Source organism: Muntiacus reevesi, chromosome 9 (assembly GCF_963930625.1).
Source record: "Muntiacus reevesi chromosome 9, mMunRee1.1, whole genome shotgun sequence".
Classification (NCBI taxonomy): Eukaryota; Metazoa; Chordata; class Mammalia; order Artiodactyla; family Cervidae; genus Muntiacus; species Muntiacus reevesi.
The window spans coordinates 1,961,353-2,033,441 of NC_089257.1; the positions used below are offsets into that span (position 1 = coordinate 1,961,353).

Sequence of the window (72,089 nt, forward strand, 5' to 3'; positions counted from 1 at the left end):
ACACAGACACAGACACACACATAGACACACACAGACACACAGACATACACACAGATACACAGACACACACACAGACACACACAGACACACAGACACACACACAGATACACAGACACACACACACACAGACACGCCCACACAGACACAGACACACAGACATACACACACACAGACACACAGACATACAGACATACACACACACACAGACATACACACACACAAACACACACACACACACAGATACACACACAGACACAGACACACACATAGACACACACAGACACACAGACATACATACAGATACACAGACACACACACAGACACACACACACACAGACACGCACACACAGACACACACACAGACACACAGACACAGACAGACACAGACACACAGACAAACACACACAGACACACAGACACAGACACACACACACACATAGACACACACAGACACACAGACACAGACACACACAGACACAGACACAGACACACACACACACACACACACAGACACACAGACATACAGACATACACACACACACACACACACACACACACAGACACACACAGATACACACACAGACACAGACACACACATAGACACACACAGACACACAGACATACACACAGATACACAGACACACACACAGACACACACAGACACACAGACACACACACAGATACACAGACACACACACACACAGACACGCCCACACAGACACAGACACACAGACATACACACACACAGACACACAGACATACAGACATACACACACACACAGACATACACACACACAAACACACACACACACACAGATACACACACAGACACAGACACACACATAGACACACACAGACACACAGACATACATACAGATACACAGACACACACACAGACACACACACACACAGACACGCACACACAGACACACACACAGACACACAGACACAGACAGACACAGACACACAGACAAACACACACAGACACACAGACACAGACACACACACACACATAGACACACACAGACACACAGACACAGACACACACAGACACAGACAGACACAGACACACACACACACACATACACATAGACACACAGACACAGACACACACACATACACATAGACACACACAGACACACAGACACACACACACACACACATAGACACACAGACACACACACACACACACACACACATAATGCAGCATAGAAAATTAAAACAGAAAGACTAACTGGATCAGTATCCTTTTCTGCAACACCTGCTGGAACTGTGCGGACCCCTGTGTCCTTGTCTTTTGAAGTAAAATGCCGACTCAAGAGCTAATGATTGGCAAATGTGAAGATGAAGAAACAAAGAATAGCTGTTGTGTTAGGGAATGGGTAACAATTTAGAATAAAATCCTGCCACATAACAGAATCAGTGAACTCACAGTCCTCTGAAAGGTGTAGATAAAGGCCTGACACACATCCCTACGCAGTTTTTACAGGAAGAAGACCCTCTCCAAACGACAACTGCTGACCACAAGAACAAAGATCCTAGGCTGGTTGAAACCAGAAGGCTGATGATGCTTGCAACTTCACTTTGATGCCAACTAGTCCAAAAACTGTCCACGCTCATCACACCCTGCTCCCTGAACACGAGAAAACCCTTCTCTTTCCTGTCCAGCCTGGGCCAGATGGTCTTCAAGGCATTAGCCAACTCTGGCCTCCTGTGTCTGGTCAAGCAGTGAGAGCAGCTCTTTTCTACTTGACTCAGAACTCTGTCTGCACGTTTCTGTTCGGCACTGGGGAACAGAGGCTGAGTTTCAGCAACACTGTCCCAGGAAAGAGATACTAACGTTGTTCCTGTCAAGACTTTCCTGGTGGTCATGTGATTAAGAGTCCGCCCTCCAATGCAGGGGCCATGGGTTTGATGCCTGGTCAAGGAACTATGATCCCACATGCTAAGAGGCAGCTAAGCCTTCGTGCCACAGCTGGAGAAAGCCTGTATGCCCCAACGAAGAGTCCAGACATCAGGAAGAGCCCACACATTACGAAGGAGACCCAACTCAGCCAAGAAAAAATTGTTCCTGTTGACTGAAATGTCAATAAAAATGCACGAGGTGAAAGCTGTGGGTTTCAGATTTATTGTGGGGTTTGCTGAGGACTAGCCTGTGAGACAGCCCTTCAGATAACTCTGAGGAATTCCTCCAAAGAGGTAGGAGACTGGGGTGGGTGAAATGATACAGATGAACTTATTTATAAAGCAGGAAGAGACTCACAGGCTTAGAGAAAGAGTTTATGATTACTGGGGGAGGGGAGGGGGGAGGGACAGTTAGGGAATTTGGGACTGACAGGTACACACTGCTATATTTTAAATGGATAACCAACAAGGACCTACTGTACAGCACAGGGAACTCTGCTCAATGTTGTGTAACACTCTAACTGGGAAAAGAATTCCATAAAGAATAGATTCACGTGTATGTATAACTGAATCATTTTGTTGTACAACTGAAACTAACACAATCAGTTCAGTTCAGTTGCTCAGTTGTGTCTGACTCTTTGCAACCCCATGGACTGCAGCACACCAGGCCTCCCTGTCCATCACCACCTCCTGGAGTTTACTCAAACTCATGTCCATTGAGTTGGTGATGCCATCCAACCATCTCATCCTCTGTCGTCCCCTTCTCCTCCTGCCTTCAGTCTTTCCCAGCATCAGGCTCTTTTCTAGTGAGACAGTTCTTCGCATCAGGTGGCCAAAGTATTGGAGTTTCAGCTTCATCATCAGTCCTTCCAATGAGTGTGTAGGACTGATTTCCTTTAAGATTGACTGGTTTGATCTCCTTGCAGTCCAATCAATTTTACTCCAAACCAAAATAAAAAGTTTTAAAAAATGAAAAGCTAAAGGGGGAGGTCAGCATGTATGTGATTTTGGAGCAGGGGCACTTGCGAGCAAGCACACTTCTTGGTAGATCACTGTTAGGCATGATGGATAGATTCCGCGGTGAATGACTTTAGGGCTTTTCTCAGTATGGAAAGATGCAAGAGTTGGGATTCATGAAAGTTTCCCCTGAAAACGTCTAACTCTCTGAAGATCTGTTCTGCCCGCTTTCCCAGAGTATGAGTGCCTCATTCTTGATCTCCACCCTGAAATCTTTTCAAGGGGTGTGTTGAAGGCTAGCAACTGTGATGGCTAATGACCATCCTTTAGAACCAGATAGCAAGTGACAGTTTTTAGTTGATATTGTTGAAAGCTGAGCCTGCTTAATCCCCATCCTCCAGTCCACATATAACCAAGAGATTCTGTTTGGTTGTGGAAGCTTAATCTACATGGTCCATGGAAGCGGCATCGGGAGAGGAGGGGCCGGGTGCACCTGGACCAGAGAGAGGAGCTTGGACTACCAGGGACAGAGTCGGGGAGGCTCTGTGTAGGGAGGAGACTGGCGTCTCACTGGACAGCAGCACATTATTTCAAGATATTTGAACCCTCTGTAACGTGACTAAGGGTCTTGTGAGAGTGTCACTGGTGAGGCCACCAGATGATTCATCTCCGAGTCTCTTTGGGAAGACTGTCCCAACACTGCCAGAGGAAGAGGGCCTGCTTGAAGGAAAACAGAAGGAAAGAGGATGATACCAGTTAGGACTTGGGACCACCACGGCCCTTAGCAGCACACCACAGCTTTCTTAACACATCAGAATAAGAGCTCCGCTTTCTATAGCTGAGCACCAGCTAAAGCATCGCCCCCAGAAAGGCCCTGAAGGCAGCAAGGGAAGAGGGGCTCGGGGACCCTGCAGTAGGGAGGGGAGACGTCACGACACTCAGTAAAGAAGAAAAGACCTCATGATACCAGACAAGGAGAGAGAGGGAAGCTAAGCGTCGCGCTCCTCGGGCTGTAGGGGGATTGCTCTCTGCGGAGAGAAAGGCTGGCTCTACATTTACCAGTCAGCTGACTTCAGATGAAGGGGTCGGAAAAGAGTGCCAATGATGCTCATTTGAAAAGGGTTCATAGAGTGCAGGAGAGGGGAGGAGGAACCGGCTGCTGTCTTTACTGAGCCCAAGCTCACTGTGTTCTGGCCACAGAACACGCCAACATTGGAGATGAGATGTTAAGGCAGGGAGTGTGAGTTTATTCAGAAAGCCAGCAGACCAAGAAGATGGCAGACTAATGTCTCAAAATAACCATCTCAAGGGGTCTGGATGCCAGGTTCTTTTATAGGACAGAGAGGGAGGGGAGGGAGAAAGTAAACTAAAAAGGTCATTAATCTTGCCAATGGGGGGTGGGGGAACGTGTCAATTTCTTCTTTTCTCAAGGTAAGCTAGCTCACCCTGAGTCTGTCTCTTGAGTCTCTCTTGAGAGTCTCTCTGTGAGCTGAACAAAGGCACTTCAGTTTAATAGTCAGGTACAGGGGCAGGTTCCCCAAGGTAGGCTATTAAGTGTGATTATAATAACAAGAGCAATGACAAGCAAAGATTAAAGCCAAAGAAACAGACTCAACATAGAGTCAGAATTGGCTCTTCCCCACAACACTGTTGTAGAAATTATTCTGTTATAATAGCTCTTTCAGCCCAAACCCCAAATTCTGAAGGTACTTCTGGGGTTCCAAGCAGCTCTTTGAGACTTCCCTGGCGGTCCAGTGTTAGCGAATCTGCCTTCCATACAGCAGAAAAGAGTTCGATCCCTGGTCAGGGAAATAAGATCCCACATGCCAAGGGGCCACAGCAGCTAGAGAGGCGCCTGTGTGTGGACAGAGTCCAAGAGCCACAATTAAAGCCTGACATAGTCAAAAATAAATAAATAAAATAAATATTGTTTAAAAAAGCAGTCTTGTGTGGAGCTTAAGAATTCTCAAGTAATGCCAATGGTGTTATTTTGGGGACCAGATTTTAAGGGACTAAAAATAACTGTGTGCATGTGCAATTGAGACAAATCATGGACCGAAACTTCAGGAGATGGTGAAGGACAGGGAAGCCTGGCGTGCTGTGGTCCACGGGGTTGCAAAGAGTCGGTCATGACTGAGCAGCTAAATAGCAACAGGACAAAAAGGTATGAAAAGACCAAAAATGCCCAGTTGCTACTTCTGAAGTGTGCTATGTTCCAAGTCAGTTCTGTCGTGTCCGACTCTTTGCGTCCCTATGGACCACAGCCCACCAGGTTCCCCTGTCCTTGAGATCTCCAGGAAAGAACACTGGGGAGGGTTGCGGTGCCCGCCTCCACGGGATCTTCCCCACCCAAGGGATGAAACCCATGTCTCTTATGTCTCCTCTACTGGCAGGCAGGTTCTTTACTGATAGAGCAGGGGGTGAAAAAACAAGACAAAACAGGGTGTGGGAAGGAAAGGCAGGGTTCTGAGCATGCCCCCTGCATACAGCAAAACCAAATGGGTGGCCAAGACCCCCCAAGCTACTCCTCCTGCCCAAGCCCTGGACACAACTCTGCCCTCACCCAATATAAAAAACCAACTCTCATATAAAAACCACCCAATACAAAAAGGAAGCTCTCTTGACTACTCAAGAAATTAAACCTCCATCATGTGTGTGTGTGTGTGTGTGTGTGTGTGTGTGTGTGTGTGTGTGTGTGTGAGTGGAGGCCTTAACCCCCAACTGCTGAGCCGAGTTCCAAGCTTAGACGGACCAACGGAAACCGGCTCCTGACCCAGGGGATCCCCTTCGTGCGGGCGCCGCTTGCTGCAGTTCTGGCGCTCAGGCTGGGGCAGGGCTGGGCAGGAACCTCTCCCCCTAACCCGCCCCGACCAGGAGGAGCAGCTCCGCACACCCCTAACCCGCCCCGACCAGGAGGAGCAGCTCCGCACACCCCTAACCCGTCCCGACCAGGAGGAGCAGCTCCGCACACCCCTAACCCGCCCCGACCAGGAGGAGCAGCTCCGCACACCCCTAACCCGCCCCGACCAGGAGGAGCAGCTCCGCACACCCCTAACCCGCCCCGACCAGGAGGAGCAGCTCCGCACACCCCTAACCCGCCCCGACCAGGAGGAGCAGCTCCGCACACCCCTAACCCGCCCCGACCAGGAGGAGCAGCTCCGCACACCCCTAACCCGCCCCGACCAGGAGGAGCAGCTCCGCACACCCCTAACCCGCCCCGACCAGGAGGAGCAGCTCCGCACACCGGCAGCCGGACTCTCCCCTGAGCCAGCGGTCTGGCCCGCAGGGGCCTGGCACCCCGCAGCGAGGCGCCAAGGTCCGAGGAGCCGCAGAGACGCGCGGGCCACCCCCGGCCTCGGCTCCGTGCTCGGTGAGCGCCGCCTCGCGGGCCGGGCGGGCCGCCGTCCTCTCCCCAGGCTCCCCGCGCCGCCCCGTCCCGCACCGCCGAGCCTGCGCCGGCACCTTAGCCGCAGCCCCGCTCCTCCTGCCTCCTGCGGGCCCGGTGGCTGCAAGAGGCCCCGCTCTCAGACGCGACAGTGAGCTGTTTTCTCCGCGGTGCGGGGGCGAGCGCTCTGCGTCAGCCTCGCCGTGCTCGCTCGCCCGCTCCATCACGCACGCTGGCCGCGTCGGCGGCTCAGACCCGGCCGGCGCGTGGGCGGTCGCTCGGGGGTGTCAGGCTCTGCAGCCCGCGGCGCGCGGCCGGCCACACACCTCCGCCTGCGGACTCCTCCAGGCCAGACACGGGAGTGCCTGCCAGCTCCTCCTCCAGGGGACCTTCCAGACCAGGGACTGAACCCACGCCGCTCACGTCTCCTGCACCGGCAGGAGGCTTCTTTATCCCCAGCGCCACCTGGGAAGGCCTCTCTTTGTATGCAACGTATTTAAAGTACCCGTGAAGCAGCGATGAGAGGCAACCTCTACAGACCTGATGGGTAGAGTCCGCTTGCTCTTCACTAAGGGAAGAGCCACAGAAACTAACGGCTAGGTCATGAAGGCCCGGAGGTCATACCCTTCCCTGGAAAAAGTGGCGAGGCGCGCCCACCCCGCCCTAAGAGTCCCAGGGGAATCCCTCGGGGCACCACGTGGTTAATGAGGAAGCGTTGGCAGGGATCCCTGCAGAGTGGGGAACAGAACTGTGCACCCGCGGCACAGGGACCAGCCGCTGCTCATGCGGGGACCTCTGAGGCAGGCGCATCGCGCCCTGAGTACAGGGGCAGGAGCTGCCGGCTGGCCATTCACACGGCCTCCCCCGGGCCGCAAGCTCCCACGCCTTCACAGTGATCACAGACACCCGGCTTCCCAGTGATCACAGACACGCGCCTTCACAGTGATCACAGCCACACGCCTTCACAGTGATTGCAGACACACGCCTTCACGGTGATCACAGACACACGCCTTCACGGTGATCACAGACACACGCCTTCACAGTGATCACAGACACACGCCTTCAGTGTGATCACAGACACGCGCCTTCACAGTGATCACAGTCACACGCCTTCACAGTGATCACAGACACACACCTTCACAGTGATCACAGCCACACGCCTTCACGGTGATCACAGCCACACGCCTTCACAGTGATCACAGACACACGGCTTCCCAGTGATCACAGACACGCGCCTTCACAGTGATCACAGTCACACGCCTTCACGGTGATCACAGCCACACGCCTTCACGGTGATCGCAGACACACGCCTTCACGGTGATCGCAGACACACGCCTTCCCAGAGATCACAGACACACACCTTCACAGTGATCACAGCCACACGCCTTCACGGTGATCACAGCCACACGCCTTCACAGTGATCACAGACACACGCCTTCACAGTGATCACAGCCACACGCCTTCACTGTGATCACAGACACGCGCCTTCACAGTGATCACAGACACGCGCCTTCACTGTGATCGCAGACACACGCCTTCACAGTGATCACAGCCACACGCCTTCACAGTGATCGCAGTCACACGCCTTCCCAGAGATCACAGACACACGCTTTCACAGTGATCAAGACCACACGCCTTCACAGTGATCACAGCCACACGCCTTCACGGTGATCACAGTCACACGCCTTCACAGTGATCACAGCCACACGCCTTCACGGTGATCGCAGACACACGCCTTCACGGTGATCGCAGACACACGCCTTCACGGTGATCACAGACACACGGCTTCCCAGTGATCACAGACACGCGCCTTCACAGTGATCACAGCCACACGCCTTCCCAGTGATCACAGCCACACGCCTTCACGGTGATCACAGCCACACGCCTTCACGGTGATCGCAGCCACACGCCTTCACGGTGATCACAGACACGCGGCTTCCCAGTGATCACAGAAACGCGCCTTCACAGTGATCACAGACACGCGCCTTCACAGTGATCACAGACACGCGCCTTCACAGTGATCACAGACACGCGCCTTCACGGTGATCACAGCCACACGCCTTCACGGTGATCGCAGCCACACGCCTTCACGGTGATCGCAGCCACACGCCTTCACGGTGATCGCAGACACGCGCCTTCACTGTGATCGCAGACACGCGCCTTCACAGTGATCACAGCCACACGCCTTCACGGTGATCGCAGCCACACGCCTTCACGGTGATCACAGCCACACGCCTTCACGGTGATCACAGACACACGCCTTCACGGTGATCACAGCCACACGCCTTCACGGTGATCGCAGCCACACGCCTTCACGGTGATCACAGACACACGACTTCACGGTGATCACAGCCACACGCCTTCACGGTGATCGCAGCCACACGCCTTCATGGTGATCACACACACGCGCTCCCAGGGATCACAGTCACACGCCTTCACGGTGATCGCAGCCACACGCCTTCACAGTGATCACAGACACGCGGCTTCCCAGTGATCACAGACACGCGCCTACACAGTGATCACAGACACGCGCCTTCACAGTGATCACAGACACGCGCCTTCACAGTGATCACAGACACACGCCTTCACGGTGATCGCAGCCACACGCCTTCACGGTGATCGCAGCCACACGCCTTCACGGTGATCGCAGACACACGCCTTCACTGTGATCGCAGACACGCGCCATCCCAGAGATCGCAGACACGCGCCTTCACAGTGATCACAGTCACACGCCTTCACAGTGATCACAGACACGCGCCTTCACTGTGATCACAGACACGCGCCTTCACAGTGATCACAGACACGCGCCTTCACGGTGATCGCAGCCACGCGCCTTCACGGTGATCGCAGCCACACGCCTTCACTGTGATCACAGACACGCGCCTTCACAGTGATCACAGACACGCGCCTTCACTGTGATCACAGACACGCGCCTTCACAGTGATCACAGACACGCGCCTTCACAGTGATCACAGCCACGCGCCTTCACAGTGATCACAGACACGCGCCTTCACAGTGATCACAGCCACGCGCCTTCACAGTGATCACAGCCACGCGCCTTCCCAGTGATCGCAGACACACGCCTTCACAGTGATCGCAGACACACACCTTCCCAGTGATCGCAGACACACGCCTTCACAATGATCACAGCCACACGCCTTCACGGTGATCACAGCCACACGCCTTCACGGTGATCACACACACGCGTTCCCAGAGATCACAGTCAAACGGATTCCCAGAGATCACAGACACACGCCTTCACAGTGATCGCAGACACACGCCTTCACAGTGATCACAGCCACACGCCTTCACAGTGATCACAGCCACACGCCTTCACGGTGATCGCAGACACACACCTTCCCAGTGATCACAGACACACGCCTTCACAGTGATCACAGACACACGCCTTCACGGTGATCACACACACGCGTTCCCAGAGATCACAGTCAAACGGATTCCCAGAGATCACAGACACACGCCTTCACAGTGATCACAGACACACGCCTTCACGGTGATCGCAGCCACAAGCCTTCCCGGTGATCACAGACACACGCCTTCCCAGAGATCACAGTCACACGCCTTCACAGTGATCGCAGACACACGCCTTCACAGTGATCGCAGACACACGCCTTCACAGTGATAACAGCCACACGCCTTCACAGTGACCACAGTCACACGCCTTCACAGTGATCGCAGTCACATGCCTTCCCAGAGATTGCAGTCACATGCCTTCCCAGAGATCGCAGTCACACGCCTTCCCAGTGATCGCACTCACATGCCTTCCCAGTGATCACAGACACACGCCTTCACAGTGATCACAGACACGCGCCTTCCCAGTGATCACAGACACACGCCTTCACAGTGATCACAGACACACGCCTTCACAGTGATCACAGTCACACGCCTTCACTGTGATCACAGACACGCGCCTTCCCAGTGATCACAGACACACGCCTTCACAGTGATCACAGACACACGCCTTCACAGTGATCGCAGTCACATGCCTTCACTGTGATCACAGACACACGCCTTCACGGTGATCACGGACACACGCCTTCCCGGTGATCACAGACACACGCCTTCACTGTGATCACAGACACACGCCTTCACAGTGATCACAGCCACAGGCCTTCACTGTGATCACAGACACACGCCTTCACAGTGATCACAGCCACAGGCCTTCACTGTGATCACAGACACACGCCTTCCCGGTGATCACAGCCACACGCCTTCACTGTGATCACAGACACACGCCTTCCCAGAGATCGCAGTCACACGCCTTCACAGTGATCACAGTCACATGCCTTCACAGTGATCACAGACACACGCCTTCACAGTGATCACAGACACACGCCTTCACAGTGATCGCAGACACACGCCTTCACGGTGATCACAGTCACAGGCCTTCACTGTGATCACAGACACACGCCTTCACGGTGATCACAGTCACACGCCTTCCCGGTGATCACAGCCACACGCCTTCACAGTGATCACAGTCACACGCCTTCACTGTGATCACAGACACACGCCTTCACGGTGATCACGGACACACGCCTTCCCGGTGATTGCAGCCACACTTGCCTTCCCAGTGATTGCAGCCACAGGCCTTCACAGTGATCACAGACACAATTTATTCTTCCCTCCACCATGCTCTGCCCCCCGTCACACCCTCAGGCCACCCCACCCTGGCTGGCGCTCAGGACTGGTCACAGAGGCTCACAGTTCCACTGGTTCCAGTCGCAGGGCATGGGCACGTGATTGAGGCTCTGACTCATCTTCTGCATGATCTGGTTCTTGGGGTTCACGTGAGAATACACGGGGAAGCCCCGCTTGAGCAGACACTGGGCCTGCTGGTAGATGACGTGGGTGACGAGCCCCTTGGCCCGGTACTCGGGCAGGGTGCCTCCGATCCGCATCTCTCCCGTCTGGTCCATCAGGGACCAGGACACAGGGGTCCCCTCCGGCCCCAGCAAGCAGAAGGTGGGGAAGTTCCGGATGCAGCGCTCAATGAACCTCAGGCTCCTCTCGTTGCCGCCGAAAAGCCAGAACCTGTTCGCCAAAGCCGCGTGGCTAGGCTCCGCAGATACGAGCTTAAACATCTCTGGGTCGCTGTGGGTGTTCCAAGAGAAAAGCAGTCTGTGAGTTTAGCGGTTTGCACCTGTCCCCACCTCTATTAGCCCGAGAGACGGGAGGCGGAGGAGAGTGGGCACAGCGTCCTGGACTGTGGCTGAGCTTGGCAGGACGAGGACGAGAGAGAGGCCATGCTGCTGGGCTGAGTGAGCCAGAAGGGCCAGACAGGGCAGAGAGCGCGGCAGAGGCCTGATACGCTCCGGAGGAGCGGGCCTGGTGGCGTATTTTAAGCAGAAGAGAAACACGGCTTGAATTACATTTTTAAAAAAAGCTTGTTCTGGCTGCTTTGAAGAAGATGGATTCTGGGGAGCCCGGGTGAAAGCAGACAGAGAAGGCTGGAGGCTGCTTGCGCAGTGAGAGGTCTAAGTGGTACAGAGCAGCTTTTATCAAACTCACATGGCCTTGGGTTTGCCATCGCCGACTGGTAAGTTCTTTACATCCAGCAGGGATGGAGTCAGTTCCTTGATTGTCTCAGATGCCATATAGAGAATGTTTTTTGATCGCTTGACTTTGAAGGATTTCGTGGCTGCCAAATTTTGTATTACTTCATTCAGGCTGGACTGTGTACCTAGATGGGATTATAAGGAGGCATGCCATGATTTAAGTCCATTCTAGGGAAAAGCTCTCCAGTGGAGTAGGAAGTTCTGAGGGGTTATAGATGGAGAACTTTGGGGATGGGCTTGGGGCTGCTTCCCTGCTGACTCAGCCAGTAAAGAATCTGCCTGCAATGCAGGAGACCCAGATTTGATCCCAGGGTTGGGAAGTTCCCCTAGAGAAAGGAATGGCACCCACTTCAGTGTTCTTGCCTAGAGAATTCCACCGACAGAGGAGCCTGAGCATCTACAGTCCCTGGGGTCACAGAGAGTTGGGCAGGTCTGGACCACTCACACTTGGGTGTGGCTGCTGCGTGTCTGGGGTTATGTAGTCAGGATTCGTGCAGTTTTCCTGCTTTTACAAAATTGAAAACATGTCTAGGAATTCATTCAGCCACGGTCATGCCAAGACCTAAGTTTCCTGAGCTACATAACCATGTGGTTCTGATGATCAGAGAAGAGAAGTCATCATCAGTATCGCCGCCACCATCTATGGAGAACTTACTGCATTTCCAGTGTGGTAGATGACTGCAGAGATGATTGCAGGAATGGTCCTCAGTTTGCCCACACGTCCCTGTATCCATTCCCTGGAATAGTCCCCTCCTGCCCTGTATCTGACCTTGAACTTTTGACTGGTTTCATCAATGGGGAAGAGTATATTGATGCAGGGAGAGGCTTAAAAATGTCTGCACATTGGGGCTCACCATGTCTATGCATGTCTGTTACCTTGAGATCAACACAGCATGAATAAGCCTGGGCTAGCTTGCTGACGACGTGTGCGCCATCCGTGATATGACCACAGCCAGGAGCCAGCCGACAGTCAGACCATCAGTCAGACATAAGTGAGGCCATGCTAGGGAAACCAGCCCGAGACCCACCCATCAGCTGACTGCAGATGCATATGTAAACCCAGAGGAGACCAAGAGAGCAACTGCCTTGCCAAGCCCAGCCCAACTGTCAGTTCACAGAATTACAGGCTGTTCTGTGCAGTGAAATGAACTGAAACATCCAGACATTGTACTCGGCATTTCCTGCTCAAGATTTCATTGAATCTTTTCAACACGGCTGTGTTTTGGGTCCTTTATTGGAAGGACTGATGTTGAAGTTGAAACTCCAATACTTTGGCCACCTGATGCGAAGGACTGACTCGTTTGAAAAGACCCTGATGCTGGGAAAGATTGAAGGCGGGAGGAGAAGGGAATGACAGAGGATGAGATGGTTGGATGGCATCACCGACTCAATGGACATGAGTTTGAGTAAACTCTGGGAATTGGTGATGGATAGGGAGGCCTGGCGTGCTGCAGTCCATGGGGTTGTAAAGAGTTGAACATGACTGAGCCACCGAATGGCAATGAACTGATTGTCCTCGTTTCTATATACATAAATCATGATCTCGGATCATGGTCTCTGGCTACAGTCACGTAACAAAGTCACAGGCGAATGCCATTTAGGTGGTCTGACTCTGGAGGGGATGCTCATAACCATGACAGCTGCTCTCTGTGACCTGAGAGGTGATCTGAGACTGGAAGTCCCTGGGACAAGCTCTGCTCTGATACCCTACCACCTTAAGTCACCCTGGCTATGTCTGCAAGTGAAGTGAAAGTCGCTCAGTCGTGTCCGACTCTTTGCGACCCCGTGGACTATAGAGTCCATGGGACTCTCCAGGCCAGAATACTGGAGTGGGTAGCTCTTCCCTTCTCTAGGGGATCTTCCCAACCCAGGGATCGAACCCAGGTCTCCCACATTGCAGGCAGATTCTTTACTGGCTGAGCCCCAGGAAAGTCCCTGGGAAAATCTGCTCTGATACCCAACCATCCTAAGACATCCCGCTTATGTCTGCCAAGTGTGGCACAAATCCTCGGCTCTCCGGGGATTGTGTACAGCCCTCTATACGAAGCCCAGACACGCTTGGAGGGTGTCTCTCCCCCGTACAGGTACGGCTGTGGTTGAACAACAACAAAGCTGAGAGCAGGCTGAGGGTCTGGCGCTTGAGGAAAAGATGTCCATGACAAGAAGATATCGCTAGGATGGAGATGTGAGTCAGCACGGATTCCATCCCTTTCACTTACTTTGGATCTGCAGATGTTGTTTCCAATTGATGACTTCTGGTAAGTCAAGGAATTCCTGACAATTCTTAAGATCTTCAGAGTAGACCTGGTAAGTATTGGTGTAGTGATCAAGGTCATCTTTCATGTCCTGTTATCATAAAGAAATGGGGGACAAAATTAATTTCGTATTTTTCAAAATTTTAATACTTTTTTTCCCTAAAATCTACTAAACTGGTATTTTTAAGTAATAACATATTGCCATCTGTATTTGTGCATTACAAATTTTTCTGAATCATTTAAGTTATGAGATCAAAATAAGAGATTAAGGTATTCAAATTATGATGAAAAACTGAAGAATATTACATATTGTGTCAAAATTTCAGCTCAAACAAAGGCACAACCATCTAGAAAGCAGTTTTCTATATTTTCTTTTCCTCAACAGCGATCAAAGCAATGACAAGGAAAAGTTTCTGTTGCAAGAATAGATGTTTCATATTTCAAATGCTTGTTGAATATACCAACTGGAGAATGACAGTGTTAAATTTAGATATTGATAATTCTGGGTTGAAATTTCTATCTATACTTAATCAGGATAAAGAAGAGGAAAACCTTTTGGAAATGCTTACTCACATAATACACTAGTTGAACAAGCTGTAATTACAGGAAAACAATGAAATCACCTATGTAGAGAAACCCTGTCAAATTATTAAAAAAGAGGTGAGATTATTTGGAAGAAAAAGTCACAGAAAAACATAACCACAGCTAGTGTGGAATTATAGCATTTAAAAAATGTTTGGAATATGTTTCATAAAAACAGATTCATAATTCAGCAATGATACCACTAACAAATTTTGTTTCTTAATATCCCATTGAAGATAAAAGATCAAATAATTTTATTTCAGTTCATTTTTTATTATCAAAATAAATGTATTCATTAAATATATTTTTTTGTTTCCAGTTTTTAAATAATATTATTTTCAGGAAAAGTATATTTATATATTTATAAAGTTATAATTTTACTATATATTTTAAAAATGAGCCTAGAATGCATTGTCTTTAAAATATTAACTTTTTAGTTTTACTACTTTTTTATATTTTTCCAAAATGCGTACAGAAATTCTAATATAAGTTTGCTTATATAATCACCTTAGCTAACTGTCTTGTTTTATACCTTCCTATTTTTGTCCTTGCTACTTTCTCTGGTTAGAATGTCCTCCGTTCTTTTCCAGCCTAACAAGGACGTATTTATCAACAAAACCCAGTCCCGATGGAACGTCCATTCAGACCTCTCTCTCACCTGATTCTGTAACTTTCGTCTGCAACCTCCATGGCGCATCGGTTTTCATTTCTTTGCATGCTGTACATTTTCTGTTCTTGCACGCTTTATGCTAAATTGTAATTTGTTATCTACCTACATTTCCCTCCAGACTCTGAGGTTCTTGAGCACAGGGACCTGTTCACTATCACTGCATTTCATCTCCATGCCTCCAGTGTCTACCGCATTGCCAGGCACACGCTAAGCACATGGCAAATATAAACACGGCACATTCATTCCACACCTGGCCCCTTACCTGCTCCTGGGGGCGGATAACCACTGTATTAAAATCAGGCCACTTGTCCACCAGGGCCTTTAGATTGAATGGGTTTCCATGGTTCATGTGTATGACGGTCCCATAAACCTGCAGTGTCCGAGAAAGTGAGAGGGTCAGCTTATCAGGAAGGAAGGGCAAAGTACCTTCTTTGATCAGGACAAGGCTTATTTCTATGAAATCATGAAATTTTATAGTGGAAAAAAGACAAATAGGGCATCTATGTCAAAAATCTCCATGTGAAACCTTTTTTTTTCACCTGAAAGGAGAAACTTTTCTTCCCATCTAATATAAATAAAATAGCCAACATCTATTGGATCATAGAAAAAGCAAGAGAATTCCAGAAAAACATCTAATTCTGCCTCATTGATTACACTAAAGCCTTTGACTATGTGGATCACAATATGCTGTGGAAAATTCTTCAAGAGATGGGAATACCAGACCACCTTACCTGCTTCCTGAGAAACCTGTATGCAGGTCAAGAAGCAACAGTTAGAACCAGACATGGAGCAACAGACTTGTTCCAAACTGGGGAAGCAGGAAGAGAATGTATGTGGGCACCCGTGGATCGTGGGTTGGGGAACGCAGCAGTGAGTAAATTCTACCATGGGCCTTGTGACTCTTGTGGGCATGAAACCTCTGCAGATGCCAGCATGGAAACTGCCAGAGACCAAAGGTGGGAAAAAAGCAAGTTATCCAGTTGAGTGACTTCTACCATGGCTAATGATGACCACAGACTTTTCAACATATTCCCTCCTACCACTCTCCACCTCATGTGAACTATTGATGTCAGATCATGGAGAAAGAGGAGAAAATCTGTGTTGACTGATCTTACCTGGATTTATTGTTTTCAGCCATGAATGGAGGCTTGAAATAGAAATTCAGTGGAGTCTGGTAAAATACAGGTGTTTTTACACGTCGGCATTTGGCGCTGTAAAACTGTGCTTTGTGATTGTGTTTAGTTGCTCAGTCATGTCTGACTCTCTGCCGCCCCGTGGACTGTAGCCCTCTGCCCATGGGATTCTCCAGGCAAGAATCCTGGAGTGATACTGCCATTTCCTCCTCCGGGGGATCTTCCCGACCCAGGGATCAAACCTGCATCTCTTGCGTCTCCTGCATTAGCATCAGGAGTTTTTACCACTAGCACCACCTGGGAAGTCTGTACAACCATTTTATGTTAATATATTACTCATTACAAGGTCTGAAAATATGTGTAACTGTTACTGTTTCTTATTCCTCTGGCAGAATTAATTAAAACCTGTTTTCTATTGAACATGGAACACAGTGAGTCAGGCAACTACTCTAAATTGACTCAGCTGGAGTTGACACACACAATAAAATGTACTGGATATCCAACACTTAGAAGGACAGATGGACATTTTCTGAGCTGAGAATCAAGTATTGAGTTCTTGGTTATGGTTCCATTAAAAGTACCCGGCAAACAACTACTGTAGATTTGAGCTAGGGTAAAATGTGCATCTCTAATACACAGCCAATGCTATTTCTCCATGAAAGCTGGGGACCCAAGAGGACCACCTTCTCTTAACACAGAGATGCTCCAAGTAAGGGCCCTTAGGACCCACCAACAGTTTTCTCAAAATGTTTGGGGTCCACTTAACTTGAGGAGAAAGTTTTAGGCTGAAGCATGTTCAAAAATAGCTACTCACCATAAAAAATATCTTAGGCAAGTGTTCTTAAGATGTATAACTGATGTTACCACCAAGAAAAATTGACCGTTTCTCTGAGAGGTTGCCCAGATCTCAAGGATTTCTCAAGTGAAAGAAGTTACTAAAACTAAGTAACAGAGATTCTGTATTTAGTGGGACCCCCTGAAGTGGGTGGCTTTTAGTTTTAAATTAGTTGATCTGGAGGCATTTTCAGGCAGTGATTTAGAGACAGGGTGCCTAGTTCCATCAGGCTCTTTCGCTTGTTAATATTGGTCTGCGGGGCTGCCCCAGCTCTGAGTTGCGGCATGTGCATCTCCAGCTGCTGCCTGTGCTCCTTAGCTTGGCGGGTGGGGTCCAGTCCCCTGGCCTGGGATCGGGACTGGCCCCCCGTCTTGGCGCGTGCTGTCTCAACCACTGGGCCATCAGGGACTTCCCTCGTTAGTCTATTTCTAATAAATGAAGCCATATATTCTACAGATAAAATACTGCTAACATTTTCCACCTTTATACTGTAAGAAGGAGCAGAAAAATCTATTAGAGAGTATGGGGGGTGAAAAATGCATTTATCTAATCTCAAATCGATGTATCTTGTAGGAGTGTCTTATGAAACAGTAGAAATCTAATCTCTAATCTGAGCAGAGAAACAAAAAATATTTCAGGGAAAAGCGATTGTTCACACACACACAGACACACACAGACACACACACACACTGTGGCTGTTGTTCAGTCATTCAGTTGTGTCCAACTCTTTGCAACCCCGTGGACTGCAGCACGCCAGACCTCCTGTCCTTTTCGATGGCCCAGAGTTTGCTCAAACTCCTGTCCACACAGACACGTGGTTGCATCTAAATTCCACTGGAATGGACACCATCCCTTTCATTGCTAAGAAAGAACACAGGCGAGGACCTCGGCCAATGAGTTAGAGCTGCTATGGGAACAGTTCTGGATGGGGGCGTTTATGAGTATGCCCTATTCAATCCTAACGTTTCTAATCAATTGTACTAGGTGAACAGAGATCCTCAGTGTCAGCCTGACTATCAAAATAATCTGATGTGCAGTATGTTCAGAGAAATTGGGAAATTTAAGTCAAATAGAAATTGATTCATTGGTAATTTCAAAGGAGGCTCGTGATCTGGCAACTGTTCTTTCAGGGAGAAAAAGTTAAAAATTAACAAGCAGTCTTAGCTAATTTTGTTAGAGAGCTCTGGGCAAATTCCCAGTGCTGTTATGGAATGTTTCTTGAAAAGGAGCAAGGGAATACTTTTTGATTCAGCTTGGCGAAAAAAGCAATGTTAGGTCTCAGCGTTCCTATGTTCATACCGTAGCACTGCAGCTCACTATCTGTGGTTACCGGGCAAACCACTTCACCAAGCCTCCCTCCTCACATCAGTGATGTGGGCAGAACAGCGATCATCTTGCAGAGAGGTTATGCAATCAAACCAGAGGAAACATGCCCTAAGGCCTGGCACAGAACAGGCAGTCGACAAACACTAGTCTCTCTTCTGTGCTCGCAGGAACTTCCTCGTCCTCACTCCCCAAGGGGAAAGCTTCCCAAGAATTTGCCATTCTCACCTTTAAGGACGTAGGAAGGCTCTTCCTCAAGGATTTCTCCAGCATCTGCAGCATCTGGGCGCCTTGCAATGGGAACATCGTGTAGACACCTAAGCCTAGAGAGACAACTGGGAAACAGCCGTGAGTGAGAGGGGCTGGGGGAGACTCCGGAGCAGGAGCAGCAGGTTCTGTGCTGATTGCCAGCGCCCTCTTCAGGGTCTCTCTGATTTCTCACGCGTGTACAGCGTTAGTCCAATCATCTCTAGTTATAAACCGATATATACACATTGATATAGGAAAACTATGCAAATACATATTCTCATTTTCAACACCTAAAAATGAAATGTCTATTTTGATCCATGTGTCAAAGAACTGGCTCATTCATTCACATTGTGTTTATTTTTAAAAATTTTTGTGGGCGTATAGCTGATTTACTGTGTCGTGATAACTTCCACTGGACGATGATCCCTGTTTATTTCTTAGTTCAGACAGAACAATCCCTCCCTTTTCTCTGCTCTTATAAGTGCTTTTGCATACTTGCATTGCAAAACTTGTTACCCTGGGCTAGAGTTTGCTTTTCCAGACTGTGTTCTCCTCTGGGGCAGAAACCTCATCTTATTTATTAAAGTATCTGTTACCTTTATTGCACTCAGTTCAGTTCAGTTGCTCAGTCGTGTCCAACTCTTTGTGACCCCATGGACTGCAGCACGCCAGGCCTCCCTGTCCATCACTGATTCCTGGAGTTTACTCAAACTCATGTCCATTGAGTCAATGATGCCATCTGACCATCTCATCCTCTGTCATCTAGCACATAATATGCTCTCAGTAAGGGGTGATGAGGATGATTTGATGCAAGAAATGCTGTATTTACCTGTTTAGTAACTCCACCTTCCAGAGACATAGATAGATTGATTAATCCAATCAACATATATATACTGAGTACATAATATACGCTGGATGTGGGAAAGGTTTCCGGTTCCTTTGTACTAAGTTATGTCTTGCAGAAAAGTCCAGACCCTTGTCGTGTATTGTAGGATTTTTATTTATTTATTTACTTTTGGTTGTACTGGGTCTTCGTTGCTGTTCAGGCTTTCCTCTATTGCAGCAAGCCGGGGCTGTTCTCAAGTTGCAGTGCGTGAGCTTCCCCTTGCAGTGCGGAGGCTTCTCCCTGCAGCGCGCTGGCGTCTCCCTGCAGCGCGCAGGTTTCTCCCTGCAGCGCGGAGTTTCCCCCTGCAGCGCGCGGGCTTCTCCCTGCAGCGCGCGGGCTTCTCCGTGCAGCGCGGAGTTTCTCCCTGCAGTGCGGAGTTTCTCCCTGCAGCGCGGGCTTCTCCCTGCAGCTCGCGGGCTTCTCTCTGCAGCGCGCGGGCTTCTCCGTGCAGCGCGGAGTTTCTCCCTGCAGTGCGGAGTTTCTCCCTGCAGCGCGCGGGCTTCTCCCTGCAGCTCGCGGGCTTCTCCCTGCAGCGCGGGCTTCTCCCTGCAGCTCGCGGGCTTCTCTCTGCAGCGCGCGGGCTTCTCCCTGCAGCGCGCGGGCTTCTCCCTGCAGCGCGCGGGCTTCTCCGTGCAGCGCGGAGTTTCTCCCTGCAGTGCGGAGTTTCTCCCTGCAGCGCGCGGGCTTCTCCCTGCAGCTCGCGGGCTTCTCCCTGCAGCGCGCGGGCTTCTCCCTGCAGCGCGGAGTTTCTCGCTGCAGCGCGGAGTTTCTCCCTGCAGGGGCTTCTCTGGTGCAGAGCATGGTTTCTAGGGCGCGTGGGCTCAGTAGTTGTGACCCCGGGCTCCAGAGCACAGACTCAGTAGCAGAGGTGACAGGCTCAGTTGCCCCATGGCAGCTGGGATCTTCAGGAACAGGGGTGACACCCGTGTCGCCTGCATTGGCGCGCGGAATCTTACCACTGAGCCATCAGAGAAGCCCTATTTGGAGATCTTAGGACTGTAAAAAGGAAGCATTCCTGAAGACTGATCTTACCTTTTACCTCGAGGCAACTCACAAGGAGGTTACCCGAGTATAATATGACCCCGGTGGGGTGAGGCCAGAATAGCCATCATTAAAAAGTCTATGAATAAGAAATGTTGGAGAGGTTATGGAGAAAAGCGAACCCTCCTCTACTGTTGGTGGGAATGTAAATGGATGCAGCCACTGTGGAAAGCAGTATGGAGGTTCCTCGAACAACTAAAAATAGGGTTGTCCTTTGATCCAGCAATCCCACTCGTGGGCACATATTCAGACAAAATTATAATTCAGGAAGATATAGGTACCTTTATGTTCATAACAGCACTATTTACCAAGATGTGAAAATAACCTGAATGTCCATCGAGAGGTGAATGGATAAGGAAGATACGATATGATATATGTACACACACACACACACACATATATACACTGGAATATTATTCAGTCATAAAACAGAATGAAATAATACCATTGCAGCAACATGGACGGGTCTAGAAATTATCATACTAAGTAAAGGAAGTCAGAAAGACAAAGATAGCCGCCGTGTGATATCACCCAGAAGTGAAATGTAAAGTGTGACGCGAGGGAACATATGCGTGAACCAGAAACTGACCCACAGGCGTCGAGAACTGACTTTGGTTGTCGGGTCGGTGGCGGCCGGGAAGGGCAGGATTGGGAGTGCGGGGTTAGCAGGGGTGAGCTCTCACACACCGGATGTCAGGGTAAAAAGCAAAGCCCTACCATACCGCACAGGGCCCTATACTCGTCCTGTGATAAACTACAGTGGGCAGGAATGTGAAAAGGAGTATATAAAAATACATAGGTATTCAATATGCATAACTGGATAATTTTGCTATACCCCAGAAATTAACACAACATTGAAAATCAACTATACTTCAATAAAGTTTTTAAAAAATCTGTGGGGTGTAATATTACCATATTTCCTGGAAAGCATAGGGTTTAGAACCATCCCTCAAGAATGCACGTGGTAACCAACAACCAAACTTGGTGGGCAGTGAAAAGAACTGAGCCTGAGATTCATAAATCAAGTAGGCTGAAAACAGCGAAACAGGGATCTGGACACCCTATAGGGCTTTGGCAAAGCTCACCGTGAGCTGGCAGAACTGGGTAACAGGCGGCGTTGGGGAGTGAAATCAGAACCTTTGACTAGTTACTCCCAGAAGAAGAAATTAATCCAAAGAAAACAATCCAAAAGGAAGAAAAAAGCTCTCAGCAGGAACTGATAAAGCTACATGAACATAAGCAAAGACTGAACAAAAACCCAGTGTCCAGTCACAGAGAAAGGAAATATAAACTATGATACAGCTCCATGAGAGTCACCTCATACACACAAGTATACACATACACACACATACACACATGCATATAATGTGGAGTGTATATATACATATATACATGCATACAGACATGTAATGGGGAGTATATACACACACACATACACACACATACATATAATGTGGAGTATGCATATACATATATACACACACATACATGCATATAATGTGGAGTGTATATGTACATATATACATGCATGCAGACATATAATGTGGAGTATATATATATACACACATATACATACATACATATAATGTGGAGTATACACATACATACACACATACATACATGCATATAATGTGGAGTGTATATATACATATATACATGCATGCAAACATATAATGTGGAGTATATATATGCACACATATACATACATACATATAATGTGAAGTATACACATACACACACATACATACATGCATATAATGTGGAATGTATATATACATATATACATGCTTGCAGATATATAATGTGGAGTGTATATATACACACACATGCATATATATAATGTGGAGTGTATACATACACACATACACACAAACATACATATAATGTGAAGTACATACATATACACACATACATACATGCATATAGTGTGGAGTATAGACATACACACACATACATGCATATAATGTGGAGTGTGTATATATATATATATATATATATATATCACACATACATGCATACATATAATGTTGAGTATATACATATACATACACATACATACATGCATATAATGTGGAGTGTATATATATGTACACACACATAAATACATGCATATACTATTGACTATATATATATACACACACACATACATACATGTTGAATGTGTATATATATATATACATACATACATACATACATACATATTATGTGGAATATATATACACAGATACATACATACATATAATGTGGAGTGTGTAATATATATATAGTACACATACATGCATACATATAATGTGGAGTATACATATACACATACACACATACATATATATAATCTGGAGTATATACATATACATGCACATACATACATGCATATAATGTGGAGTGTATATATATATATATACACACACACACATACATACATATAATTTGGAGTGTATATATATACACACACATACATGCATATAATGTGGAGTATATATATATATATACACATACACACATACATACATATAATCTGGAGTATATACATATACATGCACATACATACATGCATATAATGTGGAGTGTATATATATATATATACACACGCATACATACATGCATATAATGTGGAGTATATATATACACACATACACATACATACATATAATGTGGAGTATTTACATACACACATAAACATACATGCATATAATGTGATGTATATATATATATATTTATATACACACTCATACATACATATAATGTGGAGTATATACATATACACATACATACGTATTATGTGGAGTATATATATACACACAAACATGCATATATATAATGTGGAGTGTATATGTATGTACACACACATAAATACATGCATATACTGTGGACTATATATACATACACACACATACATACATACATGTTGAGTGTATATATATATATATATATATATACATACATACATATTATGTGGAATATATATATATACACAGATACATACATATAATGTGGAGTGTGTATAATATACATATATGTACACATATATGCATACATATAATGTGGAGTATAGATATACACATACACACATACATACATATAATCTGGAGTATATTCATATACATGCACATACATACATACATATAATGTGGAGTGTATATATATACACACACATACATACATACATATAATGTGGAGTGTATATATATACACACACATACATGCATGCATATAATGTGGAATATATATATATACAGACACACATACATACATATAATGTGGAGTATATACATATACACATACATACATATAATGTAGAGTATATATATACACACATACATACATATAATGTGGAGTATATATATACACACATGCATACATATAATGTGGAGTGTATATGTATATATACACACACACATACATATAACGTGCAATACATATATATGGAGTACTACTCAGCCATAAGAGGAATGGAATAATACCATTAGCAGCACCATGGATGGACCTACAGATTATCACAGTAAGTGAAGTCAGCCAGCCAGAGAAAGACAAGCACAGTATGATATTGCTCATACGTGGAATCTAATAAAGCTGATGCAATACAAATGCACTTATTTACAAAATACTCTCCCAACCGTAGACACACCAACTCGAAGCTAAGAAACGGCCCGATGCCCCTTGTGAGGAGCGCAGAGAGCAGCCGACAGGGTCCGCGCCCCAGGGGAGGGCAGACCAGCAGGCTGAGGCCAACAGGGAGACACGCGGCACCTTCTCGCCATCGCCTCCCCACCGGGCGGCCCAGCACCCCAGGCTGGGGGAAGACCCGCTCCCCGCCCGTCCTGGGGAGAGGAGAGGGCCGGACCACAGGGCCAGGGGTCCGGCTGCTCAGCAGCAGTCGGAGGGGCTGCTCTCTGCAGCTTGCCTGAGTCTGAGTATGGAGAGGAAAGAGCCCCGTGTTTGGAGCCCTGAGGACGAGGCGCTGGCTGGAGCCCGTGGCCCTCACTGGCCCACCGCAGCGCTCCCGCTACTGCACCGGGCCGCCCACAGTTTAACGCCAAACAGGCTCCCCAAAGCCAAGTTCCAGCTTTGCTCAGAAGCAAACACCAAGAAGTGTTCCCAAGGACGCAGAGATCCAACCACTTGGGCGCTGTTGGCAGGAAGGCAAAATAGAGCAGACGCCATGAAGAGCAGTAGAGCAGTCTCTCAGAAACGTAAAACTAGAGCTATCACACGAGCCAGCAGTTCTGCTTCTGAGTCCACAGACGAGAGAGCTGGGCCCAAGGTCTGGAAAGGCTGTCTTTGCTCCCATGCTCGCTACAGCGTTACTCACAGCAGCCAAGACACAGAAGCAACCTAAATGTCAGGACGATGGGTGGAGACAATGCGGCGCACACCTGTGATGGAATGAGACTCGGCCCCAAAGAAGGAGGCCACGCAGCAGCACGCGACAGTGTGGGTGAAGCTGGAGGACTCTCCCCGAGTGAGGCAAGCGGTCACAGCAGGACGAAGACTGCAAGCCTCCGCTTACATGAGGATCTGAAGTCCTGCTGCTCATAGAAACAAGAAGTGGAGTGGTGGTTAAGAGCAGAGGGAGGCAGGATGAGCTGCTTATCATCGAGTATAGAGCACCCACTGTGTAAGATGAGAAAGTTCTAGAGGTCTGCTCTACAATGCTGTGTTCACAGATGACAATGCTGCCCCATACACTGAAATGTTTGCTAAGATCCCTTACTATTTTTCAGCCACAGTAAAATAAATACATAACATTTAAGAGTAGGGGGACAAAGCAGTCAGAGACACAAAAGACATATTTCATCAAGGGAACAGCAAGGATTGCAGTTGGCTTCTTTTCACTACAAAAGAAGGCACTGGATTGACAACATAAAAAAGGCTTCAGGAGAAACTGAAAAAATTCTACATTCAGTGAAACTATCCTTCAAAATAAGCACTTAATGTAACTTGTTACTGGAATCTGCGCTGTTTTATGTCTTCGGTACTCAGAAAATTCCGGTGATGCGATGATGGTCACAGATGTGATAAAGAAATCCTGTCTTCGATCAGCAGAGTTTCAGTTCATCTTCCTGAAATGAGGAAGTACTTCTTCCTCGCTGTATCGGCCTGGAGAATTTTTTTTTTCTGCCACTGATACATCCCCAGTATCTTTCTTCTTCGATGATTGTATCCGTGTTACCCTGATTCACTACAGATGTGTTTGGTGTTTTAAAGTTTTGTGCTGTGCTGTGCGTAGCCAGTCAGTCATGTCTGGCTCTTTGCGACCCTATGGGTTAAAGCCCGCCAGGCTCCTCTGTCCATGGAACTCTCCAGGCAAGAATCCTGGAGAGGGTCGCCCTTTTCCCTCCAGGGGATCTTCCCGACCCAGGGATTGGCAGGCGGGTTCTTTACCCCTGAGCCACCGGGGAAGCCCCGTATAGACCCTAAACAGAGATAAATACGACAGTGCTGGACGCAGCAGTGACACCGCTGGAATAGCGTGCTGCATTCATCCTTTACTGATTATGGGTGCTTTCCTACTGGCCATATGTGTCACAAGAGACTTACGAGCCTGTGAAATAAACCAGACAGAAACAGGAATGCTGCCAGATGACCTCACTTAGACGTTTTTTTAACGTTTCTTCAAAGCATTAACTTTACTTTTTAAATTTATTTCTTAATTGGAGGAAAATTGCCTTCCGACGTTGTGTGGGTTTCTGCCATACAATGGCAGAAATCAGCCATAATTATACACAGGTCGCCTCCCTCTTACTACATGGGGTCTTAAAAAGAAAAAAAGTTGAACGCGTAGAAGCACAGAGTGGAGTGGAGGTTGCCAGGGCTGGAATGTGGGGGAAATAGGGAGGTCTGCGGGACCCGAAGGGACGTCCGCGGGTGAGCAGTGGGCAGGGACTCTGGGGTTCTGCGGGTCGCTCACCGCTTGCCCAGCCCCAAACAGCCCACGCTGCCTCCCCGCTGAGGATGAGTCTGTCTTCCTCCCCGCCCAGCCCTCTGCCTCTCTGGCCACGTGTCCAGCCCGCCCAGCGAAGCCTCGCGTGGGGGCCCCTTCACAGGGGCACGCAGTTCCACTGGTTCCAACCACGGGGGATGGCGATGTGACGCAGGTTCTCACTGATTCTCCGTACGATTTTGTTGGCTTTGTCTGTGTGGTTATACGCGGGGACGCCGAGCTGGTCCAGAGCCCGGGTGTGGACAGCCAGCATGTGGGAGACGAGCCCGAGGCCCCGGTACTGGGGCAGGGTGGCCCCCATCCGGATCTCTCCCGTCTGGTCCATCAGGGACCAGGACGCAGGGGTCCCCTCCGGCCCCAGCAGGCAGAAGGTGGGGAAGGCCCGGATACAGCGCTCGATGAATCTCTGGCTCCTCTTATTGCCACCAAAATGCCAGAATTTATTCACCAAAGTGGCATGTGTAGGATCCATGGATGAGAGCTTAAACATCTCCTCGTTACTATTGAGAAGAAGGAAAAAAAAAACCCTCATAAGTCACACATACTGCGAAGTGTTATATATTTTTTTGCCCCCAAATTGTCTTCAGATGATGCATTTGAGAGCGCAGGCAAAGGCACAGATTCTGCAATGAGGCTGCCCAGATTCATAATTCAAAAGCGTGTGATTTTAACCAGGCAACAAATGTCTCTCTACCTCCTTCCTTTATAAAGTGAGTCTATTAATTGTACCTTCCTCAAAACCTGATGTAAGAGCAATTACACCACAAGCACCCAGGACTTGTGCCTACCTGCAGTAAGAAGTACCTAAAAGTTAAGTATGGTTGCTGTCGGCAAAGCAGTGACTCAGCATTTAATGAGGGAATTGATAACACCCCATTTTAGCGATAAGAAAACTAGGCAAACGGAAAATAGACAAGTGCCTGAAAGCCCATGCTAGCATCTGGGTAAAAGCAGAGCTTAGGAATCATGGAATCATAGACCGCTGGTGTCAGAGGGCCCTGGCCAGCATGGGCCAGAGAGTCCAGAGAGGGGAAGTGGCGTGGAGTGCAGACAGCCCCCGAGGCACAGAACACTGAACCTGGAGCGTCTTCAGGCTGTATAGGGGTTTGGGAGGGGTCTCCTGGTGGGGAACGAGGGGATCTGTACTCATCCCATCACACCTTTAACTATCCACGTGACCGGAACAAGCTATGTCATCATCCGAGACTGTTTCTGTCAGGAAAATAAGGATAAGATCTCCTATCTTGTCTACCTCCGGGGTGACAGCAGAATCCAGCGAGACTGTGGCTGTGGAGGTGTGTCCAGGGGTAACGGGATTCTTGCCCAGTCGCTAAGTCACGTACATGCCTTAGTGCCTCCATGGACTGGAACACGCCAGGCTCCTCCGTCCTCCACTGCTCCTGGATTTCGCTCAAATTCATGCCCATTAAGTCAGCGATGCTGTCTAACCATCTCATCCTCTGCCGCCCCCACACCCCGTCATGAATCACAGCCTTGTCGTGGCGAAGGGGCTTATGTAACCCAATGAACCTATGAGCCATGCTGTGCAGAGCCAGCCAACACGGACGGGCCATAGTGAAGCGTTCTGAGAAAACAGGTCCACTGGAGAAGGACCCGGCAGCCCACTCTATAGCCTTGCCTGGAGAACTCCATGGGAAGTAATGTATGATACTGCGAATGAAGCCTTTCCAGCCATTTCAACACACAGAGGACCATATGACTGGGAATCTCTGAAGAAACAGCATTTAGAGTATGAGTGACATTAAAGACACAAGTATATGAGGATCAGAGGGAAGGACATTGTGGCAAGACAAAGGGCAAATGCAATGGCCCAAAGCCATGTGTGGGTGTGTGAGATCAAGTTGCATAAAGAGGGTCAGAGCTGCTGGTAGGAGTAAGCAAGAGCGACGGGATAAAGTCCAAGAGGTGATGCGTTCCAGGTCTTTTGGACCTTGGAAGTCCATAAAGGACTTTGACTTTGATTTTATTTTCTTGGGCTCCAAAATTACTATAGACGGTAACTGCAGTCACCAAGAAAAAAAAAAATTCTTTCTCATTGGAGGAAAAGCTATGACAAACCCAAACAGTATATTAAAAAACAGAGATACCACTTTCCTCACAAAGGTCCATCTAGTTAAGGCTATGGTTTCTCCAGTGGTCATGTATGGATGTGAGAGTTGGACGGTGAAGAAAGCTGAGTGCCGAAGAATTGATGCTTTTGAACTGTGATGTTGGAAAAGACTTCAGAGTCCCTAGGACTGCAAGGAGATCCAACCAGTCCATCCTAAAGGAGATCAGTCCTGGGTGTTCATTGGAAGGACTGATGCTGAAGCTGAAACTCCAATACTTTGGCCACCTGATGCGAAGAACTGACTCATTTGGAAAGACCCTGATGCTGGGAAAGATTGAGGGCAGGAGGAGAAGGGGACGGCAGAAGATGAAATGTTTGGATAGCATCACCAACTCAATGGACATGAGTTTGGGCAAACTCCTGGAGATGGTGAAGGGCAGGGAAGCCTGGCGTGCTGTAGTCTGTGGAGTGTCGAGAAGTCAGACACGACTTAGGGACTGAACAAGAGCAGCAAGCTGAGCCACCTCAGTGGCTTCTGGCAGGTGAATGGACGTAATCCACATTACATGCTGAAAGCATCGTTCTAGAAATGGATTGCGGGGAGCCAAGAGTGAATGTAGGGATAGAGCTTGGGAGGCTACTGCAACAGTGAAAGAGCATCTTTTTTCAAACTCACATGGCTTTGGGTGCACCATACCCAACAGGTAATTGCTTTGTCTCTGGCAGGGAAGGAAGCAGTTTCCTCGCTGTCTCAGGCATCACGTAGAGAATGCACGGTGTGTGCTCGACCTTAACAAATTTAGCGACTGCAAGATTCTGTATCACCCCATTCAGGCTGGACTGTGAACCTAGAGAGGGGTAAAGTTAGGAGAGGAGTGACTGCCCTTGTAGATGGATGCTTCAGGAAGCTTCCCAACAGACACGTCCAGGATTTAAAGTCAGCAACTTTGCTTCTGGTGTTGCAAGTGACTGTGAACTGTGGCCACATCACTGCCTAAGGCTGTTTGCTCTTACGCAATACAGAGATAAGAATAGAAATACTGTGGAATCAAGCACACGTGGTATTTAAAAAATCATAGCCAAACTTGGGCTTCCTTGGTGGTCCAGTGGTTAAGAATTCGCCTGCCACTGCAGAGGACATGGGTTCGATCCCTGATCCGGGCAGATCCCATGTGCCTCGGAGCAACAAAGCCCGCTCTCTTGGAGCTTGTGGTCCACAACAAGAGGAGCCACGGCAATGAGAAGCACGCACAGTGCAACGGACAGCAGTCCCTACTTGCTGCAACTAGAGAAGGCCCGTGGCAGCAAAGACCCAGCACAGAAAATAAATAAAAAAAGAAATAGTAGCCAATCTTGCTTGTGTACGGATGACATGCCCTGGTATTGGTCTAATACCGCATTTAATCCTTACATTAACCATATGTATTGCACGCATGCTCAGTCATGTCCAACTCTTTGCAACCACACAGACCACAGCCTGCCAGCCTCCTCTGTCCATGGGATTCTCCAGGCAAGAATACTGGAGTGGGTTGCCATTTCCTCCTCCAGGGGCTCTTCCCGACCCAGGGATCGAACCCACATCCCCTGCATGGGCAGGCGGATTCTTTACCACTGTGCCCCCTGGGAAGCCCAGCCACAATTTTAGGTACTTCTATTATCTTCATTCTTTATATGTGAGGGAACTGAATGATAGATACGTTACACCACTTGCTGAAGATCACAAAGCAAGCAGTAGGCAGAACAGGGATGTCACCCAAGGGAGTCTGATTCCAGCAGTGACAGGTGTTCCTGTGACTGGGGACATGTCCATGGCACAAGAGCTTATCATTCCAGTTGTGGCTCAGTGGCAAAGAATCCACCCGCCAGTGCAGGAGACACAAGAGCCTCAGGTTCGATCCCTGGGTCGGGAGGGTCCCCTGGAGAAAGAAATGCAACCCACTCCAGTATTCTGGCCTGGAAAATCTCATGGACAGAGGAGCCTGGCGGGCTGCAGTCCCTGAGATTGCAGAGCTGGACACGGCTTAGCAACTAAACAACAAGCGACAAGGTCAGGGGGCTCTGCTCTCACACCCAATCACCCTAAGGGATCTTCAGTATGTCTGCAAAACACATCAGGAATCCTCGTCTAACAAGAACTTACATTACTCACATGTTGTTGAAAGAACCCTATAGTCTGCAACGCTTGAATTCAACTCCACTGAAGAGATGGTGTTAGCCGACACAGGAGTGACCATCAAGCTGAGTGTCTGGGGTCTAGTAGGAAATACTGACCATAGGGGATTGTACTCAGGATAAAGTGACGCTCCAGGTATAGATATGAGCAGTCCCTGCAGTGGACAGATCCCAGATCCCTTACGTACTTTGGATCTGCAAATGTTGTTTCCAGTTGATGACATCTGATGTGGTAAGGGACTCCTCACAGTTCTTAAGATCCTTAGAAAAGATTTGGTAGGTGTTGGTGTAGTGATCAAAGTCATCTGCCATCTCCTGTTTGGGTAATATAAATAAATCAAATTGTTCATATCCAGTGATTGGAATACTTGTTTGGTATTTCATTATACAGTGCTATTTTACAAACTAAATATTGCTATTTTTCTTGGTGTGCTATCATCATTCCTGAATGATTTTCACCATACAACTAAATCAGGTATTTAATGAATGATTCCACTTACAAGTAACAAAAACTCGATGAAGGTATTTTTATGTTGCATGACAATTTCAAATCAACCAAACACTTACCAGTTTAGAGTGCATTCTTCAGGGATTCTACAATCCTCAGGAGAAAGAATGAATTTTTGTTAAAGACAAGCTTCTGTTGCAAGAGTAAAAGTTACTCTGTTTCAAAGCCTTGGAACAAATGCATTATGAGGACAATATTGAAATAGGCACAGGTAACCTTGCATTAGAATTCTCACATGTCATAAAGCTGTACAGAATGAAGACCCAGGATGCCTTTAAAATGTAAACTGCAATGCACTGTTTAAAAAATAATTCATTTTCCCAACAAAGCTGAAACACAAAATTTGCTCAAAAACATTGTCTCAAAATTAACAAATAAAAAATGAGACTATTTTGAAGCTGAGAGAAGAAATCAGAGAAATCTACCCAACAAGGGCAGAATAGCTGGAAATCGTTGACCAGAAATGCCCTCCCCATCATAGCACCAGCAATTTGTTTCTAAAGACTGCATAAAAAAGTGAATGTTATTCTTTTTCGATTTCAATAGTTCAAGTATCTTTACTTTTGTATTCTGTTTAATTTGGTATTTTTTAAAAAATTCACTACACATTTAAATTTTACTTTCAAATAATTCATCAAATGATACTATACAGTTACATATTTTTGCATGTGGGAATTTTTATACTTTATTTTCAATATGCTTATAACATATTTATATTTGAAACAGATTAGCAACTTAGTTTGAGTGATTTTTAAAAGTCTAGTACTGAAAATATATCCCCAAATACAAGCATCATAATTTGTTCTTTTTATTTCCTTAACATTATCATCGGAGAAGGAAATGGCAACCCACTCCAGTGTTCTTGCCTGGAGAATCTCATGGCCAGAGGAGCCTGGTGGGCTGCAGTCCGTGGGGTCGCAAAGAGTTGGACACAACTGAAGCGGCTTCTCACACAAGGTTATTATATTTACCTTCACACATGCTGGGATGTTCCTTTCTAGGCTTAGAACACAACCTCTGTTCTTGTCAACCTGTCAAAAACCTATTATTCTTCAAAATTCACTTTTGGCAAAATGTCTTCCATGAAAGCTCTCTGGTCCTTGCCCTGCATCCTGACATCAATCGTCTCATCATCTCTTGGCCAGTGCTACTCCTGTATCTCAAATATTTACAGTATATTTTCACACCTTGTTGTATTTGTTTTGCTTGTCAGTTTCCCTCCAGACTCTAAGTTCTTGAGCACAGGGACCTGTTCACTCTCACTGCATTTCGTTTCTGTATCCCCAGGGTCTACCACATTGCCAGACACATAGCCAAAACAAACACAGATGCACATTCATTCTACCCCTGGCCCCTTACCTGCTCCTGAGGGCGGATAACCACTGTCTTAAAATCAGGCCACTTGTCCACCAGGGCCTTTAGACCAAATGGGTTTCCCTGGTTCATGTGGAAGACGGTCCCATAAACCTGCAGTGTCCCGAGAAAGTGAGAGGGGCAGCTTATCAGGAAGGGATTGTGAAGCACCTTGTTTGATCAGGACAAGGTTTATTTCTATGAAATCAGGTTAAGTACCTAAAAGGGCCTTTATTTTGGTCTTCACGGTGTTCAGGTTTTACCTTATTACTCCAAATGGAAATAGACTTTGGGTAAAACAGTGAGAATATTATGTTGTGTGTGTGTGTTAGTTGCTCAGCCATGTCCAACTGTTTCTGACCTCATGGACTGTAGCCCGCCAGGCTCCTCTGTCTGTGGAGTTCTCCAGGCAAGAATACTGGAGTGGGTTGCCATTTCCTTCTCTGGGGGATCTTCCCAACCCAGGAATCGAACCCAGATCTCCTGCCTTGAAGGCATATTCTTTACTGTCTGAGCCGTCAGGGAAGATCAAATATTTTTTTTATTATATTTTAAAATCCAGATATATAAAATGAATAAGTTAAAATCATCTGCTAACACATTGTAGAATTTAGGGTCATATCTTTCCATTTTACTCCTTTTATTTACACACACACATAGTCTTCAGGGTTCCCTGATGACTCAGTCAGTAAAGAAACTGCCTGCAAAGCAAGAACCCGGGTTTGATCCCTGGGTCAGGAAGAGCCCTTGGAGAAGGGAATGGCAACCCACTCCAGTATTCTTGCCCAGAAAATTCCGTGGATAGAGAAGCCAGGTGGGCTACAGTCCATGAGGTCACAAAGAGTCGGACACGACTGAGTGACTAATACACACACACAGGTTTTAAACATGAAATTAATTACCTAATGCATATTAACTTAACATCTGTTCCCCCCCTCGCCACATACACATACACACTATACCATGAGCATGTTTCTGCATAACACAAATCTATATATTCATTTTTAATGGTTGCATAATATCCATTATATGGAAGGACTACTTCAATTTTACTCTGCCTTATTGCTGGTCATCTCAGTGTTTTCTAATTTTCAACAGTTTATTTTTCAATGAACATTGCTTTTGCATAAATCTTGGTAAATATGTCTGATATTACAAATTCTACAAGGGGAGTTTCTGGGTCAAACATCAACTGTTGTTTAAATATTTTATTTTTCTTGCACATGCTTCCGAATTACCCTCCATAAAGGTTCAATGAATTCCCATCTATGTAAAAAGTAGAGACAGAGCATTGTGTTAACAACACAAGCTTTGGTGGCCAAGGTCCAAGGGCATTGCTTATTGGGCAATTTTTTAAATCTTTGCAACCACTTGTTCAAACACTGGTGCCCTCAAAACATTGAAGAGGCTGAGAAAGAGATTGTCCAAACGGGAATGAGCCACGTGGTTGGGGAGAGGAAAAACAGCAATCCACACAAGGGTGGACCTTAGGACCTAGATGCATTGAAACAAGATGCCTTAGCAGATGGCACGGAGAATGCCAAAGACCAGTGCCCAAAGGAAAGGCGGCTATTTGAATGACAAAGGACCACCTCTCACCCTGTGCTTCCCTACTCTTGCCATGAAATGTCAATGTCAGACTAAGGGGACAGAGGAGGAGGCAAACTCTTACTTTGATGTTGAAACTTTGACTCAACTGAGTTTTTATAAATTAAGTTTCTGCCATCAGCAGATGCGCAACATAGAAATTAAATGCAGTTTTAAGGAAAACAAAATATACGTTTTTCAACGTGACGTTTGGAACCTGTTGGATTTATACACACATTTCTGTGTGCATGACAGTGTCATTTAAGCAGAACATAGTGTCTCAGGTAGCCACTACATAGTGAAGGGACTGAAATCAACATGTGAGGTGAATCTACTTGGTTTCCTCTGCTTGGGAAATAGATCGCAGTCACTCAGGCTGCAACACACAAATTTTTCTCTCATCTGAGACTTATTAGCAAGTAGTCACTGAGTTTTAGGTCATACATTTGTAACAAGAATAAATTTTACAAATATCCTAGATTTCTGCTTATGGGAATAAAGCTATGTCATCAAAGAACCAGGTGAGTAGAGAGGAAAAGAACCTCATTAAAACTGAGGATCTCATATTGAGTTATTTTGCCTTACAGTAGAGTTGGGCTAAGATTAGCAGTGCCAAGAATTATCTCCAAAAAGTTGGGATCCTCTTAACACACGAAGTAAATAACAATTCCAACCCCAGACACAGAGCATAAAAGAAAACAATCTAACTTGGAAAATTTTTTCAAAGTAGGCACTTAAGATAGACATAAATCAGGCACCTAACTGATTTAGTGCCTCCCTCTCCTCCTTCTGAGAAAATACTTCTGAGGTTGTGTTGAATACGTGGTGTGGTTCCTGATACTCAGTAAGTGTCCAAGAAGTATTGGCTATTAACTTTATCATATCTTATTTAATCCTCCAAGCATCTCTGCAAGGTAATGATAGCCCTGCTTAGGACTTCCCTGGTCTTTCAGATGGTGAAGCATCTGCCTGCAACGTGGGAGACCTGGGTTTGATCCCTGGGTTGGGAAGATCCCTTGGAGAAGGAAATGGCAACCCACTCCGTTATTCTTGCCTGCGGAATCCCGTGGGCAGCGGAGGTTGGCAGGCTACAGCCCACACGGTCTCAAAGCGTCAGACAGGACTGGGTCACTAGCACACACACAACCCTGTTTAAGGCTGAGGACTGTCTTCCAGGAGTACTTACTTCCTCGTTTTGCTCATTGTACATGCACGAGCACTGAGGTTCGTGCAGTGTTACGCAGACAACCACGAATCTGTGGGATCGAAGCCGCCTGACCCCTGACCGTGGTCCTCTCAACAGCTCCCCGCCCTCCGCCTTGGTGTGGTGTGTCCTGGGCTGCACCAGGCGCCGGGGGCTCAGTCTACACAGACCCTAACCACGTGTCAGGGCACCAGGGAACACGTCACGCCCGACTCTTTGTGACCCTTGGACTATAGAGTCCTTGGGGTTCTCCAGGCCAGAAGTCGGGAGAGGGTGGCTGTTCCCTCCTGCAGGGCATCTGCCCAACCCAGGGACTGAACCCAGGTCTCCCGCATGGCAGGCAGATTCTCTGCCAGCTGAGTCACAGCGGGAGCCCCACCCCCGACCTCACCCACCCTGGCCAAGAAAGGATGTGATATGATGCTATTCCTTCCATGTTTCCCATCAGCAAGATCAGTATAATCAACTCTACTAAATTATACGTCATATTCGTGCTGCTCTGAGAAGTCTGAAGCTGTGATTCATCAATAAAAGAAAAAGCATTTATTTTAGAGACCAGCCCTGTATGCCAACAGAGTTTATACTTAAGGCTTTTGTTGTTGTTGTCTATTGTTTTTGTGTATCTTATAAATTGTATTGGTTTTTAATTCAAATTGTCCATTGCTAGTACACAGAAAAACAATTTTTGTATTTCGTATATTCACCCTAAAGCCTTGGCTAAACTTAGTTATACATCTAGGAGCTTTGGGAATCTGTGTTTCTTTTTGGTAGATTCCTAAAGATTTTTCTCATTAGACAATTATACCATCTGTGAATAAACACTATTTTATTTTTTTCCAATATGAATTTTTCTTATTTCTTTTTCTTATCTTGTTGTGTTGGCTAGGATATCTAGTACCATTCCCACCAGGAGTGGTGGGAATCTTAGGTATAGATTATTCCAGTACACTTGTCATCAGGTTGAAGAAATGCCCTCCTATTTCTAGTCTGCTGATAGTTTTATCTTTATCAGAAACATTACATTCTGTCAAACATTTTTCTGCATCTATTGAGAGAGGATCCACGGCTTTTCTTCAGTCTGTTGATAGCAGTGAACTGCACTGATTGACTTCTGAATGCTGAATCTGCCTTGCCTTTCCAAGATGAACTTACCTTGGTTATGATGTATTACCCTTTTGACATGTTGACAGATTTGTCTTGATATTATTTTGTTAATGGATATCTCTGTCCACAAAGAATATTGCTCTGTAGTGTTCTTTTCGGTATCAGGTTAATTGTGGACTCATAGAATGATTTGGGAAGTGTTTTCTCCTCTGCTCCATTCTGCAAGGGTTTTTGTGGAAGTGATATTATTTCTTCCTTATGTGTGAGATAGAAATTGCCACTGACAATATCTGAGCATGGAATTTTCTTTGTTGGAAGGTTTCAAACTACAAAATCAGTTTCTCCAATAGATACAGGGCAATTTAGGTTGCATATTTCTTCTTCAGTGACCTTTGGTGAGTCATGCTTTTCACAGAATATAAAATGTGAAATTTATGGACTTCAAAAAGTTCATAGTATTGAAAATTGTTTTCACTGGAAGTGCCAAGTCTTAACCACTGGTCTGCCAGAGAAGCCCCTAGACTGTTATCCTTTTCAGTTTAAGCACTTAATGCTATCTGCTTCTCTGTTATCAGCTGCTTTAGTTGCATCTCAAAGCTTTTCATACATTGTATTTTTATTTCCATTCAACTAAAATGCTTTCTAATTCTCCTTGCAATTTTAAGCATGACTTATTTAAAGCTATGTTGTATACTTTTAGAAATTCAGGTATTTTCCAGATATCTTTCAGGGTTTTGGGTTTTTTCCTTTTTTTTTCAGTTTAAGTCTACATTGTTCAAGAGCATACTTGCTATATTTCAATTCTTCTAAAAATTTTAAAAATATGGTCTATTTTGCTAAACATTCCATGTGCACTTGAAAATATTATGTACCCCGCCATGGCTGTGGGAAGCATTCTGTGAATCTCGATTTATTCTAGTTGGTTCATTTCATACACAGTAAGCTCATAAATGTGTGTGTAGGTTTTCTGCCTCTCCTACAGATTACTGCGGGAGGAGTGTTGGGCTCTTTATACCTGCGTGCTTCCCTATTTCTTCTTTCAGTTTTACCAGTTTTTGTCTCATGTACTGTGAGCCTCTGTTGATGGGTGTATACATTTCAGGCTTTCTTGTATCTTCTTGGTGCATTGATTCCCTCATCATAATGCAGGGGCACTCCTTATCTCTAGGAAAGGCCTCCTCCCTTTGTAATATATATTATTGCAAGAAAAAACACTCCGCTTCCCTATGGCGCATGTGATGATCTACTTGTCTGTTGTGCATAGATCATTCCTTAAACATAATTTCTGTCTCACTCGAAGTTAAACCTAATCCTTGGGGGTTGACAAAAACAGAATTTGACCCATTATTAATTACAAAGAAGAACCAGAATCGATAGCTTTTCATCAGGCACTTGATTGATTGATAAGAATAAACATTGGCTTTGCCAATTCTGGGGAAAAAGAACCTTCCAGAGTTACATAACATGAGTTGAAGGGGCGCGAGGGACGCTTTGGCATCGTCACACGGCAAAGAAGGGAAGGGCTCCAGCCACAGCGTCGCCACTCCCTGCTGGCATGACGACCTTGGGCAGGTCATCTCCCTGACCCCCCTTCCTCCGTGCTTCTGCAGACAGGGGGGGTGAACCAACGAGCGCCGGGTGAGTGAGCTCGCACGGAGTAGGCGCTCAGGGAGGCCTCGTTCCCTTTCCTGCCTCTCCTTAAGCTGCTCCTGGCCCTGGTCCCCTTAAGGACGTTCCACTCTCACCTTTAAGGACTCAGGGAGACTCGTCCGCAAGGACTTCTCTAACATCTTCAGCAGGTGGGGGCCTTGTAACTGGAGCATCTCGGCAGGTCCCTTAACCTAAAGAGAGGATCAGCAAGCAAGGAATGAGAAGTGCTGGAAGACGCGCAGAGACGCCCACGGCCCTGTCTCCTGGGAAACAGCAACAGTTAAAAAACAAAACAAAACAAAACCGCCTCCACTGCCTTCATGTTTCTGAGGGTCTTCCTGCAAGGAACTGCCCTTCTCCCATTGGGCTTAAGCCTCACCACGACCCTGACGTCATCTGTGACAAGGCCAGGTACTAATCCCTCAAACTCCCCATCTTCAACAGCTCATACAAGTCAACGTAAAGAACCTCAGACAAACAGGCAAACACCCCACTGAAAGGGCGTGAGAACTGGATTGGTTCTAGCTGTTTGCTCTCCCTTCCGACACACTTAGGCGGACGGCTTATCCCCACTGAGCACCGGCCACAGCGTGTTCTAACGGCTTAGCAGGGCTGTTGGCTTGACAGAGCATTAATCGTCTTCTCTGCTGCACACAGTCCTCCGCACTGCGATCCACTCTCAGCCCAAGCCGACACCGGCGTTCAGAACGATCCTCCGTGACACCCTGCCGACTCCTTTCCATAAAATAACCCTCTTCTGCCTCACCTTTCCGATGTTTGTAGATCTTACCGTCTGAGAGTTCTTCTGATGAAATAATACCCTCTTCCTATTTCAGCACTCCTTTTCCCTCTGGAAATAATCCTTTCAAATAAAGTCTCTCCTTACCAAAGTCTGGCTTTGATTTTTATTTAAGGGTATTTTGCTATAGTTTCATCATAATTGAAATAGACTTGTGTGACTAGCCGGGAAACCTAAGTACTGATTTAGTCATCCATGCAGTCATTTGCTTATTCAATCACTCATTAAGTTTTAACATTTATTGAGAACTTAACTGTATTCAACAAATGAGTTCAGCTAGGCTGAACTACATTTCCCAGAATTCCCTTCCCTTTATGTTTCCACTTAGGGTGGACCACAGAGATTCCCTGGTAGCTCAGCTGATAAAGAATCCGCCTGTCATGCAGGAGACCTCAGCTGGATTCCTGGGCTGGGAAGAACCCCTGGAGAAGGGAGAGGCTACCCGCTCCAGTGTTCTTGGGCAGCCCTTGTGGCTCAGCTGGTAAAGAATCCACCTGCCATTCGGGAGACCTCAGTTCAATTCCTGGGCTGGGAAGATCCTCTGGAGGGAGGCATGGCAATCCACTCCGGCATTCTCACCTGGAGAATCCCCGTAGACAGAGGGGCCCGGCGGGCGACAGCCATGGGGTCACACAGGGTCGGACACGCCTGAGCAGCTAAGCAGACAGCACGGAGAGATTCCCATGGAAAATCTGGTAGCGGTCGTTCAGTCGCTCAGTCCTGTCTGACCCTGTGACCCATGGACGGCAGCACGCCAGGCTTCCCTGTCCTTCACTATCACCCGGAGTTTGCTCAAACTCATGCCCATCGAGTCGGTGATGCCACCCCACCATCTCATCCTCTGCTGCCCCCTTCTCCTCCCGCCTCCTGTCTTTCCCAGTGGAAAACCCGGAGAGCAGAATTAAAGCAGCAGGCATTCTGCAGCTGACCTCAGGGATGCCCAGGTGGCTCCGTGATAAAGAATCTGCCTCCCAATGTAGGAGACTCAGGAGACGTTGGTTCAATCCCTGGGTCAGGAAGATCCCTTGGAGGAGGAAATAGCAACCCACTCCAGTATTTCTGCAGGAAAACCCCACAGACAGAGGAGCGGGCAGGTTGCACAAAGTTGGCCGTGGCACAATAACTGAAGACGTAAGGTCGTAGCTGGGCTGGCAAGTGCTTCTCTCTGCCCTGGGTCTGCCCCTATGGGTTATAGCCCGCCAGGCTCCTCTGTCCATGGAACTCTCCAGGCAAGAATCCTGGAGTGGGTCACCCTTTTCCCTCCAGGGTATCTTCCTGACCCAGGGATTGGCAGGCGGGTTCTTTACCACTAAGCCACCGGGGAAGCCCGTCAGTCAGTTCAGTCACTCAGTCGTGTCCGACTATTCACGACCCCATGAATTGCAGCATGCCAGGCCTCCCTGTCCATCACCAACTCCTGGAGTTTACTCAAACTCATGCCCATCGAGTCGGTGATGCCATCCAGCCATCTCATCCTCTGTCTTCCCCTTCTCCTCCTGCTCCCAATCCCTCCCAGCTTCAGGGTCTTTTCCAATGAGTCAACTCTTCCCATGAGGTGGCCAAAGTATTGGAGTTTCAGCTTCAGCATCAGTCCTCCCAATGAACACCCAGGACTGATCTCCTTCAGGATGGACTGGTTGGATCTCCTTGCAGTTCAAGGGACTCTCAGGAGTCTTCTCCACACAAAAGTATCAATTTTTCGGTGCTCAGCTTTCTTCACAGTCCAACTCTAACATCCATACATGACAACTGGAAGAACCATAGCCCTGAGCAGACAGACCTTTGTTGGCAAAGTAATGTCCTGCTTTTAATATGCTATCTAGGTTGGTCATAACTTTCCTTCCAAGGAGTAAGCATCTTTTAATTTCATGGCTGCAGTCACCATCTGCAGTGATTTTGGAGCCCAAAACAATAAAGTCTGACACTGTTTCCTCTGTTTCCCCATCTATTTGCCATGAGGTGATGGGACCAGATGCCATGATCTTAGTTTTCTGAATGTTGAGCTTTAAGCCAACTTTTTCACTCTCCTCTTTTACTTTCATCAAGAGGCTTTTTACTTTCTGCCATAAAGGTGGTGTCATCTGCATTTCTGAGGTTATTGATATTTCTCCCATGAATCTTGATTCTAGCTGTGCTTCTTCCAGCCCAGCGTTTCTCATGAGGTACTCTGCATATAAGTTAAATAAGCAGGGTGACAATATACAGCCTTGATGTACTCCTTTTCCTATTTGGAACCAATCTGTTGTTCCATGTCCAGTTCTAACTGTTGCTTCCTGACCTGCATACAGGTTTCTTAAGAATCATATCAGGTGGTCTGGTATTCCCATCTCCTTCAGAATTTTCCACAGTTTATTGTGATCCACACAGTCAAATGCTTTGGTATATTCAATAAAGCAGAAATAGATGTTTTTCTGGAACTCTCTTCTTTTTTGATGATCCAGCAGATATTGGCAATTTGATCTCTGGTTCCTCTGCCTTTTCTAAAACCAGCTTGAACATCTGGAAGTTCATGGTTCATGTGTTGCTGAAGCCTGTATAGTTAACTTTAAATGAACAATAATACACTCTCTGGGAATGAGTAATAAAACTTTTAATGAAGGACTTTAAATGGAAGTGATTGACTGCAAGGGAAATTTCATGATATCTGGAGCTGAAACAGCCAGGTTAAGGCTCAAGGGAACCACAGACAGAGCTGTAGAGGCATTTTGTCTTACTATCACACTCTTCTGGGTAAAAGGAGGGACAAGAATAGGAGAATGAATCTTTGGGGGGAGTTATTGTCTTATTGGGATGCAAATGGGAACAGAATGAGAATACTGGTACTTTGTTTACATATAATAGTAGAGAAATTTCAACTGTGAGCACTACTGATTGAATAAACACTAATAAGAGAATGTGAATAGGTAAATTCATAAGATTCCTTAGTGGAGGTAATATTTGTTGCTTTCCTATATATTAATAATAAAGCATGAGAAAGACAAAACAATAAAATAATCCCATTTAAAATCACATCAAAAAGAATAAAATACCTAAGAATAAACTTAATTAAGGAAATGAAAGACTTATAGCTTGAAAACTTTAAAACACTGATGAAGGAAATTGAAGATGATGTGAATACATGGAAAGTTATTATGCGTCCTTGGATGGAAGAATTAGTATTGTTAAAATGGCCATACTACTCAAAGAAATCTACAAATTTAAAATTTAATCCCTATGAAAATACCCATGACATTTTCCACAAAACTGAAATAAACAACCCTAAAATTTATATGGAACTACAAAAGACCCTGAATTGCCAAAATAATCTTGAGAAAAAAGAACAAAACTGGAAATATCAAGTACTCTGACTTCAGACTATACTATAGAGCTACAGTAGTCAAAACAGTATGGTCCTGGCACAAAAATAGTCACAGATTAATGAAATAAAGAGCTCAGAAGAAAACCTACACACTTATGGTCAATTAATGTAAGACAAAAGCCAGAATACTGGAGTGGGTAGCCTTTCCCTTCTCCAGGGGATCTTCCCAACCCAGGGATCAAACCCAGGTCTCTCTCATTGCAGGTGGATTCTTTACCAACTGAGCCACAGCAGAAGCCCAAGAATACTGGGATGGGTAGCCCATCCCTTCTCCAGACACAGAGTACAATTTTCACAGGAAAAAAAGTATACAGGGGAAATAAAATTCATTTTAAAGACATTACCTTTTCTGGGATAATCAGTGACTATACAAGCATAATAACTCCTTTTCAACATATTTCATGGCCGCTGAGCAGTTCAATGTTCATACATAAGAGGACTGACTGATCTGGCAGGAAAAAAAGTCTTACCTTAGATATATTTGTTGTGAATAGTTTTTAGACATTCAATGACTATGCCAAAAAGGAATTTGCAAAACCTCTATAATGCATGATTTGGGGACACACAAAGCTAAATATTTAGACCAAGTTTAGATGAGATCAGGAGATAAAGAGGCTAGCAGAGGTGTGTGTGTTCAGGTAGGGACAGGTGGGAGGCTGTTAGGTTGCTAGTGAGGTGCTGCGATCTCCAGGTCCTGGAGTAGTCGGTGGGAAGACAAGCTGAAATGGTTGGTGCCGGTACTTCTGTGGTGGTCCAGTGGCTAAGACTCTTCCTGCCAATGCAGGGGACATGGGTTTGATCCTTGGTCTGGGAAGATCCCGCATGTCATGGAGCAGCTAAGCCTTTGTGCCATGACTACTGAGCCCGCGCTCTAGCACCCTCAAGCTGCAACTGCTGAGCCTGCATGTCGCAACTACTGAAGTCCATGCTCCCCGAGCCTGCGGTCCCCGACAGGAGAAGCCACTGCGATGAGAAGCCCACATACCACAAAGAAGAGTAGTCCCCACTACCCACAGCTGGAGGAAGCCCACACACAGCAACAAAGACCCAGCTCCACCCAAACAAACAGATGCACTTTTTTAAAAATTAAAAGGTTAATGCCTTTACCCATTTTAAATATTTTTATTATTAATGCTGGGCATCATTCTTAAATTTTTAAACACATCGCACACAGGCTACTCATCCCATGGAGACAAGATAAGGCTTGGTTGCCAAGAACTTATGTTGGACTGCCCCTATTTTAATTCTGTGAAAATAGGTGCTTCATCGGGAGAGGGAGGGAGGTGGGAAGGTCCCTGGTAACCTATCCCCTCTCCCCGTTCAAAAGACTCTAAAAGGGTGTATCAGAGATAGTCCACTCTCTTCTCCCCATATTCCCAAGCTGAAGCACTCCCTGAAGGTAAAAGAAAAGATCGTTCACTAGTTCTTGGGAAGATGTATATGTAAAGGCCAAGACTCAGGGAATGTTTCAGGGGAGTTGGTATCCACAGTAAAGTAGGATTGGCCCAGGTTCGTCTGACTGTAAGGGCAGTGGTATAAGGTAAATAGAGAGGAACTGGTGTGATGTGTACGGGGGGACCAGCCTGGGAGAAGGGGTGCAGAGAGAGAAGGCCAGGTGGAGAGGGGGCCGAGGTGGCGAACTGAACACGTGTCCGTCTTCTTCACGCCAATAATTACATAAGATAATGGGAAAAACAAAAAGAGACAAAGATAATAATATGTCCCCGAAACAAACCGCCATGAAGTCTGACATTTTGAGCAGATAGTGGAGCAGAGAAGAAACAGCAGGCTGGAGCCTGAAACTCACAGGAGCAGACTGCTGTGGAGATAGGACCTGTAAAAGCAAGACAAAGTTCACGTCTGGCATGACAGAAGCAAGTGGTTGGGCGGGAGATGGCCTAGGATATCTAGCAAGCCCCTGTCTTTCCTTCATCCTCACATCCCGGTTTCTCCTAAGCAGCATTTATCTGTAGGTGAAAGTAGCGACTGTCAGCACTAGGCTACAGATACAGATCTTGCTCAATAGATAGTTGATGACCACAAGCAGGGACCAGAACTAAGACTTAGAAACAAGTGCCCAGTGCTCTGCATGTGGATACGCATCCCTGGAGGTCAGCTATGATGGACGAGCAGATGAACAGTTCTCAAACACATCAGGAGAAAACCAGAAATCATGAAAAATTCAAATTATCATGGTATGGTATAAATCCTACTAAAAATTACTCCATCTGTTGCTTTCTGCAGAAAGTGTCCTGAATTCTCCCCCTTTGACTGTGAACTTACCAGTCACTCTTTGTACGTCTGTATAGTATACCATAGCTGTCTTGTGTTGTTAGGAAGATTTCGTAACCCATCTTGTAGGGAGGACTCTGTGTTTATCGAATGTTCAAGTTCTTTTTTCTCCTTCAGATATTGATGTTACTAGCTTGCTTTCAGTTTAACATTTGCCTAGTGTGTCTGTTTTCCATCTTTTTAGCCCTCACATGCTGTTTGTTGCGGATGTGCCGTAGTGTGGATTGAATGCTTTTGTGTCTTCCGCTCCCGCATTTATGCGCTGAAGCCCTAACCTCCAATGTGATGATTTTTGGATGTTTAGCTGAGGTCATGAGGGTGGAGTCCCCATGATGGGATTGATGTCCTTCTCAGTAGGAAAAGGGAGGTCAGAGCCCTCTCTCTGTCTTCCTCTTTCTCTTCCACGTGAGGACATGGTGAGATGGCATTCAGCAGCAAGCCAAGAGAAAAGGCTCAGCATGAATTTACCTTGCTGGTACCTTGACCTTGGACTTTTCAGACTCAAGAACAGTGAGAAATAATTTCTGTGGTTTAGGCTACCCAGCCTATGGGATTCTGCAGGCCGAGCAGACTAATATGTGCTTCTTGGACTTTGTTTTTAACTCAATATATGAGACCTACATTTTTAGTAGGAAAATTAATTCATCTATTTTAACTGTGATTATTGATAATTATGGGCTTCCCCGGTGGCTCAGACAGTAAAGAATCTTCCTGCAATGCAGGCGAGCCAGGCTCGATCCCTGGGTCAGAAAGATCCCCTGGAGAAGGGAAAGGCTACCCACTCCAGTAATCTTGCCTGGAGAATTCCATGGCCAGAGGAGCCTGGTGGGCTACAGTCCACAGGGCCACAAAGAGCTGGACCCAGCTGAGCAACTAACACACACTAAAATACATAAGTTGATAATTATATGCTTAGTTTTGCTATATTAAAAAAAAAACTCCATTTCCCACTTTTTTGTTGCTGTTTATTTCAGGCACATGATTGGTTTTGGAATCACTGTCTTAACTGGAGCCATTCCAGGTCAGCAGGTCTGTTCTAAGATGGTCTGAGCCTAAACCCTTGAATAAATATTATTCTCTGGATATAAGACCTGCCTGAGGCATCATTTTGAAACAGAAAACCTATTTGTTTTCTCTTCTTTCTCCTTCCGTGTTTTCTGAATATTGATTGCCAGAATATTGTTGTTTTCATATAGCACTAACTTTTTGGTTTCACTTATTATTTTTTTATCTAAGACTTCTTTACCCTTCGAAATCCAAAATGATCTCTTTCCTTTCTTTCTCAGTGTATGCTTTCATTCGGTCAGTATAACATTCAGCCAGGTCTTAGGAGTTTAATAATCTGAGCAGACTGATTTATACTATGCTGTGAGTGACAAACCTAGCATAGCCTTCTAGCTGATTTGAAATTTATACAAAAAGCTTGTTAACTGATATAACTCTTTAATTGCTGGAATCTCATCCTTTTAGATCATACCAAATGTAAACAGCAAATTCTATAGAGGTTTACTATTTTTTATAGAGAGATGTGCTAAGACGTTTCAGACGTGTCTGACTCCTTGAGACCCTATGGACCACATCCCACCAGGCTCCTCTGTCCATGGGATTCTCCCGTGGACAAGAATACTGGAGTGGGTTGCCATGCCTTCCTCAGGGGACCTTCCCTACCCACCTGTCTCATCTCCTGCGTTGGCAGGCTGGCTTTTCACCACTGGCGCCACCTGGGAAGCCTTTCACAGAGAGATGGGAATTGGCTAATCACCCAAAGCCAATTCAGTTGAGATTTCTTTTTTAAGCAGTAGTTGCAATATCCACAATTACCCAAGTTGCAGCGTCAGGAAAAAAGTCAAAAGAGGCCACTGCTATGTCTGTGCTGTTCCTGAAGTGTGTATTATTTTTTTTAAGATCAGGGATTCTGAGTGGATAATACAAGTTTTTGGTTAGAAATGGCTCATGCCTGGAACGAGTTCTCTCCTTCATCTAGGATTTCCCATCACTTTTTCTTTTAATCTGGCTCATTCATACTCAATCTTCAGTCCTCACCATGGTTGTTACTTCTTCCCCGAATCCTCCTAATAAAGATCTTACTGCTAGCACAAGCACATTGGGCTGAACAAACAATCAGATTTACAGAAGATGCGTCTTCCAGCACCAGGCTTCTCGGACGACTGATGAAGTGCAGGAGTCACAGCAACCTTCCCCTCTGAAGAGGTCCCAAGTGCCTCAGGCTCTGCTCCCTGGTTTCCATTGCCCACGTGGTTGGGATGACAGTTATTAATAACTGCACGAACAGGTCACGTGAGCCTCGGGGAGCCACCTGTTTGGGATTTCACCTTTTCTTCTTAAACTTTTTCTTTTGTATTGAGGTATAGCTGATGAACAGACAATGTTGTGTCAGTTCCAGGTAAACAAGGAAGGTAAACTCAGCCGCACCCCCGTGGATCCCTTCTCCCCCAAACCCCCCTCCCACCCAGCCGCCACATGTATTGAGCAGAGTTCCACGTGCCATTCAGCAGGTCCTTGCCGGTTATCCATTTTGAATATAGCAGTGTGTACATGTCAATCTCAAACTCCCTGACTATCCTTGATGACACCCCTCCTATGTGAAATCTAAAAAGAAATGATACAAACGGACTTAATTACAAAACAGAAACAAACAGACTCACAGACTTGGAGAATGAGCTATGGTTGCCAGGGGGTTGGGGTGGGGAGGATGGTGATGGGGGAAGAGATTTCACCTTTCATACGCTGCTAGTCGAAATGATGACAGTGACTCCCGACTCTTTGGTGTAGCTCTGCCTCATAAATTCATAAACAGCAGATGTGTTTACACTAATCAATCCATACAGACCAGGTATAGTCGACTGACAATTAAGTACCTTATTTGTTGTCCAGATAATGATTCTATCAACTGAGTTCATGAGGAGTTCTGATTCTCAGAAGTAAATATGGCCTATGCTTCCTGTCACATATACACGTGCGTGAGCATCGTCCCTCAGTCGTGTCCGACTCTTTGTGACCCCATGGACTGTAGCCGGCCGGGCTCCTCTGCCCATGAGGTTGTCCAGGCAAGAAGACCGGAGTGCACTGCCATTTCCTCCTCCAGAGGGTCTTCCTGACCCAGGGATTGAACCTGCATCTCCTGCATCTACCTCCTGCGTTGGCAGGTAGATTCTTTACCCCTGAGCCACCTGGGAAGCCCTCCTAGCCACGTACTTACTGGTACCTCCTTCCTTCCTGACAGCTCACTATACATTTTGGAAGACTCTGTCACTGTTCCCAAAAGTAGGGTCTGGCTGCTCGCTGCTCAAAAGCCAATAAAGAAGCTAAGTTGGGGGAGAGGAAAGTTTGCTTTATTTTGGATGCTGGCAACTGGGGTGGGGTGGGGGAAAGGGGGTGGACTTCTGTCCAAATGCTGATTCCTCCCCATGGACAGTTGGTGGGCAGGAGCTTTTATAGATGGAGGGGTCTACATGAGAAGCAGTGCCGCCAGCCCTGACAGTCACCTTGAAGTTGGTCATCGGGGGTCTGACCAGTGCCACCTCGGTTGTTTTAAGCGCCGTTAATCTTCAATTCCAGGGCCAGTTTATTCCCATTTCTTTGAGGCCAATTCTCAGAACTGTGGAAGCTTATTTCATGGCCATATCCTGCTCATCATGTGGGTGACTCCTTCCACCTGGTGGGGGTTTTAGTATCTGCAAGACAGGTCCCAGGATACGGCTCAGGATATCATCTCTAGACCTCGAGAAGGAACTGAAGGTCCTTGACATTGCTTCCTAACTAAACTCTTATTAGTTTGTCCTGCTTGCTCTATTTTGCTATTGCGTTTTCTCCCTTCTCGGATTAAACTTATTCTTTGGCTGAAGTTCTCCCGCAGACAAGAGGCAGGCAGAGGGCTTGGTGGTACAAGTCGTAGAGTCCTGGTCTGTGTCATCACCACCAGCACGCCTGCCAGGCTTTGCGCTCCTCAGGACGGCGGCTGCGTCTTTTAACATTACCTCTTCATGTTAGCAGAGTTCCTGGCATATCACGACTGCCCGATAAGCCTTTGTGAGGGAAAGAAAGCTGTTTTGTGGTGTCTGCTTCAATATTAAGAAACGACTTTCCCAAGACGGCCAAACAGCCTCATCGTCTGAACAGATGGGACGAATTTCCGTGGGTAGCAGGCCCATTGATACCATGCAGGAGAGGCCACGAAGGAACCAGACTATGCTGTAGATCTTTGGATTTTTCATTCTGTTTCAACACAGAAGGGTAAAGCAGAGTATTCTCTTGGCTCAGATGTTCCATGTAACACACCACCAGCTGTCTCAGGACGTCCTTGCTTCGGTTCCCATCCAGGGGCTTGGACATTTTGCCAGTGGGGTCTGCGCGGGCCCGGCAGACAGTTCACAGGCAGGTCTGTGTACAGGGCGGGGCCGGTGAAGCCTCCTCTCGCCCTGACCGCTTTGCAGCTGTCACTCACCAGCCCAGAACAAGAAGCGCCCAGCCAGTCAGACTTCCAGTTCAGATCCTCACTGCAGGAAGAAGGCAAGGCAGGAAGCCTTTAATCCCTGCTCCTGTGATTTCCAAACCCCGTCCAGACACTGGAGCTCCCAGCACTCACTCTCTTGGTTAAGTTCCTACCTTTGCAGACTACTGACAACCTTCATTCATCCCAGTGAATGCATCTGTCTTCTCCTCAATACCAGACTAATTTATGAGAATTACAGGGGGTGTAAGGATGAACAGTATTAAAGAAAAGTCACAGGATCGGTGGACATATGTTTTTGAACTTCTCAAACTCATTGTCTGGGTGATCTATCTCATGCCAGCTTCCAGGTGAGGAACCGAGCTTCAGAATATCTTTATTGTGATAATCTGGAACTGAACTTGCAATAATGCCTGTATTTACAAAATCCAAGGGACCTTGGCCAAAAAAAAAAAAAAAACCTAACAAACAGGATCTTAAGGGACCTTGTGTCATGTTTTGAAAATTAAGAACACAAATAAAAATTAAAAACTAGTAGTAGTCAGAAATGGAGAGGGAAAAATAATTCCATTGACTGGAGTGACAAATAGCATAAAATATCCAAACATAAGTTTAATGGAAAGTCATTTGGCTAACCCAAGAAAAACATTAAAATTTTACCAAATGGTATGAAAAAGGAACTGAGAAAATTGATATATATACCATGTTTCTAGAATAAAATATTTAGTATCATGAAAATATTAATCTTTCCATAATTGACTTCAATTAAAAGTGAATCCAATTCCAATCATTATTACAATTGGTAGTTGGTGTAATTGGTGGGGAGCTAGAAAAATTAGTGCAAGTCCTACAGCTCTTAAGTCCATAAAAGACAATTAAAAAAAAGAATAGTGAACAAAGATTTACTTTATGAGATATTAAAACTTACTGTAAAGTCACTGAAATAGCTTAAGAAAAGCCTAGAAATAAATTCATAAATGGATTAAAAAATATACAAGTGTGTTATACAGCAAAAGAAATATTTAAGTTTCAGTGGAATTATTTATTTAATAAATAGTATGCACAATTAGCTAGCCATATGAAAGAAAGATATAAAATAAACTCAATCAATGCTATTAACAATATATTCCTAATGAAACAAAGATTAAAATGTAAAAAGTAAAAAATTATCTGTTGTAAGAAAAAATAGAAAAATATTTGTATAACCTTGGAGTAGTAAAAATATTCCTAATTTTTAAAAAAAAAAACTCAAGTCATAGTGAGAAAGATATTTGAGGATTGAAAATTGTAAGTTTCTGCATATCAGAAACTCCACTGTTAAAATGCAAAATAATTATAAATTGTGGGGAAAATGTGTAGCATACTTGCAAATGTTGGTACATTTAATATTCAAAATTCTCTTACAGAATTTTGAAAGAGTGAAAGTGAAGGTCACTCAGTCGTGTCCAGCTGTTTGTGACCTCATGGATTATATAGTCCATGGAATTCTCCAGGCCAGAATACTGTAGTGGGTAGTCTTTCCCTTCTCCAGGGGATCTTCCCAACCCAGGGATCTAACCCAGGTCTCCCACACTGCAGACAGATTCTTTACCAACTGAACCACATAAGAATGACAAAATAGCCTAGTATTAAACGGGTCAAAAGATAGAAGCAGAAAGTTCAGGAGTAAATCCCAGATGACTGATAAACGTATGAAAATATGTCCAATCTCACTAGCCAGGGAAATGGAAATTAAATCTATAATAAGATGCCATTTGTCACCCATGAATTTGGTATAAATTTACGAGGGATATCATCTAGTACTGGTGAGAATGTAGGGAAATACTTCATCCCTTTATCGCTGATGGAAATAAAGTTGCAGCCATAATTGGGGAAAGAAATCTGGTGGTAACTTCTGGAATTTAAAATGCACATGTACTTTGATTTGATAATACCACTTTTTGGAATTAGTTCCATAGAGAAAAAAATCTTCCAGGATGTAAATAAATGTGTACAAGGATGTTTATTGAAGCTCTATTTACAGTGGCAAAGAACAGCTGAATGGTCAACTAAACTGTCCCAAGCATTCACTTGAATATTACCCAGTTACTCAAAAGAATGAGTTAGTGCTGTATTGATTGACCCTAAGGGATGTCCATGCTAAGTCAAAGGCAAATGAAAATTACGAAAGACGAGATATCCTTATGTGTATTGGTATAACAAGGACACTAGTTACCTCAATGGCAGGGGCAAGGAGGGGAGAAGAAGGAAGATGAGATTATTAACATTTTTAAAAAACATTGGATCATTCTACTTGTATATTCAGTATTTACTATCTCTGTGATTAAAAATTGACAAAGAAAACCATTTAAACCTTGTTTAGATAAAATTTCCAGCATCTCACCCCTGAAGGTTCTTATTTATTACATCTGGGGAAGACTTTAAAACCAATGGTTTAAATGATCTTTCCACTGAACTTGGGTCCAGGATGTACCCTCTATTGTTCAAATGAAAGAACTAAAGATCAGTAAGTAGAAAGACTGTGCCTTTCAAGGTCAGCTGGTAAGTGGTGAACTTAAGCAGAAGGACTAGTCCAGTGTTGGTTCTGCTCTTCCTTGATGTTGTTCTAAAGTTGTGAGGAAGTTAACAGACTTTTTGTTTCTTTACATTTAAAAAAAAATTTTTTTTTTTTACATTTTGTATTGGAAAATATGTCACATCAAAGTAGCAAAATATAACTCCTCAATGTACCCATGACTCAGCTTCAACAATGATCAAATACGACTCATCTTGTTTCCTCTGTATCATCACATTTTTACTAATGGACTATTTCATCTTTAAATACTTCAGTTTGCAACAGAATGTAGACATTCTTTCGGATAACATCCCTAATGTTTGTGCGACACCTAAATTTGGATAGTGTCTGAGTAAAGTTTCTATATGCAAATCTGAATTTTTTGTAATACCACAGAGTAATGTGGAATTCGGTCACACAAAGGAAGATGATCCAGCTTCAGAACACAATTTCGAATCAAGACTTAGGGTAAGAGGTGATAATAGCAGGGTAGCTAGAGTGATTTCTATGTGTCCTAAACATTGAAAACATATATTCAGGAGAAGGAAATGGCAACCCACTCCAGTATTCTTGCCTGGAAAAGTCCATGGACAGAGGAGTCTGGCGGGCTGAAATCCATGGGATTACATGACTGAGCATGTGTGCATGAGGGTGGAGGGAGATGGGTTGGTAGCAATAAAGTGGTAGAACTAAAATAAAAAATAAAAAATATTCAAAGACTGTGTAAAAGTTGATTTGGTTTTAAAGAATTGGTTGAAAGGCTCCGATGAAGCGCCCACCGGCACCTCAGAGTTGACGTGGTGGGCAGAGCCATGCCCTCGGAGGAGGGCCACGTCCGTGACAGGACTGATGAGCCGTGTCTCAGACCCCGCCAACGGAAATGAAGTCCCCAGCAAGCGGGTGGGACAGAAGAAACCACGGGTGTTCTCATGATAAAGACGGGTCTCTGTCCACTAACCGGGCACCTGCTGTGCTTAGCACTTACATGTTACAGACCTTAGCGCTCAGCAATTTTAAGAGGGAGGCATTGACATTAGCCTTATTTCACAGATGAAGAGGCCAGGTGCAGAAAGATGACGCAACGTGTGCAAAGCTAAGCAGCTCTAAAGTGGCAGTCTTGGCCCCCACGCCCATTCAGCCTGCCCCCAGAGGGCCGCGCCTGGCCCCTGGCCCCCACTGCCCCCCCCAGTGACTGGCAAAGCCTACCGCACGGGCCCAGTTGCCTCCTCCTGAAGAAGCAGTTTTAGGTGTGTCTCCCCTCTACCCTCTTTAAAAAAACTAACAACTATGAGTATAGTCTCTTTCCAATGTTGTGTTAGCTTCTACTGGACTGCAGAGTGAGCCAACTCCATGTATGCATGCATCCCCTCTTTATTGCGTTTCCTGTCCATTTAGGCCACCGCTGAGTGCTGAGTAAAGTTCCCTGTGCTACAGAGCAGGTTCTCATTACTTACCTACTTTATACACAGTATCAACAGCATAGGTACGTCAACCCCCATCTCCAAATCCATCCCTGCTCCATTTGCTCCCCTTAGTGTCTATTCATTTGTTCTCTACATTTGTGTCTCTATTTCTGTTTCGCAAAAAAGATCATGTACATAGTTTTCTAGATTCTGCATATATGCATTCTTTTTTTTTCATATATGCATTCTTATACAATATTTCCTTTTATCTGTCTGACTTAATTAGCTCTGCATGACACTTTCTAGGTCCATGTATGTCTCTACGAATGACCCAGTTTTGTTCCTTTTTATGGTCGAGTAGCATTTCAATAGCCAGTACTTGGAAGCAACCTAAATGTCCATCAATAGAGGAATGGATAAAGAACATGTGATACATATATACAATGGAATAAATATTACTTCATCCTCTTTTGTAGCTGCAATCCTCAGCCAAGAGTCAGGGACAAAACAAAAACAAAAACAAACAAAAACAGAATTAAGAGCCTGTTATTTTCTCATCCTCAATACTCCACTTCCACACCGTGGTCTGCTACTCCTCATCTTGAGAAACCCAGAGATGCTTCTGGTGAAGGATTTGTATAAGGTCAGCAGCTTCTGTGAGTCACAAAGCAGAAGGATTTTATGGGATGCTCCAGTCTTTGAACTCTTCAAGGAAAAATTTTGAAAAGATGAGAGGTGAAGAGAGTATGTTCGGGGACCAAAGAAATTTAAAAATGCACTTTAAACATGTCCACTAAGTAATTTTCATGAGGATGTTAAGATCCTCGTCACTTTGAAAACATCAAAGCTCAAAGCTCAGCAAGACTAAGTAACTTCCTCAGGTTTTGTCCAGAAATGAAAGGCAGACTTAGATTTCCAAACCATGTTTGAATGACTCCAAAATTCATGCTCTTTCTCCCTAGTGGAATGAATATTAAACATTCTGTGAGATTTCCAAATGCCCACAACAGAAGCCCTCACCACCATCAAACACTTTTCCTGTATCTTAGTTATCTGATGCCTGGCAAGTCTTCTTTTACCTGAAATAGAGAATATCACCCCTTCTAGAGTGGTTAAGAAATGAAAACTTCAAGCTGGAGTTGATAAACCTATTCTTAAAGGCCCATCTGGGCTTCCCTGGTGGGCTCAGATGGTAAAGAATCTGCCTGCAATGCAGGAGACCTGGGTTCGATTCCTGGTCCAGGAAGATCCCCTGGAGAAGGGAATGGCAATCCACTCCAGTATGCTTGCCTGGAGAATTTCATGGACTGGGGAGCCTGGTGGGCTGCAATCTGTGGGGTCACAAGAGTCGGACACGACTGAGCGACTAACACACACATACACACAAAGGTCCACCTACAGTTTATTTCAGAAGTTGTCTTAATTTCATTACGATCTTTGAAGACTAAAGTTTTGAACACATGCCCATGGAATTCATTTGGAACACCATTCACAATTCTCTCAGGTGAGGAAAAACATTAATAACTTGAGAAAGGCATCAGCAAGACTGACAGCAGTCCAAAGCTCAGGCTGGGTTCAAATTTTAGCTTTGCCTCTTGCTTCTTTGTAAGTTGTTTAATCAGTCGGTGTTCCAAAGTGCTTTCTAATTAGTTGATTGAAAGGTAGAATGCATTGTTTCCAGAGCTATAGTATTACATGGTGTAATGCATATAAAATGCTTAGCATTAGGCCTAACACAAAACAATTAACAGATGCTGGGTTTTTGTGTTGATACATTACCAACATGCCATTTTACAGATTTAGTAATTATACCCAGTGATGTGGAATAAGAGAAAAAAATCAAATGGATTGGACATTGGAAGCAGTCATTAGTCAATTAGCTAACCTAGATGCTTGAACTTTTTGGTTCTTGGTGGGACAAATTGAGAAAGTGGCGTTGACATATAGACACAATCATGTGTAAGAGAAGCCGCTGGTTGGAAGCAGCTATGTAACACATGGAGCTCAGCGCGGTTCTCCGTGACTCCGAGAGGGGTGGCAAGCTGGGGAGTGGGGGGGAAGGCCCAGGGCACGGAGAGACATGTGTATTTACTTACGGATGATGTGAGCTGTCGCGCAGCAGAAGCCAACACAGCACTGTGAGGTCATCTTCTTCCAGTTAAATATTTTTAAAAATGTTTTTGGAACACGGTTTAAAAATTAAAAACTAATTTTCTTATATCTAACATGTCTAATTTAAAAATTTCTATTTTTGTAGATTAAAAAAATTATTGAAGTATAAAATGATTGGCCTATAGTTGATTTTATAATGTTGTGTTAGTGATTTAGTTTTATAAACATATACATATAGCTAGGGCTTCCTAGGTGGCACTAGCAATAAAGAATCTGCCTGTCAATGTGGAAGACATAGGAGATGGGAGTTCAATCCCTGGGTGGGAAGATCCCCTGGAGGAAGGCATTGCAACCCTCTCCAATATTCTTGTCTGGAGAATCCCATGGACAGAGGAGCCTGGCGGTCTATGGTTCATAGGGTCCCAAAGAGTCGGACACACCTGAGTGACTTCGCGAGCACACACATGTACACGTGTATATATATAGGCACTTTTTTAGAGATTCTTTTCCCATTACAGTGTGCTGAGTAGAGAGTTCCCTGTGCTAAGCAGCAAGTTCTTATTAATTATCTATTTTATGTGTAGGAGTGTGTATGTATCAATCCCAATCTCCAAATTTATTCCTCCCTGCCTTTAACCCCTGGTAAACACAACTTTGCCTTTTTTCCCCTCTATTTGTGAATCGCCTCCTGTTCTGTAAATAAATTCATCTGTACCCTTTTTTAGAATCCACACGTGAGCAGAGTCCTGTGATGTGTGTCTTTCTGGGTCTGACTTACGTCACTTACTATGACGGTCTCTAGGTCCATCCGTGTCACCACACCAGGTGTGATTTCATTCTTTTTTATGACTGAGTAATATTCCATCATATATGTGTGCCCTGTCATGTTTTTCTTCCCACCTCCAAGTACGCTTCCTGTTCTCTGCTTCTGCCCCAGTTTAGCTAAAATCACCCATCCCTGTGTCTTCCGCTGTTACTTTTCACCTTCGAACTTTCAGTCAAGGGCTGCAGAGTTTTAACGGAAGCCCAACCTTGCTTTACCAGTCCCCAGACAGAGCACGTGTCCTGTTTGCCTCGAGGACATGGGCCTGAACTAGCACCTGAGAAGAGTGAGCGTCTGCTCCCCACGCCTGTCGCCTCCACATCCTTCAGGCTACCTCTCCATCCCAGCCCTCGCCCCATCCCCGGGCCACGCCTTGGGTCACGGTCTCCCCCTCGGGTTAGGACGTTGCCGTTACCTCCTCTCTCTGGCCCCTGCTTCCAACTTTGACCCAAATAAAAAGTTTTCTCTATCCTCATGGTCAATTTTTTTTTTTTTTCATAAATAAGGAAACTGCTTAGAAACCTGGGTAGACCTCCCTCCCAGCTCTTTCTTTTTTTCATTGTGATAAAATATACATAACATCCAATTTGCCTTTTGAGCTATATAAAAATATCTTTTATTACTTCTGCTATTTTGGCTTCCCTGGGTCTTCACCATGGCAGGCAAGTGCTCTTTCTAGTTACAGCGTGCAGGCCCAGTTGCCCTTCAGCACGTTGGTTCTTAGGACCCCAACCAGGGATCAAACCCACAGCCCCTGGGTTGGCGGATGAATTCTTAACCCCTGGGCCACCAGGGAAGTCCTTTAGACTACTATTTTTAAAATAAATATATATATATATTTACGTACATGCACTGCTGTATTTATGTATTTCATTTTTGTCTGCCCTGGGTCTTCGTTGCTATAGGCAGGCTTTCTCTATGGCCAGAGCAGGGCCTGTTCTCCCGTTGTGAACGCTCCAAGGCATGGGATCGAAACCGTGGCCCCTGCCTTAGCAAGTGGGTTCCTAACCAGTGGCCACCAGGGAAGTTAAGCCACGTTTAAGTGTGTGATTCAGCAACATTAAGCACCCACACAATGTTGTGCAACCATCATTCCCATCCAGAACTTGGTCACCGTCCCAGAGGGAAGCTTTGTAGCCCAAAACAACAATCACCCATCCCCCCCCTCACCCCTGCTCATCACCCTGAGTCTACTTTCTGAGTCTGTGAGTTTGTCTATTCTAGATGCCTCACGTACGTGGCATCATACAATACCTGTCCTTTTGCGAGCACAGGGGCCTCATTCGCTTTTTCTCAGCAGTGCGCTGTGGTTGTCACTGTGTAAGCCTCTCACTTCTTTGGCCGCATTTATTCCTGCTTTATTCATCTGGATGCTGTCAGGGACGGGACGGCGCTCCACGCTCATTCTTCATGTGTCAGGACTGGATCTCAATCCTTAACTTTATATTTGAGGCCGTCACGGTTAGACCTCAGCTGAGTCTTCAAGCTTCATTTCTCACTGCGTCCTCTGCGCATTCGTGTTCCCAGATGGCTCTTCTTATTACACATCAGATGGTTTCCAAGTTCAGGAAACCACAGGTCACAAAGAAGCAACCACCTTCCCATCCTTCTAAACTTGGGAAATCCTGTCGGCTATACCGGATCCCAATCTGACTCTGGGAAATAAGGCCCCAAGAAGTGCAAGTTTGCAGAAGTTATAAACTACACCAAAGATCCTCCTGACTGTACCCTGAGTTAGCAGAGCTTATTAAAAGGGCAGTTGATCCCATACACTAAGATTCCATGTGATGCAACTTCCAATGACAAATCTCAAAGCAAACAAGAAAAATTTAAACTAACAAGGGATTAAAGTTAAATATATAGCTAAATTATACTTTTTGATTTGAGCATGTCCTAAAGGTATAAAATAGTTTGCAAAAAATCCCAACCATCTTTAGATTAGTTGTTCGTGTTTAGCGTTAGTGTTTCCAGCACAGAGATAGGTGTAAACAATTTTCTTAAGAAGTTTAGTCCTCTGAAGAATAAACCTGAATTTGTAAAAGGCAGTTAATAGGCATGACTATCACACAGGCAGTAGTCTTTGAGAAGACTATATATAGAAGCCACTGTAATGATTATATTAGTAAAAAGCAGCATATATAACGGCTTGTACATGATATCTATGCAAGAAATGTATGCATGTGGACCAGGGCTTGAAGGGAACAAATTAACATGAAAATTATTTTGCAGTCCTGTCACATGGATGATTTACTTATTTCAGAATTTCTTTAATAAGATGGATATATTTTTAAATTTCTATACAAATTAGAAAAACATGTAAGATACTGTAACAATCAGGATTGTGAAAAAGGGTCCTATTTTCCTTTTCATTATTATAACTTTGTACAGCTAAATCTCCTTTCTCCTAAAAAATTATCAAAATTCTAGACTAGATGCACTGTGTGTGTCTGATAAGCCATGTCCAACTCTTTGTGACTTCAAGGACGGTAGCCCCCCAGGCTGCTCTGTCCATGGGATTCCCCAGGCAAGAATACTGGAGTGAGTTGCCGTTCCCCCCTCCAGGAGAGCTTCCCGACCAGGGATCAAACCCACACCTCTTGAGTCTCCTGCGTTGGCAGGTGCGTTCTTCCCCAGCGCCACTTGGGCAGCCCTCTAGGCTAGAGGGCGGTTGGCACCTTGTCAGAGTGGGGCCAGTGCCACAGAGCAGCCGCCCTCGTCCTCCTGTAAATGCAGCATAGCGGGCAGAAGCTCAGGCTCAGGAAGACGACCCACCGGGCTCGGATTCCAGCCCCAACAGCTCCTCCCGCCGCGGGAACTCTCGAGTGTCAAGTGCCTCCCCGACGCTTCGGTGGCAGGTGACAGAAACTGGTTCTGGCTCATCGAGGCAAGCAAGGAAAGGAGATTATCGAAACAGTGGGCAGCTGTCAGGACCCAAGGAAAACTTAATTCCCATACCTTGCTGAGAACAGTAATCAGGCAGGCCCTGCCTATTCGGGTACAGAAACGAGCGAATGGTTTCTCTGGGACATTCTTACAGGGGTGAATCAATTCCGTTCTCTCCATCCATGTGCCTTAACCCTCCAGATTCAGCTTCCAAAGGTCTGTCTAGACTAGTGTGGGGTTCACGCCCACCCCCATTTAGTTAGGGAAGAATAGGGAAACTTGACTGACACGTCCACTAAAACTATAGGCAACGAGACAACTAGCTAAGGAAAATGAGGTGAGTTAGCAGAAAAGTGGAGGAAAAATGCCAATGGCAACCAAAAAAAACATTGACTATAACCTCCCTTATAGGGTTGCTCTGAGCATTAAATGGTATAATGTGTATAAACAACTAAGACAATGACTTGTAAGTGAAAATGAACAACAAACGTCACCCCCGTTAATTATTAGTAATAAAGATAATTATTACAGCCTCACAAGGACTTTTGATGGCTCTATGAATAATTGCATCTCTTCTAGAAAGAATGTATCAAAAACTCTGAGCATTACTCCTCCCCTTTAAGTCAGAGATCCTGCTTCCAGGAACTCATCCTAAATAAATTATAACCAAAAAACTGACAATGAGATACAAAGATGTCCTGAAGCACTTATTGTTTAATAAGAGCAAAATTTTGGAAGCACCCTACATTTCCAAAGTAGAGAAGTGGTTAAGTAAATTACGGCATGTTTACATCATAAGAAAGCTCAGTACAGTTAGGCTTAAGAATATTCCTGTATGTATGTGCGTGTGCTAAGGCGCTTCAGTCATATTTGGCTCTTTGTGACCCCGTGGACAGTAGCCCGCCAGGCTCCTCTGTCCACGGGATTCTCTAGGCACGAACACTGGACTGGGCTGCCATGCCCTCTCCAGGGGATCTTCCCGACACAGGGATCCAACCCAGGTGCCTTTGTCTCTGGCATTGGCAGTCAGGTTCTTTACTGCTAGCGCCACCTGGGAAGCCCTAAAAATACTTCTTAGTGATAATGAAACTTGCTACAATACAATGTTAAAAGAAGATGGTAGTAAATAGAATTATTGACTCAATATAATTGAGATGCATGTGATTGTATATCCGTATAGATATATAAAGAGGTTAATAGTACTTCAGAAGGGTGGCAGAGTTAAGGCTAGTTTTAGTTTTATAGTTTTTTGAATTTCCAATTTTGACAATAATCTTGCATTACTTTTAAAGTTAGGGAAAAAAAAACCACCCAGTTAAAAAAATTTTTGTTGACTGTGTATTCTGTGAGCAAGCCACTGGTTAAATACGAAAAGGATATTTCATAAAATATTCCATGGTAATGTTTGTCCTTAAAAAAATCAGCCTATCCTTCAACAAGCAATTTTTTATATTTATAAGTCATGGAGTTTTTTTCTTGTAATGAGCTTCCCCAAACTCTCCATGACTACTGTCTGAATCCGGCTCTGGGCAAGGTTAATTGGGTTTGGGGCTATTATCCTTCACTTTGGACTTGAAACTGTCTCAGCTCTAGAGCAAACCAAGCCTCTCAGCCTTTCTTCCCTCTTCCCCATGTAAATGCAGACAGTTGAAAAGAATATACTCATAAGAGCTCTTCAGCTTACATCTAAACTTAACGTCGCTTCGAAGACGTTTTAGACGAGAACACCAAACAAGACAACAAACAAACAAACAAGAACAGTCATATTCACAGTGTGAGTCGCTCGGCCGCGTCCGACTCTCGGCGAGCCCGTGGGCTGCAGCCCTCCAGGCTCCTCTGTCCATGGGATTCTCCAGGCACGGATACTGGAGTGGGCTGCCATTTCCTTCTCCAGGGGATCTTCCCGACCCAGGGATTGAAACTGGGTCTCCATTGCTGCTGGATTCTTTACCATCTGAGCCACCAAGGAAGCCCATATGCCTTGAATACACCTAAACTAATCTCATGAAACCCTTTACACTTTTTCGTATTAGTCACTTCAAGGAGTCTGGACTCGCAGAGCAGTTCCCATCTCTCTATTCTGATCTCTGCAAGGCTCCACTCTCCCTCCCATCCTTCTCCAGCTCCCAAACACCTTCCCCTGAGGCTCCCGTAATTCATGGCCAACTGTCAGCAGCCTCTCCAAGACCCGTCCCTCTTCTGTGAACAGCCCGTGTCCCCCTTTTGCTCTCAGCTGTCCCCCGAGGGCATTGCTCCCCATTCAGCCCCTTTAAATGGGAAGTGATTTTTTTCCAAGGCCCTCCAACCATTGGTCAGGTGGGGGCGTAGTCATCCTTTTGTTCTCTGTTGTTGCTTTCTGACCATTCTCTCTAGTGATTCCCTAAAATTTTCTGGTTTTGAATCTCATGGAATCAGCTTACATCACCCATGACCCTCTCTATTGCTTTCATCTATCCATCCCAAGTGTATCACCCCTCATTTCTCAGGGATTTTAGGTCCTGGTTTATGGACACGTGCCCTAGTACATTCACTATCTTAATTCTTCCAACAAATGTGTGAAGAACATATCTAACAGCTGGCCTCTCAGGTCTGTGAACAAACAAAGATTATCTTTGTTTGATAATCTTTTTTCTTCCTGTTCCTTCAGTTACTTATTTGTGGTCACATCCAAAGCTTTGTCATTGCCAATGAGGACACCCCTCCACAATTATGACTTTGTATTTTCCATTCTCTAGCAGCTGCCTCCTTTTCAGCTCATTCCTCAAAGAACGCAGACTCTAATATCATGGTAGCCCCGCCAGGCCCTCCAGACCCATCGCTTTTGCCCTCTGCTACACCCACGTTGGGCTTCCCTCATAGCTCATTTGGTAAGTAACCCGCCTGCAAGGCAGGAGGCCTGGATCTGTTCCCTGGGTCGGGAAGGTCCCCTGGAGAAGGAGCGGCTACCCGCTCCAGGGTTCTGGCCCGGAGAACTCCAGGGACTGTGGTCTTTCACTGAGCGACGTTCACTCTCACACCCACTCTCACATCTCATTGCTCCTTTTTCACAAGCATGAGTTACGATCACTCCCCGTCATCTGCCATCAATCACCTCACCCCATTCCACACCATTTTCACACTCAACGGGCAAAACCACAAGCTTGGTGGAAGGCAACTCACCTCCTGTCCTGAGCCTAGACTTGTATGCCTGAAGCTGGCTGGGAAACCACACATTCACACTGAATAGTCTTATTTCAAAGTCATGACCAGACACCTTCAAGTGAGTTCTTAGGACTGCCAGGCAATCATATTACCCTTCTTTAATTCATTCATTCATTCATTTAATACCTACTTAGATAACTGTTTCACAACTCCTTTCTCCTCAAACCCACACCTCTTCCCCCTATTCTGTCTTGGGAAATGACCTTACTTCTGAGCCCCCTAAAAAAATTTAAACTCTCGGAAGAGAACTACCATTGACTGCTTCTGCCATAAATTCCTACTTTTCAACTTGTCATTCACACAGTATTCCTTCTTTGGTTACCATGGATGAGCAAGCCATGCAGTTGTCTGAAGCCAGTCTACCTCCTTGAATGTTATATTTAACTCCCTTTTGTCTACCTAAAGATATTGCTTAAGAAGTTTCACCTCTTTCTTCTGCGGCATTTTCCTCCTCTACTGGATATTCCTATCAGCATAGGTATGTGATATATTCTTCTGTTGTGAAAAAAATAAAACCTACTCTTGGTACCCATTCTTACTTCCAGTTACTTCCCCAATTTCTTTTGTTCCTTTTGAAACAAAATTCACTGAAAATGTGGTCTAGACACACTATCCCCCCTCCCTCTCTTGAATCTTATCTAATTGGGTTTTACTGTTATGGTTTCACTGAAAGTCTTTTGTCAAGATCATTATCAATCTCTGTGTTATTAAATCCAATGATCCATTTTTGCACTTCATCTTAATCTCTTAACAACTCCTGACATGATGAACATCCTTGGATGACTGTTTTTCATTTGGCTTTCAAGACAATACACCTTATTGGTCTTATTCTAACCTCACTGGGTATTCCTGTTTATTTATTGTTTCACTTTATTTTATTATTTTTTTTAATTGAAGTATAATTGATGGACAATATTATGTTAGTTCCAGGTGCACAAGATTGTTTTTATTCAGTCGCTCAGTCATGTCCGACTCTTTGCGACCCCATGAACTGCAGCACGCCAGGCCTCCCTGTCCATCACCAACTCTCGGAGTTCACGCAAACTCATGCCCATCGAGTTGCTGATGCCATCCAACCGTCTCATCCTCTGTCATCCCCTTTTCCTCCTGCCCTCAATCTTTCTCAGCATCGGGGTCTTTTCCAATATGTATAAAATAGTGATTTGATATTTCTCTGAGTTATAAAACAATCACCACAACAAGTCTAGTTACCATCTGTCATCATACGAAGTTATTACTTTTTGACTATATTCCCCATGCTGTACATTTCATTACTATGACTCATTTTTTTTTTTTTTTTTTTGCAACTGAAAGTTTGTACTTCTTAATCTTCCACATCTATTTCACTCATTTTCTACCTGTCTCCCAACTCTGGCAAAGAGTTCCCTGTATCTGTGATTCTGTTTCTGTTTTTTTATGTTTGTTCATTTGCTTAGTTTTTTTAGATTTCACAAATAAATAAAATCATACAATATTTGTCTTTCTCTTTCTGACTTATTGCACTTAGCGTAATACCTTGTAGGTTCATCCATGCTTTCACAAACGGTGACAATTCACCCCTTTTTTGTGGATGGTTAATATTCTTTTATATATATATATATGCCATATTTTCTTTATCCGGTCATCTATTGATAGACGCTGAAGTTGCTTCCATATACTGCTGTTGTTGTTGTTCAGTTACTCAGACGTGTCTGACTCTTTGCGACTCCATGGACTGCAGCACGCCAGGCTTCCCTGTCCTTCACCATCTCCCAGAGCGTGCTCAAACTCATGACCACTGAGCCGATGATGCCATCCAACCATCTCATCCGTACCTTGGCTATTGTAAATAATGCTACAATGAGCATAGGAGTGCATGTGTGTTTTTGGTTTAGTATTTTTGTTTTCTACAGAAAAATCCCATAAGCAGCATTGCTGGATTGTATGATAGTTCTATTTTAAAATTTTTGAGAAAGCTTCATACCATTTTCCAAAACGGCTATACCAATTTACATGTCTACTAACAATGTATGAGGATTCACTGTTCCCCACAGGGTTGCCAACTCTTCTTATTTGTTGTCTCTTAGATGACAGCCATTCTGACAGCTATAGGACGATATCTCATTGTGGTTTTGATTTGCACTTCCTTAATGATTTGCTATTTTGAGCATTTTATCTGCTAGCCCTCTGTATTTTTTCTTTGGAAAAATATCTACTTCCTGTGCCCATTTCAAAATCAGATTGTTCGTCAAGCAACAAAAGTTCACTGCATAACACAGGGACCTATGGTCAATATCTTGTGATAACCCACAAGGGAAAATAATCTGGAAAATAATATATGTGTATATGTACAACTGAATCGCCTTGCTATGCACTCAAAGTCATAGCAAGTAAGTCAACTACACCTCAATAATACATGTGTAAAGAAAATTCAGTTTTTAAAATTTATTTATTTTTAATTGAAGGAAAATTGTTTTACAGTATTGTGTTGATTTCTACCAAACACCCATCAATATGAAATCTATGGCTGATTCATATTGATGTTTGTGTTTTTGATGTTGAGTTGCATGAGTTCTTTATATATTTTGGATGTTAACACTTTATCAGATATATCATCAGAAAATATTTTTTCCCATTCAGTCGGCTGCCTTTACATTTTATTGATAGTTTCCTTTACTGTGCAAAAGTTTTTTAGTTTGATATAGTCCTATTTATTTATTTTTGATTTTGTTTTTCTTGCCTGAGGAGACATAACCAAAAAGCATTGTTGAGACCGGTGTCAAAGAATGTACTGCCTATGTTTTCTTCTTGGAATTTTTATGGTTTCACATCCTATATTTAAGTCTTTGATCCATTTTGAGTTTTTTAAAATACGGATGAGAAAGTAGTCCACTTTGATTCTTTTGCATGTAGCTGTCCAGTTTCCACAATGCCACTTATTGAAGGGATATATTTTCCCTTTTGTACATTCTTGCCTCCTTTGTCATAGATTAACTGACCATATGGCTTTGCAGGTGGCTCAGGGGCAAAGAATCTGCCCGCCAATGCAGGAGACCCAGGTTCGATCCCTGGGTCAGGAAGACCCCTGGAGGAGGCCACGGCAACCCACTCCAGTCTTCTTGCCTGGAGAACCCCATGGGCAGGAAAGCTTGGTGGTTTACAGTCCGTGGGGTTGCAAAAGACGTGGACATGATGTAGCAACAACAACAGCAACAACAAAATCACCGATACAGCAGGCTTTTTGTGGCCAGAATATTTAGTGTACGGTACGTGGACTTGTATTCCTGTCCTGAGCCCCAGACATCTTGAGGTAGTCCTGTCCTTCATTGGGAAAGAGAGGTTTGTCCTCAGATTTCTTCTGCAGAGCTGAGGTGCGCTCAGTCCCTGTGTGTGGATGTGGGGTCCAGCCATGCGTAGGCAGCTGCCTAATCCTGGGGGAGGGGCAGTGTGTTATCATCGGACAAGATCCAGAGGGGAGTCCTTGATGAGAAGCAGAAATCATATAGACAGCATTTGTACAAGACGGATACACTCTCCATATTATTTTGCAATCTGCTTCCTTCACTTAACACCATATTCACGAACATATCCTCTTGACATGGGACAGGTTTGCTAATACCACTGACTGGGTACAACATAACTTATTTAACCACTTTCTAAAGGTTGGACATTTACGTGGTTTTCTGACTTTTCATTTCCCCTAATCTTTCTGTGATGAATCATCCCGGTTTTCACACCTTTCTAATAGCCAGTAATTTCCTTGGATTGCATGCTTGTGTGCATACTCGGTCACCTCAATCATGTCCGATGCTTTGTGACCCCATGGACTGTAGCCCACCAGGCTCCTCTGTCCATAGGATTCTCCAGGCTAGAATGAGTGGGTTGACATGCCTTCCTCCAGCGGATATTCCCAACCCAGGGATCGAACCTACATCTCCTGCACTGCAGGGGGATTTTTTAAAACCACTGAACCACCTGGAGACTTCATCTCAAGAATTAAAATTGAGCATCACAAATGGCTAAAAGTTTCTTCTACAGACATGCAAGAATCAGCTTTTATCAAGCCACTCCTACTTGTTAGCTACCTCATATACAGCATCTTATTTATACTCCCGAGAGCCCAAGTCACCCTTATTTTTTAGACGGGGAAACTAAGGCTCTAAAGATGACTTAGTGAAGGTGAGGCAGTGGCTAACCCGTGATCTGTACTTCCTTGTCTAATCCAGTGCCAGTGCTACTTATAATCTGCCTCCAGGCCATCTGCACTCCTTCCACACACCATCTCGAGGGCTTGGCCGGGCGTGCGGCTTCCTGCTGGGCTCACCTTCTATTTGCAGGGCTCTTGGGCTTGCCAGGTTCTCTGATCCCCTGCCCAGAGTAGTCTTCCTTGTAGCAGCCTTCACCATCGGCTCTGGAGTCTATCTGGAGCTCAGTCCAGGCATACAGGGTGCAGAGGGCTAGGGTTCTATCCAGAAGCTTCTACTTTTTTCCTTAAAGGACAATCTGTCTTCTAACAGTGGTCATTCTGAAGACACTTCAAGTCACCTTTTCTGATGCACCTAGCCTGGGTATCAGAACAACAGCGTTTATGTGTCACCGCCTCAGGGCTTTCTGAGACCAGTGTGGTTCTGATATCCATTGTGCATTAGCTGCTCAGTCGCGTCTGACTCTTTGTGACCCCATGGACTGTAGCCCACCAGGCTCCTCAGTCCATGGGATTCTCCAGGCCAGGATACTGGGAGTGGGTTGCCATTCCCTTCTCCAGGGGATCTTCCCGACACAGAGATTGAACTTGGGTCTCCTGCATTGCAGGCGGGTTCTTTACTAACTGAGCCACCAGAGAAACCCACTCATCCCATTATATTAAATTTTTGCTCTTAGTCACAGGATAACGTCTTAAAACGGTTGTGGTCGCCCGGTCTCTGGAGGAAAGGTGGGCTGTCTGGATGGTGACAGTGAGCTGTGCTTTCACACGCGCCACGTCCACACTACTCAACTTTGACCACTTCGGGCTGCATTTCCAGCGACTCCTCTTCCCTCCGATCCACGGTCCCTCCCAGCTGTTTAGCCTGAACTTCTGCTCAACCTCTGGGGCTCTGCAAGTCCATCATGAATGGATAGTGGGATGGGGGGGGGCATATGTGATTGGCCCCATTTCACAAAGAGTCCCAAACTCGATCTTCTGGTGTGACTTCCCAGTGAGGTGATATATACAGGGACGCTGACAGAACTGAAAGAAAACATTCACTATCAAGTATACCCTGTCAAGAGTCCACTCTGAATTAACGTTCCACAGGTCCTGTGCTGGTCTCATGAGCCAAAACACTCACAAGTGTTCTGTGGTAGTAACCCTTGGTCTTTTTTGTTGCTAAAGGCATAAATACATAGAATGTACAGGTGGAAGGCAAGGAGATCAAACCAGTAAATCCTAGAAGAAATTATCCCCGAATATTCATTGAAAGGACTGATGCTGAAACTCCAATACTTTGGCCACCTGATGGGAAGAGCTGACTCACTGGCAAGACCCTGATGCTGGGAGGGATTGAAGGCGGGAGGAGAAGGGGACGACGGAGGATGAGATGGTTGGATGGCATCACCGACTCAGTGGACATGAGTCTGAGCAAGTTCTGGGAGTTGGTGATGGACAGGGAGGCCTGGCGTGCTACAGTCCGTGGGGTCACAGAGTCAGACACGACTAAGCGACTGAACAACAGCAACACGTTTAGAGCTATATAATAAAGCTACTGTAATTTTAAAATCGTTTTTATCTGTCTTATTTTTAATATGCCTAATATCACATTTTTAATATGCCTAATACCATGATGAAAGGCAGTGAACTGGGCTTCTCCAAACCTCTGGGAGGCTCTGACTCCCTTGAAACTTGGGGACTGCAAGGTGGGGTGGCTGTGGAAGGCTGGTGCAGACTCGCCCCCTGCATTCTCTCGCAGTGTCTCAGGGGACTCTGGGGCTCTGCTTTCACGCTGATGTCCTGGCCTTAGCCCTTGGCAGTGTTACACTGAGATGCAGCAGCTGCCTTAAGAAGGAGTGCACATCTGAACAGCAGTCAGCACTCTTCTATAACAATCCTTAAGCATCCCGAGGAAACTTGACTTTGCAAGATCTCCTAGAGTACTTTGGAGGGACTTACAGGAAAGGTGAACTTTCCTGGTGGTTCAGATGGTAAAGCATCTGCCTACAATGCAGGAGACCCAGGTTCAATCCTAGGGTTGGGAAGATCTCCTGGAGAAGGAAATGGCAAAACCCACTCCAGTATTCTTGCCTGGAAAGTCCCATGGACGGAGGAACCTAGTAGGCTGCAGTCCATCGGGCCGCAAAGATTTGGACATGACTGAGCGACTTCACTTTCACTTTCTTTTCACTTTTCAAGGGAAAAAAGGTCACTCAACCCTGACCTACATTAGAATGGACTCCTTCAAGGTCATCTTGAGATGGTGATGGCATATTTGCAGACTGCTTTCAGCTGGCAGTAAATTTCTGGTTTCTTAGAGAATTCACCTGAAGCCCCTCTTGCTCTCAAACCTTAGGGCAGTTTTTATACTGTCTTTCAAGGACTGAGTCTTCTCTGACAGTGATGGTTTAGTCCCTAAATTGTGTCCGACTCTTTGTGACCCCACGGACTGTAGCCCGCCAGGCTCCTCTGTCCATGGGATTTTCCAGGCAAGAACACTGGAGTCGGGTGCCATTTCCTTCTCCAGAGTCTTCTCTGCCAGCTGCTAAAAAGACAGTAGGATACTTGGGCTGGGAGACAGCTTGTTAAATCTGCTCTCTATCAGAATTTCTGAAGAAGTTCCTCTTGCTGATTCAAGAGAGCAGCCAGATTCTCAGTTCATGAGTTTGGGTCAGGGAGCAGACTCTGTACCTATGAACTCTCAGCAAAAGTTATTCAACCAGAGGATCTTGAGCTGCTGGTGACTTTAAATGTGGTTGTACCTCTTTGAAAATACTTAGTGTGATATTCAAAACTGTGCAAGCCTCAACTATCCACAGTGCGATCTTACCTCCATAAAAAATTATGCATTTCCTGGCATGAAGAAGACAAACAATTTTTTAAAGGGGATAGATTAATAAATTGTGTAACTATGAGCAAGTTTGTTAACATGTTAATTACACAAAATTGGAAATATGTAAAAATTCTTTCATAGGTTGTGTGAACAATTTTTGATTCAGAAAATGGAATTACTGAAATAGGCAAGAGGGAAAAGAAAAGAAACGGTGCCTTCCTTAACAAGCATGTAGATAGTGAGTGCTAAATCCTCCTTAGTGGTTTCTAATATGTCGTCCGAAGTGAGTGAGGTAGGTTTGTAAGGAGGTATGACCTAGCCAGGGGTGACGGATCGCTTTCTGAAGAATCATAGTTTCGTAACAGATCCTGGTCTTTGGCTTCAGCTCGAGGTGTTAATGCTGGCTAGCTTTGTGACCTCAGGGAAGATGTTGCCTTTCAACATCATCTTCCTTGTTTGTGTGACAATAGCATTTGCCTTTCTCATTTCCTGAATGATTAAACTTTCTCAAGTTGGTTCACAACATTCCAGAAAATGGGTAAGATTTTGACGATTTATTATCCCTTTCCTCTGCTTCAGGGTCTCCAAAATGTTCAAGTAGATCATACTCTTGTAGGAGATTTTAAGATTTAATTTAACTTTTAAAATTAATTTTATCTATCTATCTATATATCTTTGGCCATGCCATGTGGCTTGTGGGATCCTAGTTCCCCGACCAGGGACCAAACCTGTGCCACCTGCATTGGAAGCAAGGAATCTCAACCTCTGGAGGTGCTGAGGTCACAAAAGCTTGGAGGCACGAGGCTGCGTTATTTCACAGCGAAGCCAGATTTCACATTTTTTGTTTACCCAAATGATGTGTTTGAATATTGCTGCAGCTAGGTCATTTTTGCAAATTACCTCATTATTACTGCTTTGGATTAGCCAATTGGCTACAAGTGCTAGCTTGGAAGGTTTGCTGGGAAACTTATAAATGTAGAATCTGCTCAGTACAGAACATGCTCCCAGGCTTCCTCCGATGCACAAAGCCTCTGACCTCATGTAAATGAACAGGACCTCCAATTTGCTCAATAAGAATCCACAACTCGGAGCTTTATGCCAAACGAGGACAACCTGAGTCGGGTGGAATTGCCTGTGGGTGAGGCTACCCGTGGCCTTTAGGGAAATCTTTCCACTGTCACCGAGCAACTGCAGAAGGCGCCGTGTGCTCACGTCCACGAGGAAACTGCAGGTAAGCGGAACTGTTTCAGAAGGCCGAAGTCTTGTTTCTTCTCAGCCTTTCAGTTAATTATTCTAAAGAATAATTAACTATTATTCTAAATTAACTATTCTAAAGAATGTGTATTTTTTAACTCATTTTACAGTCCATGGAATTCTCTAGGCCAGAATACTGGAGCAGGTTGCCATTCCCTTCTCCAGGGGGTCTTCCCAACCCAGGGGTTGAACCCAGGTCTGCTGCATTGCACGCGGATTCCTTAACCGGCTGAGCCACCAGGGAAGCCTAAGAAGACTGGAGTGGGTAGCCTATCCCTTCTCCAGGGGATCTTCCCGACCCAGGAATCAAACCGTGGTCTTTTGCATTGTAGGCAGATTCTTTACCGGCTGAGCTACCAGGGAAGCCCGATTCTAAAGAATGTGTATTTGTTCATTCATTTGCCCCCCTGCAAACCTTTGGAAAAGCATTCACCAGCATCCCAGGATTGAGAACAAATTTCTCAAGGAAATTATAGGTCCCTGGAGTAGAAAGTCCTTTGAGAAGAAAGTATTTTGAGTACAGAGCCAGTGTTTTGAACTCTCAGGCTCCTCAGATTCTTTCCCTGAATTATAAACCACTGAACAACCCAAGCCTTTCTCTGCCACCCCCACCCCCCCCAGGCACCCATAGTAACCCTGAGTAAAGAGGAGAATCAGCATACCCCTGGTCTTCAATCCGTGCTTTGAAAAGTGTTACTTACACAGCAAACGTCTTCCTTTGAGTGATGGGCCGCCTGGCTAAGATGAAGCTTTGCTGTTTCAGATTGTTTTCTGCCAGACCTTGTTCTGTTTATTGATATATTTGGCACGTGACTCACAGACGTTTCTCTCCCTCCAACGCCTGACGCATCCTGGTGGTGGCTCTGACACCTGCAGCTCCCGGCCCCTTCCGACTCCCACTCTGTCGACTTGAAGTCTACAGCCATCTATCCAGAGCTGATCTACCTCTGACACCCTCACCTCCAACAGCCTAATTCTTCATCCAATCCCCTGTTCTATGAACATATACCCCCTGTCCATCACCACTGCTATTCTGTTAGCCTCATCCTACACTCTTTACATCTTTCCCCACTTGGTTGGACCTGCCTCCTATTTTACTTCTTTCTTTCTCTCTCCTGAAATAAGCGTGTTGGTTTTGCTCAGCTGTGCCCAGCTCTTTGTGACCCCATGGATGGTAACCGGCCAGGCTGCTCTCTGGGCAAGCATACTGGCGTGGGTTGCCATTCCCTTCTCTTCTCCAGGGAACCATCCCAACCCAGGGATTAAACCTGGGTCTCCTGCATTGCAGGTGGGTTCTTTACCGTCTGAGGCATCCAGGAAGCCCCTTCCCTCTCCTGGATCCCACAGATTCAGTTTCAAGTGTTATCATCTCATTCTCAAACATTTATTTTGCCACTTATCTTCTCTGCTGCCCTAAGCCTGGAAAATCTAACCCGGCTGGTTTCACCCTGTCTCTCCTGCTTCTAGCCTCTGGGTGCTGGGCTCACCCGTGTGGATAAATGCCCCTTCCAAGTGACGGTTTTCTTCTGAACCTGGTCTTAAGCAATGCTGGGG

The 72,089-nt window shown here is 45.4% G+C and overlaps 2 protein-coding genes across 3 annotated transcripts; both read right to left on the reverse strand.

Annotated features, from left to right (window-relative positions):
- Positions 1-10,871: 10,871 nt before the first annotated feature.
- On the reverse strand, positions 10,872-19,820 carry LOC136174193 (glycine N-acyltransferase). The gene is made up of 5 exons (XM_065944170.1): positions 18,847-19,820; positions 15,590-15,697; positions 14,040-14,166; positions 11,774-11,945; positions 10,872-11,356 (listed from the first exon to the last, which is right to left on the reverse strand). The coding sequence occupies exons 1-5, from the start codon at positions 18,922-18,924 to the stop codon at positions 10,954-10,956; spliced, it is 888 nt and encodes a 295-aa protein (XP_065800242.1). The 5' UTR covers positions 18,925-19,820; the 3' UTR covers positions 10,872-10,953.
- Positions 19,821-25,606: 5,786 nt separating this feature from the next.
- On the reverse strand, positions 25,607-38,575 carry LOC136174243 (glycine N-phenylacetyltransferase-like). 2 transcript variants are annotated; one of them, XM_065944252.1, is made up of 5 exons: positions 38,480-38,575; positions 32,846-32,953; positions 31,167-31,293; positions 29,483-29,654; positions 25,607-27,235 (listed from the first exon to the last, which is right to left on the reverse strand). In XM_065944252.1, the coding sequence occupies exons 1-5, from the start codon at positions 38,555-38,557 to the stop codon at positions 26,833-26,835; spliced, it is 888 nt and encodes a 295-aa protein (XP_065800324.1). In that variant the 5' UTR covers positions 38,558-38,575; the 3' UTR covers positions 25,607-26,832. The 2 variants fall into 2 exon arrangements, with proteins under 2 accessions (XP_065800324.1, XP_065800325.1); XM_065944253.1 differs by lacking the exon at positions 32,846-32,953.
- Between the last annotated feature and the right edge of the window lie 33,514 nt (positions 38,576-72,089).

Bases quoted from the DNA above. Each gene is read 5' to 3' on its own strand.
- LOC136174193 (XM_065944170.1), bottom strand. From the start codon at position 18,924: ATGTTCCCATTGCAAGGCGCCCAGATGCTGCAGATGCTGGAGAAATCC. The intron at 15,698-18,846 runs GTGAGAATGGCA...CGGACACTGCAG, and splicing joins GCCTTCCTACGTCCTTAAAG to GTTTATGGGACCGTCATACA. The intron at 11,946-14,039 runs GTAAGTGAAAGG...AATCCCATCTAG, and splicing joins ACAACATCTGCAGATCCAAA to GTACACAGTCCAGCCTGAAT.
- LOC136174243 (XM_065944252.1), bottom strand. From the start codon at position 38,557: ATGCTCCAGTTACAAGGCCCCCACCTGCTGAAGATGTTAGAGAAGTCC. The intron at 31,294-32,845 runs GTAAGGGGCCAG...TTACCCAAACAG, and splicing joins TTATCCGCCCTCAGGAGCAG to GAGATGGCAGATGACTTTGA. The intron at 27,236-29,482 runs GTGAGTTTGAAA...TCTTCTCAATAG, and splicing joins TATGGTGCACCCAAAGCCAT to TAACGAGGAGATGTTTAAGC.